The sequence below is a fragment of the Hirundo rustica genome, chromosome 1 (genome assembly GCF_015227805.2).
Source record: "Hirundo rustica isolate bHirRus1 chromosome 1, bHirRus1.pri.v3, whole genome shotgun sequence".
NCBI classification, from domain to species: domain Eukaryota; kingdom Metazoa; phylum Chordata; class Aves; order Passeriformes; family Hirundinidae; genus Hirundo; species Hirundo rustica.
The window spans coordinates 73,214,904-73,285,511 of NC_053450.1; the positions used below are offsets into that span (position 1 = coordinate 73,214,904).

The window sequence follows — 70,608 nt, forward strand, 5'->3', positions numbered from 1 at the left end:
GAGCAGACAACGGTTGAAATCAACTTTTTGCAAGTATACGTATACATAACCTCATATCATTGCTGTTAAGGCAAAGGTTTCCTCCACATTTCATTTTGGAAAAAGCTATTTACCAGAAAACTAAAACATGAGGGGATATTCTGCATTAATACTTCTATTTTAGAAATACATTTACACTTACTGGCTTTCCATTTAAAGAAAAACAATCCAAAATGTGTAAATTCTTGAAAACCTTGCAACTGCAGACTTTTATCAATAATTACAGCAAAAAATATGACTCTGTAAACAAATCCTCATCGCTTTTTCATGATGTGCAAATGCTCAACGAGAAAGTCTTTGTCAGGATGAGCAAATTAAGTGAAAATAGTTGTGCTACAAAAGTGTTTACATAGGAACCCTTCATAAGAAAAAGCAAGCATTACAACACACAGGAAGTGAGATGCAAGATTTATTTTCAAATTATAACCTTCTCGGTATTATTCTGGTTTTGTTTTCTTATAATTTACATTGACGTGACTAGCACGTTTGCTGCACTCTGAAATTCTGTTTGCTTCACAGAGTCACTTCATTGCTACAATAACTGCAATTTGAAATCTTAACATACTTCTCACACTATCAATTTTTACCTCAAACTTTCTTCTCTTTAGCATCAGGGTTTATTAATTTTCAAATAACATTTGTCTTCATAAAGCAACATCAGATTTTGAGTGTAGTTCAATCACAGAATTTGAATTCAATTTGTGGAAAGGAATTGATGACTAACTGTTAAAAATTTTCAAGAAAATTACATGAAATATGAAATACTTCATTCATCTTCTTGGTATGAATGTAAGATGCAAACTTGTGTAAATAACAGGCACCCTAATTCCATCTACTGATCAAGCATACTCAAAGAAAATTGATCACTCTCTTGCCTTAAAAAAGACTAGTTAGATACTTGATAATATCACAAATAATTTTGAAGATTAACTAACATAGACTTTTCAGTTAATTACCACAAATTAAATGTTTTCAGTTGCAACACTGTAGTAATTTTGCCAGATTTTAGTCTCTGTCATCCCAAAGCACATTAAAAAAATAAAATATAAAATATTTCAAAAGGGAAAGAAAAAAAAAGTTTTCACTGTGCTACAATTACTGAGTTATGCATTGCAAGAGCATGTAAAATAAAACACATCATAAAGGACTGCATATTAAGAAGCTTTTAGTAATGTCCCATATTTAAGTTTTTATATCAACTATTTTATTCATACCATACAATCAGGAGATGGAGATAACTTTTCCAGTTCAAACATACCAAATAATTGGTAGTCAGAGCTATATGGATTTAGGGCATGATCCAAAGTGATACTTTACTGGAAAGCAACACATTTATCTGTCTCTTGTTCGTCACCTAAATCAAAAAAGAAAGATTTACTGAGACAGATAACAAAGCCTTAGTGCTGCCTAAAGTGATAACAGGTAGAAAATGAACAGGCTTGGTTAGAGCATGGTACTAATGATGCCATGGTTGTGGGTTTGATCCTTGCGTGAATCATTCAGTTGGGAGCTGGGTTTGATGATCCTTGTCCCTTCCAGGATGTTCTGCAATTCTGTGAATCTCTTCACACAGCCTGAACAAGCAGGTTGTGCAGCTCTGTAAACAGTCTCAGGAAGAGCTTTGTCCTCATCACCAACGGCATCATTAAATCTGAGACCTGGACAAAGCAAGGAACAATCATTGCTCAATGTTGGCAGCGACATTTCCTGCATTCCTCACCCACCATGGGAGTGAAGTTTTGAGGAATAAGTGTAGTGCAGGTAGCTGTGTTCTAGGTCCCTCCTAGGATTAAGCTATTTGGAGGAGCTAGACATCTGAGACCCTGCTAAGGGAAACCTGGGGTTGAGCGGGTAAGGAAACCTGGTCTGACTGTGTGGGGATGGGATGCATAGTGGAAAAGGGACCTCCATCCCAGTCAGATGGTGTGAGAGTGACTGACAGTGTGATTCCTGGATGATCAGGGAATCAGAGAAGTGTCCTTAACGTGATGGAGGACAGGGAGCAGACAGAAGTTCCTCAGCCGGGAAATGCTGGAGCAAAGCCTCTGTAGGATGGAGAAGTTTCCATATCCCTTCTATACCCCAATAATGCATGGACAGCCCTGACCTGCTGAAAATATGGGGAACATAGGGGACATGAGGGGTGAAAGAAGATTCTTCCTCTACTGGCAGAGAAATTTCTTCATCGTTCTTAGGATCTTTTCACGAAAGCTGTCCTTCAGTACCAGTTACTGAGAACTGGGACTCCCAATTTATTACAGTTTCATTGAATCCTGACAGAGTAATTTGAGGACTTCACTATAGTCCAGTAGGGTTCAGCATAGCTGTGTGTGATCAGCACACCCAGCAGTTGTCTTCAACCATAGTATTGAGATCAGCTTCAATTTCAATAGGCCAAAGGACAAGGAACTGTTCAATCAGCTAAAAGCCAGCAAATATGAAAGAGTAGTAGGTCCAGATCAATGACACTTCAGGGGAATTTATCACTAGGAAAGGCTAATTAATCCTTTGACTCCCTCCACCTAGATTTGTTTCAGGAGACAGAAAGCTAAATCTTCTTCGTAAGTCACAAGAACACTGCCAACTAAAAGTGTCTTGCCAATAGCAAGAAAAAGGCTCTGAACCCACTGGGACACTGCTAGCCAATTCTGCTCAGAGAAGGCTGAGCCTTCTCATCATACCTTGCAGTATTTGTAACCACATCTCATGTTTGGGTTTGGCCTGCTGACACACACCCAGCTTGTTTCAGAAAACAGCAGGAGACAGCAGTTAAAAGAACTTGACCCATCCAGAAGAGGCAGATGCCCAAGTGAAAACCCATGTGAGCCAATGGGTTCTCCTCAGTTTTTGGATATGCACTGGACTGAAGCTTTCAGCTGCTCTAGCATATTTCAATGCAAACTGTAGGACTTTTTTTCTTTTTTTTTTTTTTTTTTTCCCAGATAGATTTTAGCAGCATAATCACTTACTATTAAAGCAGTCTTCATAAAACATACTCCCTAAAGCATATAGATATAATAGATGGTGTAACAGCTCTGTAACAAGGAAAATATTTTAAATAAAGAGAGACACATTTCTTCTCTATCATTTTTCAACAAACATTTTGAAAGCAGCTACCCTAGAAGGTTCTTGCTCTTCAGGGAAGATTTAGTGTTTCTCAATTCAGCTGGCCTTTTTGCATTGCCCATTCCACTCTTGGCCCTGGCTGAAAAAGCATATTGATTTTTTTTCGATCTTAGGGCTATAGCTGTACCAATGTGGCATGAGAGAAGCACAGGCTGAACACTCAAGTGTTACTATGGCTGGATAACAGCACCTAATTGCCAGTAACTACTGTTCTCCCCAGCAATTTTTCTTATTTAATGTAATTCTAGTGGTATTAATTACATGTATTGATACATTGAACAAAAGTAGTATTCTGCATAAGGTTATGCAGAGGAAAGTCTTTCAGCCTCAAGGCTGAGGAAGAGTTGTCACTAATCTTTCAATTAAATAATAACCAAATAATTCATGTTACTGTGTAGAAAACAGTCTCAAGCAGCCTTTTTATATACCCATTCTGAATTGCCTTTTTATTTGGCATGACGAATCTGATTTTGTGATTGCTTTTGTGATTCAGTGATCAGATGCAGAAACTAGCAGTGCTGTTTACTGCATTGTTTCTGCACTAACAAACTTTGACTATGTTTGCTTAACTAATAGATTAGGTATTTGATTGCCATGGTAGAGGTAGTGTATTTGTTCATGCATTGCCCACTACACATTTTCCCGGGAATGGTAAAGAAGGTATTTTGTCTTGAATTTGTTCATATTTAGAAATTGTGGCAAATTGTTGTCTCTTATTTTAGAAAAATCAGACAAAGCAAATAATCTAGCCAGATTCCACACATGATGTCAGCAGCGCATTTTTCAAGCGCTGGTTTTACGATGGTTAAGCTGATTGCTTCTGAACCAGAAGATCAAGATAGTAACTGTACTTAAAAACTGATGCTTATGTCAGGTAAAAATGAGTTTGGGATTGTCATGACAGAACGTTACAGCAGCAAGAGCTGTTGATGAGTCACACCAGCACAAAACTTTTTCATTCTATTTCACAAGCCATCTTGAAAAAGTATAAAGTTATTAAAGACCTAAGGAAAATAGTTCTTCTCTCAGATTGTCTCATTTGTACCCATGAACAAATATAGAAATAAAAATGAGTAGTAAGAACATGTAGGCTTACTAACACAGGCCATGACAGATCTAATGTCTTTATAAAAATCAAGTTTCATTTATGTATAGTGAAGTGTCCTCAGGGAATTAAGACCTAGCTCATGCACAAAGGTTAAAAAAATTATAAGGCAAGCAAAACAGTAATACACAAAAGTCACAACACTGGATTGGAGACAATTTATGTTTAATACTCCCATTAACAACATATTTAAATCTGGAACTTTTCTGTTCACAAAAGATAGAAATCATCGAAACAGAGAACCGGATCAAGTTTTGCACAAAAATAGACCAGGATGTAGTACGAAACAAAAAGTCATACACTTCAGTGCAAATAATAAGTTTAGCTGTGAAGTAGCGTGTCTAAACAGTGACAGAAGGGTCCAAATGTGGCTAAAAGCAGTAACTATGAGACATCAAATCTAGTGAGAGCTAATAAAAACCAAAGAAACAAAGCCACGATCCTGAATCTGACAGAGACAACCACTGAAGGTGCTATGTCTTATAGCTGTAAGCAGTGAGAAAGCACAAAGTGGCATAAGTGAGCATCTGCCCTTTCCATCTCTGGCTCCATCCCTTGTGAAAGCGCACAGGTACTGCCACCCTCAGGAGCAGCAATTTACAAAGTGCTTTCTTCCAGCTGCACACTCAGCCATGCAGTTGCCAGCTTCATTTTAATCACAGCTTTGCCACCAATTACTTCTGTGGTTTTGAACAAATTAGTTCTTTGCTACAATTTTTGTAGTTGTAAAGGGTGAAGATAGTATGAGCCAATCCTAAAAGAACCGTTTTCAGATTTATTATTCAGTAGCAGTTTGAAAATGAATAGTGCTGTATAAACATTACGTTTTACTTCAGGGCTGAACACAAATAACTAGCATTCCAACTGCTATCTCCTACATCTACTTTTATTTCTTTTAAATATATGCAAATAAATTCCCTAAAGTTAATAGGCTTAACACATAATTACTGAAGGGAAACCTAGAAATTTCTTTCTCCAACCTAGAAATCTCCATTCAGTAGCATTTAGCTTAGTCTATTCCCAGAGTATTAGCATCAGAAGGTTATTCTTATATTTTCATTGTATCAATACATTATGATATGTTTACTGACATATAAAAGAAATACGCTACTGTGAGGACCAAAACTTGGTTTTCAACATTCCCCCAAAAGGCAAAGAGACAAAGTTCTGCTACTCCTTACCAGACCCAGTATCAACCCCTTGGACTAACCTTACAGGTAATTATACAAAGTCTTGGTGGAAAATCAAGATGTTCCTAACTGTGGTCCTGACCACAAAACGCATCTATATCAGAAGTAGGAATTAAAAGAGGAAGCCTTCCCATTTCTACTGGTACAGGGTCTTTGTGCTGCTGAGAGAGTTTATCAAAGAGAAAGGGAAATCCCTCAGTTCAAGAGCCTTGCTCTTAAGTTTGTGCTGAAGAGGAAGGATTCTAGGGTCTTTCCCTCCAGTGAAGGAAAGTTTATAAATAGACTATGCCAGAAACTAACAGCAGTGTAAAATTAAAGAACAATATTCTACCACTATTAGTCAGAGATTAAAGTAAGTGAATTTCTCCTTTGCTTTCTCCTCTCCTAAAATGGTGGAGGGAGAAAATTCAGCAGCCCTAAAGCAGTATTTATAAAAGCCTTTGAAAAACATTGGTGTTTTTTTCCATCATGCTAAGGCAGCAAGCTGCAGGAAATTTTTAGCACCCTGAGCTCACTCATTTCAATGTCTTCAAAGACTTTGAGGATTTCTTAGGCGGACCCTTGACTGAGACAGCTGAAGCTAAAAGTGAGCCAACTTACATCAGAACATAAACTGAGCAAGTCTCAGTAGACCCATGGCTTAGATAAAACTGGACAGAAATGTGGTCATTTGTACCAGCAGGTGAACAGCAAATAAACACATTCTGATGGATGAGGTTGGGGTCAGAGGCTGTTTGCTCAGGGAGCGGGGGGAGGAGGGATGGGGTGTAGTGATCAGGGAGGAACCTAACAACAATAACTAAAAAGTAAATTTCAATGCTTTCATTTGATTATCTGCTGTGGAGCTTGAGCTCCAGTATCCTGGGTTCAGTGCTGCTTAGAGCACCCCAAAAAGAAAGCAGCAGCACTCAGAACACTGGTACTTAACAAGCTTAGGCAGTGAATGACCTGCATATCCAACACCAGCACAGAAACAGTCTCACCACAGCAACAAAGGTGCTCAAGGACAATAAAACATCTCCTGGGTATTTTGCTCAGAAATACACATTTCAACTGTTGTTGTATTGCCAACATAGATTCTTCAAGCATATGACAGAAAAGAAAGATGAATGATAAGCAACATCTGGTTTTAGGCCTGTGGAAATGAAAATTTTACTATTCAGACTAAATACTAGAAAATGGATCATTACTGATCACACATGCTGAAAGAGATTAAAGGCAGGCTTCAACATCTAATTGGTCCTTACATATGCAAGTATGACCCAAGTGGAAAAATGTTCCCACCCCAATCATCTGAGGTTCACAATCTCCCAAAGTACAGACAAGCATGAGGAAAACAGATATAGATATTCATGGCAGATGCAGCATGCAGGTTTCCCGTGCATGGCAAGTGCTTAGGCTACATGATTTTCCTGCAGTAGACAAATAATCCTGAGAAGAGTGTTATTTGATCAGTGTTTTTATTAGAATAAGCAAAGAACCTAATTCAGAGTGCATGTCCAGGAGACTCACAAGAAGCAGTAACTTTTCCTAAGTAACAGAAACCATTTGTTAAGTCATTCTGAATCTGACCTACGTCATATTTAATGCTCTCTGGAAAATAAGAGCCAGCTACTGAAGCTGAAAATATTTTTTCATATGAAAAGCTGTTTCTTTACATTTAATTTCTAAGGTTGATAAAGTTAGTTTCCATTTTAATTCGGCAAAGTTTTCACTATAAAGGGCTGTTGGTTTTTGGTTTTTTTCATTTGCGGGGTAGAGGAAACAGTAAAAAATTATATGAATTGTTTATTTATTTACAGAATAAACACTTCAAGATGCTCACTAGCTATATTAGCTCAGCCAATAATACTCTCCTACCAGCATACTCAGAACAACTGTACTTAACAACTTAGATGAAGGCAGCAGGCAGCCTCTAAACACAGCTTTAAAAATAAATTTCTTTCAAAGCACTCCACACAGTGCTGTTTTGCTACCAGCCTTTCATTCCCTGACTTGGCCTGACAGATCAGACTGCCCACTGAAATTAAAAGTACCTCAATGGCAGAAGACTCTAACATCACTGTCTCTAAGTAACACTAGTATTTTCCCATGATGACCACTATTTGTCCTGTTCCTGCTGAAACTCTTTTTAGAATTGCTTCAGTGCGAGACCTGTGCTTGCCAATGAACTTAATTGGTATTGATCACACCCACAAAGCTTATTTATGTATTGACATAAAGGTATTCAGAGCATAAGTCTGGTTTCTGTGTACTGAAAAGAAGGAAGCAGCAATAAAATATACATGAACACAGATGATTAGGGTTCCTGTGCACAGTTTAGAGAATGGCACAATTGGATATATAAATTACTTTGATTTGTGTACACTCTGAAAAACTTTAAAAAAAAAAAAAAAAAAGGAATAGGAAAGAAAGAAAAAGAAGTATACTTTCAAGAAGAGCTACACAAAATTCAGGGAAAAAAAAAAAAAAAAAAAAAAGACAGCAAGCATCAAACCATCATTAACCACTCCCATTTTTATCTCACAGAGCTCACACTAATCCTCCTCCTGATAACTCCTTTTGTGTCTTCTCGTCACACCTACACTTTAAAAAAATGTCAAGAATCAAGAGAGCATACGCAAGAAAGACACACATTTCTGCCTCTTGGAACCAAAGGTTTGGCATGGATATTTGCTGACATTACAGCATTAAGGAGTTTCACAGGCTCTCTTGGCTTTTTAGACAGGCTTCAGTGGCAGTTGACCAGGTGTTTTGAAGATGTAATTTTAATGTTTAAGCAGATCCTAAGGCAAACAATATAATTATCTGAAAAGCCAGAACTGTTAGAATGCAATGGGAACGTGCAAAACTATGAGGCTGCTCTCATATAGCAGAATAGGAAATAACATGCTCATCAGAAGGGACAGAGAGGCTCGTACACTGCAGAGGTTCAAAGCTCAACAATCCATGCAAGCAACAGAAAGAAGAAGAAAAAAACCTTCCTCACTTTGATAAGCTCATTTCCACTTAGCTAGTATCTTACGTAAATGCATATTTTTAGTTCAGGGATTCTCAAATGATCATTTCAGATGCATTAAATTTTTCCAGTGGAAGAACACAACCACGAGCAGCAAATAGAGACCTGCTGATAGTAGATCTACTTTTTAAATTAATTTTTGTGGATTCCTCAGAAGGTAGCCACAAACCTCAGGTTGAAAGCCCATAATTTACTACTTCTGACCTTGCAAAGACCTCTTTGTGCCACAAGTTTTATATGATCTTCAAGAAGCTCCTTTACTTTTAAAAACCACAACATACAGAGTAAGCTGAAAAATATCCCTGTGATTTTACTGGTAAGCACGTTTCACATAATTTTTACCAATGCCAGCAGTTCATAGGAGTATACCACAGTGATTGTTCCAGCTCTACACACCAACTTACAGAAAAAAGATCCATCCGACATTTTAACCAAAGCCTCTAATAGAAATACCAGCATAGACTGCTAAGAAAAAGAAACCAGCAAAGTCACACCTGAATAAATAACCCAAATCCAAAGAACTACCGAAGGGATAAAAGGCCTGTATTCATTTGCCATGTGATGAAATGTAATAAAAATGTGAAATTAGGTACTTAAAACTACTAAATAGCCAGAATTATTGTAGACCAAGGCTATTTTTCAGTCTAAATACCATTGGTGTGGATGTGTTTTTCTTTAATATACTGGAAACAAAAGTCATGCTATGTCAGCATAGACTGCTAAATAAATCAAGGTTAGTTCAATTCATGTAAAAATGTTAGAGAGAAAAAGAACATTCCTTAACATATTTAGTCTTCCTGCAAAGTGGCTAGGGGGGAAACAAAAAATAAGAAAAGAAAAGAAAAGAAAAGAAAAGGAAAAAAAAAAAAAAAAAAAAAAAAAAAAAAAAAAAAAAAAAGGGGAAACCAATTTGAAAAATGTAAAGGAAATTTGAAGACGGATTCATTTATGAAGGCAGTCAAATTGTGAAAAGACAATATGAAAAATCAAAGCAGACACTTAAATATGAGGGAGAATTATGGAAAAGAAAGGGGGGAAAATGGTAGTTATCCATGTATGTCTCCCTCAGTAAAACATACAAAGATTAACAGAAATATTATCATGCAAAGAAAAAAGCTGCAGAATGAATATTTTCAGTAATCTTGCTCAAGAGTGACTTTTAAGGTAAAAAGAGATGTCACACTGTCTTATCAAGAAATCTCCTAGAAGAAATGTATATTGTTTCTGAAAAGTAAGTCAGGGCTGCATTTTAAAACTACTGAACTGCAATCTTGGCAAATGTGAAAGAAAAATAATTCACACACAGCAGAATTTACTGGCATTAAATCTGATGTTAGGCCGCCCTCTTTAACCACAGAATCATTGAATATCCTAAGCTGGAAGAGACCCACAAGAATCATTGAAGTCCAGCTCCTAGCCCTGCACAGGATAATCCAAAATTCAACTATGAATTTGAAGGACGCATGTCCTTTCTTGAATAAAGGCTTCAGTAACTGTAAACGGAAAGTGAAACTGTAGAAATACGAGGCAAAATATGAGTTCACCTGAGAGCAATGGCATCAGACATGAACCCATTTCTGAGTGAATGCTCATCACAGCCCAGTCGTGGCATGGATTCTTTGAGGCAGTAAGATGTACACACAGAAGATGCAAGTGTGTGAAACTGCTTTTGAAATAGATCAAAATCTATTTCCCTCCTTGGGCTGTAAGATCCCCTTTCTCTTTTCCTCACTCACCTCCACTTATAATGCTGCTTTCGCTTACTTCTCCTACAGATCTTAAAATGGTATTACAGTGGTCAAACTTCTTGAAGAACGCACACATGAGAAAAGCAAAGCTCAAGTCATTGTTAAATTATTAAGAATTCATGAGATCTCTGCAGCTTTCTGAGCTGTGTCCTTCATGAAAGGTGAAAGACTTCCCCAAACCTGGGATTTGGAACTCTTTTTTCAGAGACTACATTCACCCAACTGGCTTGTGTGGCACTTAATTTGAAACTGCGTTCTGTATCTTCTTACCTGGCTACAACTAATGAGATGGAAAGGAACAACAGCTCAGAGACACAGAATTAACTTCCTTGGAGCAATACTAGATTAAGTAGCAGCATATAATCAGACCAGAGGATAAACCAAGAACTTCAATATGCCCAGTAATACAGAAATGCCTAAACCCCACAAAAAAAGTGTACATTTCCCAAACACATCTGGTCAAGTTTGGTTGACACCGCTGTGTGGCTGTAGTGACTGTGCAGTTTACTGAACAGGCTGCCTAGCACATGGCTGCCTTGCAGCCATACCCTCCTCCTTCTCTCTACAAAGCCAGTTTCTGCAAAATGGAGATGGAAAACTGCAAAATTAGAATTACAACATTAAGATGCTGCATATGTTCAATTCATATTGCATCACAAACCCTGTATGGACATTATGCGTCTCACTGAAAAAAAAAAAAAAAGAAGGAGGGGGGAAAGAACAAAGAAAGCATTTGTAAGTATGACCCTGACCTTTACTATTTGCAAACAAATTAAATCCTACAGTATTTCAGGAAAGCATTAACCATTCAGTAATGTAACACTTTTTTTTCTGCTAAAATCTGGCAGGGCAAGGAGAAAAAACACAACTCCCAAAAGGCAAGTGATTCTGCTATAAGATACAAACAAACTATAGGTTTTTCTGTGTATCTAAATTACTTGGGTATTTAACAGCATGTGTAGCTTGAATGGTTTCCTCCTTTTGGCTTCAGACCTACACTATAATTCATTTATGGTAATTCTCTTTCCTGGTTTTCAGAAGAAAACCATTCTGAAGTATCATATCAGCAAAATCATAATACATTACCTTAGCAATTGGAAGTGTGTCAACATAATAATCCATACAGTGATAGCTAAAGTCACAGTTAAGTATTTAATCTTGAAAACTATCAAATGAACATAGCAAGTGATAGAAAAGGATAATATGTCAACAAAATGATTTCCCAGTTCTCCTGTGTAAATTAGAACACTTCGCTTTCCATTTCACACTTAAGCCATAGAAACAGGAAATACAGCACATTTTCTTATATGATAAGGCATCCCAAATCTTCAGACTACTGCCTAATTCAGTGTAGGCTCCCAAAAGGAAATAGCAAGAGCAAGAAACAGCCCTCTGCTTTACTTTAAAATAATAATAAATCTCTCCTTGCCTGGAGGACAGCACTTAGTACTCCTAAAGCTCAGGTCATCATATCAGTAATTCTATTGTGCCCTCCCAAAAAGGTAATCCTGGAGCAATAGGTAGTAACTAGGAAGTACACATCCCAAAACCTTTACTACAGTTAAAAATGAGAAATTCAGTTTTACCTTTTAACAGACAAAGGTTAATGCAATAGAAAAATATATAGTCAAATACAAGAGAAAAGTAAATAACTGCTCCATTCCCTACAAACTAAATTTAGTGAAAGCAGATTGTAGAAACCTGGGTCAAAGCACTGCACTGCAGATGAGTCACATGCAATCCAATGGATCAAAGTATTTTTCCTTCTCTTTTTCTTTATGAACATTCACTTTGCTTAATTAGCTAATTTCCCCTTCATTAGAAATAATTTCAGATTTACTTTGTCTGCGGTTCCAGTTTTATGGCCTTGGGATATTAAATTCAGACATTTTACAAAAGCCACTCTATCCCTGTCCTGTCACTTTATGTCTGCATAATGATTGTAACATTTAAATCATTATAGAAAGAATTTAGTGCAGTTTTACAAGATGCTTTATGCATTCGTGCAGTGGAAGGCTGTCAGGCTGCTTACCAGAGACTGCTGCTCTTCAGTACACACAGTCCCCATGTTCACAGTTGTACCTTCCCATGCAAGGCTGAAATCACCTCTCCTTTGCACACTACAGACACATTTGCCCCTTTCATCTCCTGCTTTGTGTACACTTTCAGAACAAAACCAGGCTCCATTTCAAATCCTCAGTGTAGGTTTATATTTTAGCTTCTTCCTGTCCCCTCACATCAAAACCAAAAGGCATCACTGTGGACTATACACCCCAAACAGCACCCAACTTCTCACGTCAGATTCTACAGACTAGCCAAATTTGCTTTCCTAACGCTTGATCCAATGTCAGACTTAGTTTTTACCTCAAATTCTGGGGTCTCAGCCCTTCTCTCGGGCCGAACTAATTTTAGTTGTGGTAATGACTGCCTTGAAGTCAGGTGACAATTGCCCAGCTTGTTTTAGCTTCATTCTATGACTAACATATATTCAAAGGTCTGACAACTTACAGTTACTGCTTAACAAAGAGGCTGTACGTTAACTGGGGCCAGGGAAGGCTGACTGTGAACTCTGACTAATTGCTAAAGGGTGAAAACAGGAAAACTTTTACCTGAGAACCAGAAAAAAAGAATGAGTAAGCAGACCATTATACAACAGAAAGTGGTGTAACTATGGCAGGAAAGGAAAACATCAATGCAGTGACAGTACCCCACGGGAAACCATTGGGAGAACCAAAGGCAGAACTTGCTTCACTTACAACAAAAAGCCACACAGAGATAGCATGAGTTTCTGAGAGCTCATCAGATGGCACGAAAAAATGAAAGGGAAAACAAGTCTGATTGAAAACCTTCCTTCTCATCTCACTATAAATTAAATAAAGTCCAGTAATTCAGCCAAACTAGCCAGAACAACTAGCTCTGGAATCAGAGACAGCCTCCAAGTATTCAAGTGAGAAACTCTCATCTGTATCTTTATCCAAAGTTTGAGCATACAGAAATGGCAGCACTCCACTGAGAAGTAAATGACTTTTGAAACCCTTCCTAAATCAGAAAGATTAGAAAAAATTATGGTCATCTTCAACAGCCTACACAAATAACATCTCAGTAAGAGCATCTTTCTGCAGTTTTGTGTCCGCTTAACAAGTTGTCCTGGTTGCAGAAAGAGGCCAGAGCTCAGCGCAGTGACCAGGCTGTCATTCTACTCCGTGCATGCCATCAGTGGAGGGCATGGTTTCCGAAGGAAAACCCTGGTGCTCCACCAGGAGTTGGCCATTTTGCCTGACCAGCCACCATGCTGCCTTTGTCTGAGGAAGCCACATAGACACAATCTATGGGAAGCATCCACCATTATTCTTGTCCCCATTTGGGGTGAACACACATTTTTGTCAGTAAAATACCATTTTTTGTGTCCTTTTGCTATTAACGTTGCTGTTGTTACTGTGCCATGTCTTATTCTTGTTTTGTGCTACCTCAACCCATAAGTTCTGCTTTTGCCCCTCCCTTACTGAAAGAGGCAAAGGAGAAGGGGAGCCACTTATTTGGAGTTTATTTTCCAGCTGATGATAAAACAGAACACAAGTTAAATAAAAATACATTAATATAATCAGGGGCAGCACTTGTGTTAATGAACAACTTGTTGTATTTTCCCATGTCTCGGGTTGCAATGCAAGATGTAACCAAAAGTTTACCATCTGTTGAAACTGGATGGGGAAGTGTTTTTCTCTTCTCTGAGCCATTCCTCCTGACTCCAGGGTGGGGGGTGGGTGCCTTCTGTTAATGGGCCAGCTGCTAAAACAAGGTGGGGCAGTTCTTTATCTCTTCCATGACCCAGCCTCCCTCCAGGGGGATATCTTCTGTTAATGGGCCATTAAGGCTCACCACAGCACTGATAAAATTACATCATCCCATTGTGAGATGCTCCACTGAGTGGGAGGAGCCAACCATTCCTACCTGGATAAAAACTGAGATTCAGAACACTGGACAGCCTGTTTCCCCTAGAGTCCCAGAGGAACACTGGTCTCATCTCACCACCACTGCCCCTTCAGAGGAAAACTACACTCTTCTACAGGATCACCTCTGCTCCAACATAACCTGTTACTCCAGGAGGACTTAATTGGACTGCTCCCAACACCCTGACCAAGAGGGTGTCAGGCTGTATTCTGACTCTGTCAGTGTTCTCTTTTTTGTCTGTTTGCCTTTTTTGTACTACCACATTTTTATTTTTAATATTCCTAGTAAAGAATTGCTATTCCTATTCCCATCCCTTTGCCTGAAAGCCCCTAATTGCAAAATTATAATTCGTAGGGAAGGTGGTTACATTCTCCCTTCCAAGGGAAGCTCCAGCTTTCCCTGGCAGACATCTGTCTTTTCCAAACCAAGACAGCCCATTTTGTCATACTCAACTTTTATAAATACACATTCAAGGCTGCAGTGTGAAAGATCGATATCATCATCATACTCCATCTGGATCAGTTTTGTGTACACAGCATTTGTGTATGTACTTGGCATGCATAATTCAGACATTTTGGAAGCACAGCTCATTTAAGGAGCCACTTGCACACCATTCTAACACCAAGACCAAATGCTCTGTTGTTCAGCAAGAATGTATATATTAAGTTCACAAATTTGAGCATTTGAACTTATATATATATTCCCCTTAACTGTAGTGAATGGTGTTCTAATTGCTTTTCTGTGGCTTGCCTCTCTCACAGAGCCCCCAACTCCGTTCTCGCCCCAGCTAGCTCGAGGGAGAAACCACAGTTGGAAGGAGTTTCCTCAGGGTTCCAAAAGCCAGGAGCGGCAAAGAACCTTCCCCTTAGCACAAGAGAGCAAGACCTCATCGATAGCAAAGGAAGGTCTACACTTGATCTGGGGAGAAACCAGAGCTTTGTCCAGCCTTTCTTCTGTGGTCCTGCCCCAGACCAGGTCACAAGCCCCAAACCCCAAATCAAGAGGCCTGGCCTCACGTGGCTTCGGCTTATATCCAGGGAAGGGGCTAAAGGGCGGGACAAGCCAATACCCAGTCCAGGATAAGGTGGGAGTGGAACAGGGTTGGATTACATGGGCTGGGAAAAGGGCAGGGACAAACTTCAGGATGTTACGTTTTCCAAGAGAAGAGGGGGGTACAGAACTGTTACCTTGGTTTTTCTGAGTTTTTTAAAGCCTTTTGAATTTTCATAAAAATGGAGTCAGATCTTTTAGCTATGGTACAATATTAGAAGCAGTTCTACCTTTTTCTCACATATGTAACATAAACAAATCCTTTGTTTTTCATTCTCTGTCCTTTGTTTGCATATTTCTAACCTGAAAACAATTGTAACTGACAGCTGGTCTGGCCAGTTGGCTTGAGCGGTGAAAACTCTAAAAGCCAATCTTCTGCTAGACCCACAAATGTATAAAAAGTAAGAAATAAAACAAAGAGGCTCTCTCTCCGCCTGGATTCAGCCTTGAGCCGGATCGGAGAAGGACCTCTGCCCTGCGAAACCTCTCTCTCCGTGTGACTGCTTTGTGTGTCGTGGTGACACAGAACAAACCATTATAAAGCCCAATATAAAAATGAAATACAATATGAAACCAAATAACACACAGCAACACTTTTCCATATTGCAGTTTTCCACTTCTATAAAAAACTTTTCCATAATTTTAATTACATATTCTGCTTTCAACTGGGAGTTAATTTTCTTCCTATTAGCTGGTACAGCACAGTGGTTTGGATTTAGAGAAGACTAATGCTGATAACACACTGATGGTTTAGTCAATGCTGAGCAGAGCTTACTCCAAGCCAAGGACTTTTTAGTTTCTCATGCTCTGCCAACAAGGAGGTTTGCAAGAAGGCAGGAGGAAGCATGGCCAGGACAGCTGAGATGAACTGGCCAAAGGGATATTCCACACTACAGGACATCGTGTCTAGTATATAAACTGGGGAGAACTGGCAAGGAGGGACCAGGACACAGTATTAAGCCATTTAACTACACCTTTCAGTAATTTTTGTGTGCTTTTAGACAACCACTGTACTTCAGTTCTTGCAGTGAAAACGCATCTTCATATGCCAGGGCTTTCTCCACATTAATCTTATCTTCAATACGTCTAGTCAAAGATAAAGATTTCTATAAGAAGCCAAATTAGATGTTTAAGATTCTGTCTCTGGTGTAATTTCCAAGCTTTTTGTTTCACATCCTCTAGAATGTTTCAAATCGTAGGCCCACACAGTGTCTATTCCCTCTCCAGTAGTATGATCTGGAATCCAGCAAGGAAAAGGAAAGCGACAGGCAATGATTCTGGCATTACATCCAAGTTCTTCCTCCAGCTTCTTCTCCAGCTGTGGCATCTGTTAAGTTACAAGAAAGACTTCTCAGAAGCAGTAAAAAACAGAAGCATTCTCTCTAGAATCTAATTCAGGTGTTCAAGAGAAATCCAAGATTTGAGTAATTTTTTTTTGAAAAATCTTAGGAAAGTACTCATGATACATATTATGCTTTGATGCCTTGACAAGGAACATTTAAAACCAGAACATAGTTATTGTGCCCCAGCCGGTGAGGGGAAGGAAATCATAACTTTAAGATCTAAAAATTAAGTCAAACCCCATAAATTACCACTCAAATTAAAAAACAAACAAACAAAAACAAACAAACAAAAACACCACTAAAATTTCAGGGAAAAGACTATGCATGTTCCAATTCACAATTCTCTTCAGTGGTATTCTTTGAGGGAATGAAAGATCAGCCCCCTGAATTTATGCTATTTATGCCATCCCAAGGTTCATGAGCTATTGTGTGATACTCAAAGGTCATCACCGCTCAAAATTTACATTCTAACCCCAAGACTGATCCTGGGACACTCAAAACATCACACAGACAACAACCCAAAGCAAACATTCTGCTGTCACTCTATGGTAAAATACTGTCACATTAAATAATATTGAAATTGAGCTTAGTGGAATCCACACCCCTTAACATATGCATGTGATTCCCTTCAGCAGCATTCCATGAAACAAAATGTAGAATTTTGGAATGGTTTGGATTGTAAGGGACTTTTAAAGGTAATCTAGCTGAACACACCTGCCATGGGCTGGGACATTCAACTAGATCAGGTTGCTCAGAGCCCTATCCAGTCCCCATCTACTGCCTCTCTGGGCAACTCATTCCAGTGTTCCACCATCCTATTCATAATTCTTTTCTTACTTATATCTAATGTGAATCTTCCCTCTTTTAGCTTTAAATTATTACTCTCCCTACAGGCCCTACTAAAAAGCCTGTCCCCATCTTGTTTACAAGCCCCCTTTGAGTACTAAAAAGGCCACAATAAGGTCTCCCAGAGTCAAGTCTTCTCCAAGCTGAATAACCCCAATTCTCTCAGCCTGTCTTCATAGGAAAGGAGCTCCTCTGAACCCACGCTAACAGGTCCACATCTGTCTTGTGCTGGGGCCCCCAGAGCTGGATGCAGCACTCCAAGTGGGGTCCCACCAGAGCAGAGCAAAGCAGAGGGGCAGAATCCCCTCCCTCCCCTACTGCCCCTACTGCTTTGGATGCAGTCCAGGACACGTTTGGCTCTGTGGGCTGTGAGTGTCCATTGTTGCGTCATGTCCAGCATCTTATCCACCAGCACCCCAAGTCCTTCTGGGCAGGGCTGCTCTGGATCTGTTCATCCCTCAGCCAGTGTTGCTACTTGAGATTACCCTGACCCAGGCGCAGCACCTTGCACTTGGTGTTGTTGAACCTCATAATATTCCCATGGGCCCACTTCTAGTCCAGGTCTCTCTGGATGGCATCCTGTCCTTCAGGCATGTCAACTGCACCACTCAGCTTGGTGTCATCTACAAACTTTTCTGAGAGTGTACTCAGTCCCACTGTTTTATGCCATTGATGAAGCTATTAAGCAGGACTGGTCCTAATACACAACCCTGAAGACTGTAACCAATCTTCATCTGGACACTGAGACATTGACCATTACCATCTGATATGAAATACTAGACAAATATCACTACTTCTCTAGAACAGAGCAATACCCTGACCAGTCAGATGCTCTTTTTCTAATAAGTGCTTTGCAAATTCTGCCATGGATTAAGTGAGAAATACATTAACACATGTAGACTTAAATTTATTTTCCATCACAGATAGTGATTATGTTCTAGGGAAAAAAAAAAAAAAAAAAAGAAACTTAACAGATTTAGCCACTTTTGTCCTTTGGAAAAGTTTGGTGGCATGTTTAAGCAGTTCAGCAGACCACATCCATTTGGAGTTCCTTTTATTCTTACATATTGTGTCTATTTGAAAGAGTAATTTTAACAGCAAGCTCTACAGGCTACTTCTGTTATAGGTAAAACACTATTTACTTTGGTTATCATGAGGTAATATTTAAATATTAAAAATAAACAAATAAAAGGGCAGTAGTTATTTAAAAATATAGCTGAATTTAAGTCACAAAGACAAAAATACAAAAAATTTCACAAAAATGATAAAAAAACAAAACCCAAAAGAACATTATTAGAATAACAGGACTGACTAAAGAATAGGTATTTCCAAAGGCTGCAAAGAGCTTCCACTATCACATACATGCAGGGTGTGCCTTTGATGTAATATCCTATTATAGCTACATTTAAGCTAACAATAGAATATTTTAGGAAAATTACAGTCATAGATCTAATATACCAAAGAGTTACCTCCGAATATTTTTAGGGATCTGATTTCATCCACACTGCAAATGCTTTCAAACACTTTTGCTGCCTTAAACACTGAGAAAAATAAGCCTACTAGCACTTTAAACAAACTAGAAAAATAAGCCCACTTTGTTACCTAAAACTGAGTTGAGACACCATAAAAAATTTTGTTACAGAAAATATAAATACAGACATGGACTAATTTTCTAGGAGTAACTATGCAAATTAGTGACATTGCATGTCCATATTAGCACAAACTAGAAAATATCTAGTTCAACAAACTATTAGTTCAGCCAAGTTTAGCAAAAAAGAATTATATCCTTGAACCAGTCAAACTAGTTTTTAAGCTAAATAAATTTACATTAGTTGTTACAATCATGTATTTTATGTGAAGCCAGGGTTTGGGGGAATTTTTTGGTGTGTCAACATAGATACATAGCTTAGTAAACTTTTTGTACAGTATATAATCAGTTAAAAAACACAGAAGCTGCAAACATGAACACCTGGCAAGAATTCCATCCTCCTACCCTGAACAAGTAAGTCTCTCTCTGCAATAACTTGGAAACAAACACACCTTCCCCCCAGATGGTTGCAAGAACAAGAGAGGTCTTAGTCTTCCCTGTAAATCAATAAATTCAGGTTTTTAAAGCTAATCTCGGTTATAAAATACAAGCACTGTGTGAAAGCATCAAATCAGGCCAGTATTATTTAAAAAGCTAGAGAGATCTATTGTTCTTCAATAAAAAAGAAGAAACGCATTAAGGTTTCTAGAAAATTAATTTAGTCATTCAGGAGGCGGAGCATAAGCAACTTCCAAAGTAAATTTAAAGGGGATCATAAGCAAATGAATGCTCAGGAAACGCAGAGGTTCATATGTTTGCATCTGTTGCATTTATGACAGTACTTTTGTGGAAAGAATTTAACCTAGTATTTACTGGATCTACAGAAGTTATTATGAGCCCTACAGCTACCCTTTCTATTACAGCTGTTACTAATAGATCCTACTTTATTACATTTAAAAGTTAATTTCTGCTGGGTTTGCTCACATTTTCCCAGGGCATTCGTTTATGCCTAGTTTACTGAGCCAGCTTTCCTCGCCAGCACTTTTCCCCTCGGTGCAACTCCTGACCGAAAATCCAAACGTTTCCAGTGCCCCCTGCCGGAACTCAGGCAAGGGAGCAGGTAACACCCAGGGCTGGCAGCATGAGGAACATCACGGCGCTCACTAACACCCCACTCATACCCACTTCAGTTTCCAATACGAGTTACAATTGGAATCTGAAGTAGAGATTTACTTCTGGCGCCGTTCAAAAAACAGACAAGCAAACAAAGCACAGAATAGGAAGGTTTGTAATGCTTCCTGTTACTGCTGCAGAAATGTTTTCAATGTATGCTGTATGGTATGGCATCACATAAAACTCCTCACTCACTTCATTTCACATCTTCCTCAGCAAAGGAACAAGCAAGACAGAAGCACAGGCTCACAAAATTTGGTTTGTTCAGCCTGGAAAAGAGGAGGCTTCAGGGGGACCTAACTGCAGCCTCCCAGTACCTGAAAGGAGCCTACAAGATGGAGAGGGACCTTCTACAAGCACAGGTAGTGACAGGACAAGGGGGTAGGGCTTCAAAGTAAAAGAAAGTTCAGATTGGGTATTTGGAAGAAATTCTTCACATGAGGATGGTGAGGCAATGGAACAGGATGCCCAGAGAAGTTGTGGATGCCCCAGCCATGGAATTGCTCAAACCAGACTGGATGGAGCTCTGAAGAACCTGGTCTAGCCAAAAGTGTCCCTGCTCACGGCAGGGGTGTTGGAACTAGAGAAGAGAAGGTTTCATAGAGACCTCATAGGAACTTTTCGATATCAGAAGGGAGCCTACAGGGAAACTGGAGAGAGACTCTTCATCAGGAACTGTAGAGATAAGACAAGGGAGAATGGATAAAAATTAAAAAGGGAAATTTAGGCTAGACATTAGGAAGAAATTCTTTACTGTGAGGGTGGTGAGACACTGGAACAGGCTGCCCAGGGAGGTTCTGGATGCCCCAACCCTGCCAGTGCTCAAAGCCAGGCTGGATAAGGCCTTGAGCAACCCTGTCGAGTGAGAGGTATCACATGCACAGCAGGGTTGGGACTTGATGATATATAAGGTCCCTTCCAACCCTTAATATTCTATGATTTTTACTGACTACCTTTGACCATCTGCAAGTTGATTCATTTTGCAGATAACACATTAACACTGAATGCCTTGGCATTAAAATAATTAAACATTGTTACAAATAAACAGTATAATAAATACAATACAATAATATAATAAAAAAATGAACAATAAGCTTACCATTTGAGGTACTCCAAAAACAACAACATTTCTATAATGGGAAAAAGAAACCTAAAACAAAATTTGAGAACAAATCTTACTGAAAATGGCATTTATAGTTAGAGAAATTCTCACCACTCTTTTCTCCTAATCCCTCTAACTGCACTCCTTTCAACAAGGATTTAGACCAAAAATATGTAAAGAAATCCCTTACCAACTTTTCATCACAAAAATTTCCACATTAAAAAAAGCTTTATACTGCTGGACAGCAAAAACCTTCTACTGTCTGGCCAAGAATATGGAATAGCAATTGTAGAAGCACGGAAAGTATTAATTTAGAAAATACCTACATGACTCTACTAATAACTAAAGGGTTATTTTCACAGCTCCTGTATATGATAAAATCATGTATGCTTTAAGTCTGCCCTTTCTTTTGTTAAATGTTAGCTGGCTATAAAAGCTTTCTAGGGATTCTAATGACTGAGTTCTTCCACTCAGCGTCATGAAGTTCTCCCATGCTCCTCTCTGAAGACAAACACCCCCACAGCCAAAAAAAACCCTCCCACATAATTCATCAATTCAAGCCAGACCAGGCTTGCTGAAGGAGACTCTGCTGATAAAGGAAGTACTTGAAAAAGGCACAAAAGCAGCAGAACACCATACTGAGCCCATAGAAGCCAGATTCCCAGCACCTATTTTGCTCAAAGCCCAATATAGCACCTTGTGGTCAGACAGCATTTCAGCTCTTTCAGGAAAGTATTTCCAAACTTATAAAATCTCTCAGTCATCCAGATTTATTCTCACATAATTCACTACCTACCTTCCATAAGTCCGAAATATAAAATTTGGTGCTCTGATGTACCCCATCTCTCCAGGCACAATATCTGGAGTACCACACTAGCCAGGGATTCAATTCGTAACCAACAGCCTGGAATCCCTTTTTTGCAGCTGCTATCACCTACAAGGAAGAAAATAAATCTTCACTTAGAAACATAAAAGTCTATTCACCTAAACAGGAGCACACAGTTTTATTTAAAATATAAATCAAAGGAAAGCACTTTTCTAAGTCACCCTGGTTTTAATGCCCAACAGATTAGCTGTGCAGTGAACAAAAGCCCAAAATTACATTTTACTATTATTACTAGTCCAACTGAAATATAGTCACACAAACAGAATGAAGACAAACATTCACAGGGCAAAGCTGTGAGCTTGCAGTACATCTATGATTTACATAAAAGTTTAACACATTTATGATACTGTCCTGGAATTAAACAGTACCAACATTGATCACAGAGAGAACACTGAAACTCACAAGCAAAAAAGCTGAAAATTAAACCACCTCACTTATTTGAAAAGCAGTGAGGGATAGGTGCTTGAGGAGCCTCTGAATCAGAGCCAAAATGACAAACCAATAGAAAGAGCCTGAAAACAATCTGTTGACCTAATTGATCTACATTTTTAAAAATAAAAAAATGCACTGATCTCTAGAATAAAGTTTAAGACATAATTTAAAAAGTTACTGCCAACTTCTAATCAGGAATCACCTGAAGAATTATCAATTACAAAACAAGGCAGGTGAAATCAGGAAGTACACATTTCTTAACAGAACTTCTCAAACAGCCTTACCTAGACTGTATATTTCACACTGTTAAAATAATGCATCTTCCATCACACACAGAGCACTTGCAAACTCACCAAAAGAATCTGACATTTTTAGCACACTTGGAAATATAGTAAATATCTTCATATTTATCTGCTGATTACACCGGAGTAAGTGCTAAATAATTAATAGCATTTGAACAAACTTTTTTTCAGGACAGAAGCATCAAGGAAGCATCAAGCATTCAATTTTAGGCACCTGGCTTTCCAGTCTTCAGTCTCCACTTAGGCACCTATATATCAGAATTAATGACACAGTACCTATTGAAATTAGATACCTCTGATGAGAGTCAGCAGCCAGAATGATGAACAGAGAGGGCATCAGAAACTGCAGTTATCTCATGCCTAAGTTTTTTGGTCTTTTTCCTACCCAGGCACAATTTAAGCAATCGTCACAGATTTGGAGTTCCAAATATTTTTTTTTTACATCGACAAATAGTTGACTCATTCCCATAAAACATGGACAAAGGTAGCACTCCAGAAGTTGTGTGTTTCCATCAAAAACCACTACCCTCTTGCTAAATCTGACTTGAAGCAGTCAGTTATGAAAAAGCATACAAAACATCACAGCAGCAAGAGAAAAATCAAACCACATCGTTCTCCACTATATCCTCCCCACATTTCACAAATTTGGATTCAAGCAACACCCTGGAAACACAGTATCACTTTCATGATTCTCACAACTTCTCTTGGTGTTTATTCTCGTTTCACTTCATGGATTTGGAAGTGGGGAAGCCAACACTGCACAAAGGTGTGAAGACTACAGTCCACACCAGGACCTTTATTTTTATAATCCATCACTCAATGCTCGTTTCTTTTTGCACTTCTATCACCTTTACAGATGAAGCATCTCACAGCCTCCCTTGCTGCAGCGACACACCGCTGTGGAATCGCAGCTCTTTGTCAATCAGTACCAAGACTCTGTTGCATCTTTTCAAGTGAATGCACTGTGATTCCCTCCAGTCACCACCAATAACATTTTGTCCACTACACTGGTCAAGCTACCGGTAAGACTGCAGCAAAAACTATTTATCACTCATCAAAACTGAATATAAACCTTTCTCAGCTTTGATCCTTTTCGTAAGACTCAGACCCAACCACCGGATACCAAAGACATGGCATTTTCAGGTGTGAGAAGACGCAGCCCCGGCACTTCGGCACTTTTTTCAAGAGGTGATCTAAAAACGAAGGCAACATCCGTAACTTACAATGCGGCCATCCCCGCTACCAATGTCAACTAGGGAGCCGCTTCTGTTTTCCAACATTTTCAGCACGTTCTGGATCTGCGCGGCGGTCGCAGGAACGAAGGGCAGGCACACCTTCCTCAGGGCCGGGGTCACGAAGGGGGTGGCCACGGCGTAGAGGGCCACCAAGGTGCCTCCCACACCGGCCGTGACCAGCAGCCCCCAGCTGCTCCTCCCCGAGCCGCCCTCGCCCTCCTCCTGCGGCATCTCCCCGCGGACGGACAGCTCACTCCAGACAAATCAGTATCTTGTAGCAAAGAGACAGGACGTTAGAGAGGGGGGCAAAAAACCCCACCGTATACCACTTCAGCCCAAGGAAATGCTACAGCTGCTGAAAAGCCGAGGCACGAGGGGCAGGAATGCGGTTTCCATTGAAACCCCCGGCCCTCCACACGCGGGCCCCGGAACAGCTCAAGGGCGGCACTGACAGGGACCTCCCCGCCACGGGGGACACGTCCAAGAGTTACTGCTCCTCCTTTGCGACTCGGCCACAATCGCCAGCACACACCCCAACTCGCCAGTGCCCAACCCAGGGTTACGCTCGGCCTGCAACCTTTATAGGGAAGGGTAGTACCACTTCACTATGAAGGGGTGGGGGACCGAAACCTCTCCGGAGAAAAGCGCCGCGTACGCTTTTTCCACCGTGTGTCTGTCCTCCCTCCTCCGCCCTCACGTCACCCGGCGCGGCCCGCTGCCGCCTCTCCCGGCGCCCGTATCCCGCCCCGTTCAGTACGTCCTCCCTCCTTCCCTCCCCGGCGCCGAGCGCCTTCCAGAAGGCTCCGCTGGGGGCGCCATAAAGGTCCTGCCCGTGAAATAAGGCGCGGGGGTGGCGGCTGCGCAGGCGCGAGGCGGCGCGGCGGGCGCGGCGGCTTCCGGGCGGTGCGCGCGGGCGGCGGCGGTCGGAGCAGGCGGTGCAGCCATGTCGGCCATGGGGACTCTGGCGTTTGACGAGTATGGGCGGCCCTTCCTCATCCTCAAGGACCAGGAGCGCAAGACGCGCCTCATGGGGCTGGAGGCGCTCAAGGTGAGCGAGCGGGGCGGCTGCCGGGGCCGCCCGCGCTGGCTGGGCCGCGCCGCGCCATGCTGCGCCGTGCCGTGTTATGCCATGCCATGCCGCCGCGAGGGCCGGGAGGATGGAGCCCCTGGGGCGAGGCGCTGCCGCGCTCAGCGCCAACCCTGCCCGAGGCGCAGGGTGGATGGAGCCTGGACTAGGCCCGTAAGCGGGGGAGAGATGGAGGAAGAGAGAAAGTATCACCATAGGGCTGGGAATCCGCTGCATCCGTGGGGTTTCCGTGCCGTGGATCCGCCCCGGAGCTGTGGGGATTTGGGGCCGTCAGCCCGTGGCTCCTGCCCAGCTCCCCGCTGCCCCCTCCCTTAGACCGCGCCTGAAGCTCGGCCGCCGAAGGAAGGCCGCGGCTGAGTGCGGGTGGTCCAGATCCCGACGGAAGAAGGGAGCGGACACCGGAACAGAGAGGTTGTGGGTGCCCTGTTCCTGGCAGTGCTCAGGGAGAGGTTGAATGGGGCACCTGGTCTAGTGGAAGGTGTTCCTGCCTCTGACAGGGGGTGGGACCTGCATGATCTTGAAGGTCCCTTCTAACCCAAACCATCCTGTGATGATTCTGTGATGGGTAAAATTGCACTGCCTTCTCTTTTAGCCTTGCCGGCTTCTGTTGCTCCCTGCTTTGAGCTTTAGGGCTGTCATTTGGCTGCTCTGCTTTTGCATGCTTTAGCAGAACTAGCATGAGCAATACAAGAAAAGACATAGGAAATGTTCCTGTCGTAAAACCAAAACACACATACTGATGCTTCAATCGTAGTTGTTGTCAGTTAAATTTCAACACTCGCTGGGTTTTCATTAGCTTGATATTGTGATTTTGGAATGCACGATAATGATTTAACTTCTGTCTTTATTATCCTTTGTTTTACAGTCTCACATAATGGCAGCAAAGGCTGTGGCAAGTACTCTGAGAACGTCCCTTGGGCCAAATGGTAACAGTGAAGAACTTTAGTGGTTCTCTCTTAGTAATTTTGGGGGGAATTTTCAAAATTTTCCTTCATCCTTTCAACATATGTTTTTTAGGCTTGGATAAAATGATGGTGGACAAGGATGGTGAGGTGACTGTGACAAATGATGGTGCTACCATCCTGAATATGATGGATGTGGATCACCAGATAGCCAAACTTATGGTGGAGCTGGCTAAATCTCAAGATGATGAGATTGGGGATGGAACTACTGGAGTCGTTGGTAAGAAAGTATTTTAAATTTAGCTTCCTTTCTTATGTTTAAAATCAAGCTGCTTCAGCTATTTAAAAAAAAAAGTGAGAAATAACACTAGCTTTTCTGTAGCACTTTTTTTGAGTATTTATTGTTGCAGTATTCCTGTCAGTTCTTGTGTTAGAAGTGTTCTAATCAGGAAGAAGTATTTTGTGTCTTTCAAAGTTTGGTTACGTTTTAAGGTAGTGCTGAGAGCCCCCTTGATTCTTACAAAATTTTTCTGCATAATTTTCTTCTGTAATCTCCTTGTCCTGCCTTGATGCCTGTAATTAATTTTCTTCTTAACATAATGTGGTTTTCTTGCTAAGCAAAGCAAGTAGGGTTTTTTCATGGTTTTTTATTATTTAGGAAACCTTGAACTCTTAAAATATTGCAGAAAAACCAGAAAGCGTGCTTTTTAATCTGTTGATAAAGTACTTAAAATTAGGATCCAATCAAGCGTAAAACTTCCTTTATTTTTTTTTTTTAATAGTTCTGGCTGGGGCATTACTGGAACAGGCTGAGCAGTTGCTAGACCGAGGCATTCACCCCATCAGAATAGCAGATGGATACGAGCAGGCAGCACGCATTGCTATTGAGCATCTAGACAAAATCAGTGACAGCTTCCCAGTTGATCCACAGAACATTGAGCCTCTGATCCAGACAGCAAAGACAACTCTGGGCTCTAAAGTGTAAGTCATAAAAACTGAATATTGAACAAATATTTACCCTTCCATTGAAAAACCTTCTGCGTGGAAAAGAGAAATCCTGGTGTTTTGGTGGATTATTAAGTCGTTGTGTTATTGGAGGCTGCTGAAGGCTCTTCTATATCTTGTTTTGGCTAATTCCTCAATGGACTTCTGTCTCAGCATAAGAAATTGTGAATCCTTTGTCTCCAAAGGGTCAATTCAGTAAAGTTAAACAGCTGCAGTATCAATTTCATTCTAACCTGTTAGTTCCAGGTTTCTGCATCACAGGTTCCAAAAGTAATGTAAATCTGTTCAAAAATAATAACATGTTGGGGTTTTTTCTGCTAAAAATTTTTTGACTTGAGATAGTTCCATAAGTTCATTTTCCTTTATGGGTTCTATGCGTAGTTCATAAATTCAGATATTGAAAGGGCTTCCTTTGCAGAGTTGTCTTACGAGTGGTTTCTGTTTCTTGAGTGTTCTTTAGCAGTTTAGTTCGCCTGACTTGTTGCAAATCTGTGTTGAGACTCCATTGACAGAGGTTCCCCTCACCAGGCATGTTGTGTGTTCTGTTTCCTGCCACAGCCAGCACCTTTATTTCTGTGAACAGACAAGTAGGACCCCCTCTTTTAATATGGTGTGCAAAAGTTGATTGCTGTAGTGGTTCTTCTTGCTGTTTAGGATTGATTGATAGAATTACCTTTTCTTCTGAATTGTGGAAATGGAGTACAACTTAATTTTATTTTTTTCAAACCTAGAGTGAACCGCTGTCACAGGCAAATGGCAGAGATTGCCGTGAATGCTGTACTGACAGTAGCAGACATGGAACGTAAAGATGTTGATTTTGAGCTGATCAAAGTGCAAGGCAAAGTGGGTGGTAGACTGGAAGATACACAGTTGGTTAAAGGAGTGATTGTGGATAAGGATTTCAGTCATCCACAGATGCCTAAAGTAAGTGATGTTCTTGTATGTAATGGCTTACATAATAATTTCTAGCCTACGTCAAATGTTGCCCTAGTATTTATTAAGTATTTTCACTGTCTTGTGGTCTGGCTTGGCTTATCACCCTTATATCAACAGAGGAAGGGGCAAAGAGCATGACATTTTTTATATTGGAAGAGATCAAGTTAGAATTTACAACAATATTGAGAAGTTGTGGTGGAAGGGAGGAATTACTGTACTGCTAAGTGAGGACAGGTGCAGGGTTCTGTGTTATGTAGAAATAATTATCCCTGGTGTGTGATATGTATGATGTGCTTAGTTCAATGCAGTGTCAAGATTATTAACCTTTGGGCAGTGTACTTCAAGAAAACTTCTGTTCTAAAATATTTCTCTAGCAGGTAATGATGTTTATCCTGTAAAAAGGAAGACTAATAGAAAATATCAGTCATTTAGTAGTTGAAAAGTTGTTAGAAAGGCAAGTAGTATTCTCAGTGGTCACAGTGGATAGGGATGGTTTAATTGAATTTTTCTTTTCTTTTTTAAACACTAAACGATAAAAAAGCATGACTGGTAAAGATTGTTAAGGGCTTAAACAGTGTCTTGAAGCTGTGGAATTTGTTTTGCAAATACAAGGAAGAGATGTTAATGAGGTCAAATTTTTTTTTTTTCCCTAATTGTCCAGGAGCTAAAAGATGCTAAAATTGCAATCCTTACTTGTCCATTTGAACCACCTAAGCCTAAAACCAAACATAAGCTTGATGTCACATCTGTGGATGATTACAAGGCACTGCAGAAATATGAAAAAGAGAAGTTTGAAGAGATGGTGAAGCAGGTAACCTTTAGGATTATTTCTCTTTTCTTTGTCTTTCATAGCCTTTAGAAAAAAAAGCATAGTGCATTGATTTATTCCTCTAAATGAGCTGCTAATTCTGGTGGGAAGCAACGTACAAGCAGTTGTAATGCTATGAATCAAAGTAAATTTAATGTAAGAAAGAGATACCAGCTTGGTTTAAAATATATTTTGATCTCTGTGTGTGCCAGAGGGTTCTTCTTGAGAATTGTCTTTTGAGAAAATTGGGAGAATTAAAACCATAAAGAGTGTTTTTCATTCCTTTGTTCTGATCAGAGGGTTGAGGATTTGTGTTGCTTTCAGATAAAAGACACCGGTGCAAACCTTGCCATTTGCCAGTGGGGTTTTGATGATGAGGCAAATCACTTGCTGCTCCAGAATGAGCTGCCTGCTGTTCGTTGGGTTGGTGGACCTGAAATAGAAGTAAGTAAAAATGGGCTTTGTACCAGTTGTTAAAACATTTATGAGGTAATAGGCTGTACCAGCTAAAAGTTAAGGCTTTCTGGATATCACTTTATAATTGTGTATGCGGGTGGGTATCGGAGAAACATCATTAGGGATTTGTGAGAAGGACCTACCATGAAGGGGATTATGGTTTATGATTGGAACATATATATGTGTGTGTGTATATATATATTACTTAGTAAAAGTTTTAGGTGTCCAGGAAAGTTTCTGCTTTAGTCCTGCTGTGTGCAGAAACAAAACGTTGGCTGGAGTACTTCAAAAGTGATGGGAAGATAACCTTCTGGAGTAGGCATTTGACAGATGCTTTTCCACTAGCTTTATGTTCTGACAAACACCACGGAAGACTCCTGCTAAAATAACTCACGGCTGTTTCACTTCAGTTAATCGCCATTGCGACGGGAGGGCGCATCGTGCCCCGCTTCTGCGAGCTCACGGCAGAGAAACTGGGCTTTGCGGGGGTCGTCCGAGAGATCTCCTTCGGGACAACCAAGGACAGAATGCTCCTCATCGAGCAGTGTCAGAACTCCAGAGCTGTGACCATTTTCATTAGAGGAGGAAATAAAATGGTGAGATGCTTGCTTTGATACGTAGTTGCAGAGCTCATAGTTTCTTTGTAAAGCATATTAGTACACTCTTCTCTGCTTTGTCTGCATCTTCCTTGCGGTGTGGGCAAATAGGAAGGGGCTTGTAGGCAGTCAGAACTGTGTGTCAGAAATAACTTGTTAGATTTACATCCTATGTTTTTAAATATAAACTTCTGTTTCCTTTCTATTAGACCATGTAGTTCATAATAAAAATAATTTTACCTGTGGATGCTCCTAATTTTTTTTTTTTTTTTTTTTTCTCATGAGAGGGTAGTTTTTATGAGTAAAGACATAATAGCATCTTGGAAAGATTTTGTTTTATTGTAGACCTAGTTGTATCACTTGTGATTTAGTCCAGTTAAAGTAACTTCTAATAAAAACCCCAAACTACTGTGAACTACATCTCTACACCCTTTATAGCCCCCACAACCCCTGAATTGGGACCACTTTAAATGCTTATGTACTTAAACTGTGTTTTGGTTGTACTGGTAGTACTAAATTATATTTACTTTAGGTCAAGTCCTACTTTAAATTAAAAACCTGTGGGAAAAAAGCGCATACTCTAGTCTGAATTCTGTTTTTAAAAAAGCAGACATACTGCTTTAAAGGTTAGCATTTTTGTTAAATGTCTTCCTTCTAGTCAAGTGAGAAGTGGACAGAAACTGCGGTCTGACAATAGTGCTGGCATTGAAAGTTCAGTGTCTTGTAGATATGCAGGATTGAAAACCTTTTCATGTAAGTTTTTGTTATTTCAAATTACAGGTTTAACAAATAACATTATATTTTTGTGCATATTTTTATTCTTTGCCACCGGATGCCTAACATTCTCTATTTTTAAGTAGTATAATGTAGCAATAGTAGAGCTGCATTGGAGCCATGAAAAAATCTTACAGTTTATTTGCAGTTTCTGCATCTGTGTTAGGAACTACATCTTCACAGCCTTCAGTTGTGTGTATGGTCAAACATGCTGTTCTGTAATTCCAGATCATTGAAGAAGCAAAGCGCTCTCTTCACGATGCTTTGTGTGTAATCCGGAATCTCGTTCGGGACAATCGTATTGTGTATGGTGGTGGCGCAGCTGAAATATCTTGTGCCTTGGCCGTCAGTGAGGCAGCAGATAAGGTGAGAAAGGAACAGTTAAAATTTTCTTTAATGTGTGAAAGATTAAGCCTGCCTTAAGGGATTCCAGAGAACTTCAGGGGTTTTCCAGAAAGTTCTGTAACATGCACTTTCTGACGTTCCCTGATAAACAGTGTTAGAAGTTGTCCTTCCTGTCTCTGTAAAAAGTCATTACGAGTACTTTTCTCCCTTCTGTGCTGGGAGCAGGTTTTTTTTTAATTATCAAGTAGTTACCATTCAGAGGTATTTGTTTAGTTACTGTATTCCAAAGAAAATCTGCTTATTGCGTGTATGTGTTTTATATCGAGTATGAAAATCTGCTTTTATTAACATCAGAGTTTAATGGCTTATGAATTTGAATCTCTTTTCCTCTAGTGCCCATCTTTAGAACAGTATGCTGTGAGAGCTTTTGCAGATGCCCTGGAGGTAATTCCCATGGCCCTCTCAGAGAACAGCGGTATGAATCCAATACAGACAATGACCGAAGTGCGAGCAAGGCAGGTGAAAGAAAATAATCCTGCCCTGGGCATTGACTGTTTGCAGAAAGGAACAAATGGTAAGAGCTGCAACGTGGAGAAGGAGGAGCATAATAGCTTTTCTTTCTCAAAAGCTCAAAATGCTCACTGTGGTTTTTTTTTTAAACCTGTGCATCACTTGAGTTATTCTAAGTCTTGTGCCTTGCCATAATAAGTGGGAATGTGCTTGGAGAGTGTATGTATGTCTACCAGAAGGAAAATGTATAATTGTCTGAAAACCTCTGTTTGGTGGCAAGATTAGTTGAAGATGTTGACTGATGCTGTAGTACAGGGAAGAAGGCTGTTCTTAGAATGAGGCAAGTGGGCTGTGCTTTAAATACTGCAGTTTTAGTGATCCAGGTTACACTGTGGGCCTAAAAACAGTTGTTTTGAGAAACAGCTGGTGAAGAAGTAAACAAAAGGCTGGAAATACTTGTCAACAATGATGTTCACATCAATATGTCTGCATATATAAACCTGGAGCAAATATGCAAAGGCTAAGAAGCCAGTGTATAAAACCTTCGTTTCAACTGGAGGTACACCTTTCACCTTCTTACTTACTCTTGTTTTTTTCAGAAAAGAATGTGGTAAACTGTAATATGTACATTCATAACCCTTGTTTAGGTGTTCCTATTTGATGATGTTTGACCTTTCACTTCTTTAGCATTTGCTCAGCCTTTAGGGTGTTTTTAATATATGTGTATGGAAATTTTGCTTTTCACCATTCTGCATTACTTTTTGAAAAGCAGAACATAATTGGGAAAAGAGTTGTAACGTAATGTCCTAGGATCTTTGGTAGGAACCCAGATGTAAAACTCTAGTTTGTACAAATTATGTTTGTAAACCACCGTGGCCAAGAGTAGTAATTTCAAAATGTTCTTTGAAATTATGTGGAATTCACTAATTGCTATTGCTTATAGGTTAGGCGTTACATCTAGATTTCATGAGGATGTCTAATTCTTCTCCTTCCTTTTGGCAGATATGAAGCAGCAGCATGTTATAGAAACCTTGATTGGTAAGAAACAGCAGATTTCTCTGGCGACTCAGGTTGTTAGAATGATCCTGAAGATTGATGATATCCGTAGGCCTGGAGAATCTGAAGAGTGAAGGTCGAAAAGCAGGAAACATTAAGGGGCCACAGCAGTAGCGAAGACGGTAGTATTCTGATGCTTCATCTTCAGCTATTTATTCTGGACACTTTTTGTTTCACATACTGTAATGACTAGTTGTTGGAAATAAAACAGTTTAGCACTGGTGATTTCAAGACTTGTTTCAGAAGTATTGTTACATCTTTACTTAGACAGGTATGAATATTCATAGAAAATAATCCCTGAATGAAACAAATAATGCAGCAATAAAATTTAATAGATCATTCTCCATTGTTCCTTATGTGGAAAACCCATATTCTTATTTAAGAGGTCTGTCACTCTTTGATTAAGCTAGCAGAAATTGTTTTAATTAATTATTTTCTCTAAATTTAATTAATTAAATAGTAACTAATATTTTAGCCTTCAGTAATTGTCATATGATAAATATATTAAGTATGAAGTTTCAGTCTGAAGATCTAAAGGAACTGTATTCCATACTTCCAGTTGCTTCAATTTTTTTCTCTTGTTGCCCTCTTCCTGATTTAGGAGGGTTTTTTCCCAGGGTGTACACATTCGGCCAAGTGAGGTTCATCCCAGAACTTTGTCTATGCTGCCACAGTTGAGTCCACTTAACTCAGAAGGTCCCCAGTGTGATCTTGGAGTGGTGGAGTAAAATTGATTTGTGAGGTGCCATGCCTGTGAAGCTATCAGCAAGAAACAAGTGGTAGACCAGGCACTAATGTACAATTTCTTTGAAAGATTTCAAAAGTGAGGGAAGTGTTACAAATACCAAGTCAGCATTACTTGTGTTACATAGGGCAGAGGAAACTCCTGACTGGCCACTGTTTGCTAGCAGGTCAGGTTCTGATTGGTTTTTGCTGTGACTACCTTGCTTGAGTCAAACAAAACCTTTTAGTGTGTTGGTAGAGGAAGAAAGGAAGAAGCAACAAGTTTACTAATTACAGGACTGGTTTTATTTCTAGAACTATTTGAAGATAAATCGTGCAAAGCTTTTTCATCATTGATAAAAAATTAGTAAGTGGGTGTTTCATCATTACTCTTTTGCCTTTTCCCAAATAAGCTTCATTTAGACGCAGTTCAGTGGAAAAAACAACCGTACTATCAGTCTAACTGCTGCCAAGCTCTGGCATTCTGAATCTGTTCAGGGGTGTAAGTGTGACTCTAAAAACCCATAAATACCTGGATTCATGTAGAGCCATCTCTTACTTAGTTTTCTAATACAAAAGGAAAACAGCTGTAGCTAGAATTTAAAAGGGAGCAGTGTACTTGTACTAATGGACCCTTTTCACCTTATAGTGAAGTTGTGTGTATGATAGAAAGGAAGTGAGAAAACAGCTATTCCAGTTTTACTGGTTTTTCATCTTCTGTCCCCTGGCATCGTTGAACCCCCTTTGCCATCTAAGCCCCACATAGTTACAGGTTTTGACTGTAAACTGCTGCTTAATACAGAAGCCCCTAGGAGCACAGGTCAAGTTACTTTGAAAATTGAAATTATGGCTTTACTGATCTGGCTTGAGGAAATAAACATTTTATTATATAAATATTGATAATGTTCAACTAGATCTTAATATGGAAGTCTGAAGCTTGGTGATGGAACTTTGATAAAATTGTAAGAAATGGAAGTTGTTAATTTTTTCAGGGATTTTTACTTCAGCATAACAGATGTGTGGCATTAGCACTGTCAATGCTGCATCGAGGCAGCTGGAGGACAAATGGCTTTCATCACAGCATGCAACATGGAACTGGAACTATTAAACCAAATTAGGGAAACAACTGCAGCTCAATCTGGTACATTTTCACAGCAGGCGTAATTAAATTTGTGCTTTGACAGAACAGTGGGAATATCCATATTGATAATTTGTGTACTGTCTGGCTCTGGTCAAACAAAACAGGAAACATCTGAATAACGACAAGATTGAGGGAGGCAAACACTGCTGTTCAAATTAATCATGGTGCATTTGTAACCAGTGGAAACTAAAACCCGGGCCTGGTGGTGTGTTTGGCAGTGAGGTCCATGAGCCCTACTCTTAGAGTACTGCTCCATGGCTCCTGGGAAAATGCAGGATTCACCACGGGAGGGCAACATCCGCCCATCACTGCTCTAGCAGACTGCATCTGGATTTTTTAAACGCGAGCTGAGGCAGCCAGCAGGTCTCTCCCTGCATCACTGCCATGGCACATGGATGTCATCAGCAAGACACAAATCTTTACAACTTTCCCTCAAAGGCTCAGTTACTTGAGCTAATGTGTCCACTGAGACTGTTTTCACATCCTCTGGGGCTCGTTAACCTGGCCCTGCCTGTAGGTCCTGCTATTTCTGTTACCAGCTGCCTTTTCCTAGCCTTGTGTGTTGGTTTCTGCTGCTGCATTCCTAAGCCTGGGCTCCTTTCCTCGTCTGATCTCACGCCTCTGTGCTGACACCCTTGTCTTTGCAGGGACACAAGGCAAAGCTCCCAGGAGCACAGTGCATAGCACATAGGCTCATCCCTTGTGGTCACACTCAGACCACAGCAGCTGAGGGGGCCATGCATTCAGGGCTGAGCTTTTGTCTTCAGGTGCACCACCGTCTGAGTGGATTTTTCTCAGGAATAGGGTTAAGCAGAGCTGTGAAGCAACTTTCTTGTTTCTCCACACTTTTTAATACAAATGCATTCTTCCTCTGTTGAGGGAAAAACTTGCTTTTTGATTATTTCTGCATACTGCATGGGGAAGGATGCCTTGTAATGTGAACAGTTCCTATCCCAATGATCCAATGTGACCAGTTCATGGATAGAATCTTAAGTGGAGCAATTCAAGCAGGTCTTGCTGATCTGCTGGTCTGTTAGCTCTCCCTCTCATAACAAGACATTTGGATATTAGGATACCTACTTCCCTAATCTGATGTGAGAACCTAGCTGGGCCGTGTGTCGTTACACTAAGTCTGCACAGAAAAGGGGACACCCTGGTAGCTGCTCTCCTCTGTGGCAGTGTGGCAGGACTGTCCCTCGCAGTATTAAAAACTGCTGTTACCTAGGCCATGGGATGGTGATTACACACTCCGGACTCATCATCTGAGGAGCAATGATTCAGTTGGGGGGTTTGGGTCTGGGAGCCAAGCCTTGTTTGTCCTCCCTGCACAGAAGTACTTCTCCATGTCATGTCTTGGAGGGTTTCCCAGGAACTCTGCCAGGGAGCATTTTTCACCATGTTAAAGCTAATTAAATGGACTGCAGCGTTTGCTTTATAAGCAACTCATCTCTGACACAAGAGAGGCACTAGGCTAAACTCAAATGACAATGGAGTAAAGCTGTAGTCCATTCTCTGTAAGACAATGGGCTCTCTGATACCTGCTTGGTGTACATGCACTAGAACTGTATTCCTTGTGGAATTCCTCCCTGAGCTATTTGGGACCCGTGGTGGTGTTGTGGTGAGGCTCCTGGCTCACAGCAGCACAGGCACTGAGAGAAACAGGTCTCTGCCAGTTCTCTGTGCCTGGGTGCTCACTGAACATGGGAAAATGATGGGGGTGAGAGGGAGCTGGGGAGAAGCTCTCTGTCTTCTGCTCCAGAGCTGCATTTAAGCTCAGCCCAGGCCTTTGCTCCTTGCCTGAACTGTGTCTCAGCTATGCCTGTGCCATGCTGATGCTGATGCTGGTTTGACTTTGACTTGTCCTCAGACTTGCCTTATCAAGCTGGACTTGCCTGATGATCTTGACTTTTCACTGACCCTGGTCACTGTGACTGAACATGCTCTGCTTTTTCTTTGTTTGGATATATTGAAGCCAAGGAGCTCTGGAGGAGAACAGCGGCCAGAAGTCTGGAAAGAGAATTCCAGACAGCCACTGAAGGAGTTGTTACTCTCTGTCATGGGCAGTTCTCCTGCAGTGTACAGACAAGAAGGTCTGTTCAAGCGAAAGAGTGAGCAGAGGAAGGTTGGGAATCCTCAAGGAAATCAGCACAATCAGATAATTTGATCACAGGGAATGGTGGGCACTTGGAACTTTAGTAAGGATGTAAAGAAATTTATTAGAATTAGGAAAATTGATGCCAGTAAGAGTAATGATACCATGGACTGCTAAAGACATTAGCTCTGAAAGATGGGGTATTAGCAGAAGCTCTCTCTCCCTCCCAGAACCCAAGCAACACAGGATATTAAACACTTGGTATGTATTCTAATCCTTTTTTGTGTTTGAAGGGCCATGTAATGGGATACAGTGGTTTTTGCCAAGAAAAGATAATGACTTCTTCAGTATCATCTTCGAAGTATTCCAATGCAGTGGCTAAGGAGGGAGCAGCAATGAGGAGCTTCCTCCTCTGCATGAACCAGCTGTTCTGCCAAGGGTGATATATTCCCTTCCCTGGACTGCAGTATGTAGTGTCATTCTCAAATCCATGGGAGATAAAAAAATCTATTAAGATTTTTGCTATACTTTAAGTCTCTACTTATCTGCAGACCCCTCCTAAGTCAAAATCTGCTGAAAGCTGGGGAGTGTCTGAGGAATTGTGACTATATGCTTGCCCTGTTCTTATAAATATTTTTTAAGAGACAGGATATTGGATTAGGTCAAACCATTGGTCTAATGTGGAAGTATAACTATGTTGAGAGAAGCTCTTCATATTTTGTGCTATACATAAAAGTAGCTGATGTAAAGAGCAAGGAGTAACTGGCTAACACCGGTGAACTGGCAGGTTGCTTCTGATTCTCACAAGGCAATTGTCAAAACTATGAAGCTGTCTAAGACTTTTAAAGAGGTACATCTAAGACTTTTAGATGTACGTCTTTTTCCTGGAGCACCATCCAAAGTTACAGGAAGAGTACATCCTGCCCATAGCCAAATTTCTGTGAGGGAAAAAAAAAAAAAAAAAAAAAAAAAATTGGATCAATCTTGTACAAGTTCAATAACAAAAAAAAAGTTTAACCTATTAAACTTTACAGAAATTCCACTGAAGCAGCATTGCTTTCCCTCTTTAAATATTTTGATTAGTTGGATAATTGATGAACAGTCTTGAAAAGATTTCCTTGAATTCACATTTAATTTGAAATTATTTGATTTTAAAAGAAAAATAAGTATAACTCAAATATTTTAAAATCTGGTTTGAATTTAGAGATTTTGTGATTACTGATGCAGTATGGTGACTTTTTATACCATGTGAAGAAAATCGTCTGTTTCTCTAAAACTCCTAAGTAACCAGGCTGATTCCTTAAAAAAATATCATTTATCTTTTCACTCCAGATCATGAGGGCATGGTTTCCCTGCTGGCACAAACAGAGCCCATGTACACAGGGAACTATCTAGTGTCACCTCAGCTGCTCTGATCTCAGGGCATCAGGCTCTCACACTGTCTCAGTTTCAAGATTTGGTTTATGGCACCTAGTTCTCAGAGTATCATTAAAAAATCTGCCCAACATTAAAATTGCTGAGTTCTCACTCTCTAAACTGAACTGTCTCGTGGTGAAATTCTCTACCAGCTGCTGGTACTCATCACTCACTGACCGTTCTCATCACCCAGCTCGCAAGTGAGAAGTGCTCTGCAATCTCCTGACCATTCCCCCACGGGTGCACCACTCGCTCCCCAGCTGCCTGCTGCCAGGTGTGTGTACCCCAAACCCACTGGCAGGAGCTGATGGTCCCCGCCCTCAGCTGGGTTTTCCGATGAAAATAACGCTTCTCCAAGGTCCCTTGAACTGTGTCTTGATGTGCTCACCCACAGTGGTTCAGGGATTCTCCCTGCTCTCTGCTGCTCTTTGAATTTGAGTCTTGCTCTGAGCTGACGTTAGCTGGTTTCTGTTTTCCACATCCAGCTACTGTGCTGGCTGGCATTTTGCAAGTGCCTTGACTAGACAGTTAAGATATGAGGCCTTCTCATTAACGCATCCGCTGTAATTGGAGGAAGGCCAAAGGCTGGGAAAGGCAAGTTTCCAGCACTGCCTTTGATTTAAGGGCAGCACTAATAGTTAAGTGAGTGCAAGTGCTAGTTACTGGGAGTGAGCACAGGTGGACAGAAGGTGAGGTAGAGTGAGGAGTGTCTGAAATGAGTGAAAATCCACTTAGGAAACATCCTTAGCTGAGTAACTTCAACACAAGGTTGCAATGGTGCATCTCCTTAACATTTGCTATGCTGCCTTGTTTTTCAGCTACATTGACTCACTCCTAAGAAAAGCTACAAATCCCACTGTAGCTCCATTTCTGACTCCCCAGGATCTGGGTCAAGCTCTCTCTCTCTCCTGCTTTTTCATGCAGGAATCATGCAAGTGTCCAGGAGACGGACAGATCATCACAGCCTTGCCTTCTTTTCATTGACAAAGAAAATTTGAGGCAATTTCTTCTCTTTTGCTAATATATAAAGTTTGTAACCTCCAGCTCCTGGTTGTTTAGGAAAAGCAGAGAATAGAGGATGTACCAATTCCAAAACTGAGCAGTGAACATTAATGCTTTTGAGTAGAAGTGCAGAAGTTAACAGGGACAAGAAAGTTCAGAGGCTGTTGCAGTGATTTCATTCCTTGGCTGAAACTAAGTATGAGAGAAGTTGAAACTCAGTTCTGGAGGGAGCACTTTAGAGCTGGTGGAAAACAGGTCATGTTACTAAGTCCCAGGCAAATCTGGATTCCTGAGGCAGGAGTTATAGTGGGCATGGGTGTTTGAAAACTTGGCATGCTCCCAGCACTGGAAGCTTCAGCTACTGCAATGCAGCAGTGTGAGCATCCAAGGGACTGAGATGTGGCAGTGAGAATTCCTGTAGTGAAACAGTCCCTTTAAGGAAATGCAAAAAGCAGATCATACCTTGCTCCAAGAAATTACTCTGCAGATAAGGCAGAATGGGGACAGGACCACACATCAGAGGTAGTTAGTGTGGGGGTGTAATCCTTTCTTCCAGATTTGAGCTGCAGTCTCTGCTCCAGGTCATTAAAGGAAAGTTGGGCCAGCTCCTAGAAGGGTTTAAGTAGTGCCACAGATGAGATAGCAGAAGTCTTGTCGAGCACACAGAGGGTAATTCAGTGGATCTGGTGTCCTGATTGTCCCCATCAGGACCTGGTCCTGCTCTGCTTCTGTGGAAGTCAGGACTGGAGTGACCAGTAACAGCACACACCCAGGCTGTGCCCATCAGGGAAGAGGGATACAGAAAGGGTGTGAAGGAAATCATTTACACATACCCCAGTTTACATGCTACCACAGTTTAACAGCTCCTAATCTAATGCTGAATTTATCTAGTGTTCAATTTACTCACCTACAGTAAACATGTACATTTATCCTCTACATAAAATAACTCAATCTTGGAGCAAAAGTGTAGGCCTGAAAATTGAGAAGGTTTGACTATAAACCCCTTTCTCAGCAACTATTCTCAGTTATTCCCATATCACTAGCTTAGTGACAGCACTATAAGGAAAGAAAACCTGTGAAGAAAATCCAATAAATTGTTCTTGTCTGAGGCCGTGAAGTCTGTCTCAAGACATGTCTCAAGCCGGATTTTCTGTTTTTAAATGCTTCTTTTCAGCCCTATGACACAGGCAAGAAATTGTCTGCTTCAGTGACTACCCAGGTATGCTGGTGCTTGCCTGACAAGTTATACAGAAGGGTGAGATTTACTCCTCTAATCTAAGTAATATGTGACTACATAAGCTCTTCCCTTGTCTGCAGCCTGCCAGGTAGAAGCCCTTGCCTCCTAACTGAAAGAAAATTATGTCAATGAACTGGTGACCAGATTTCTCTCTGAAGTAAGAGCATGTTCAAATCACAAAAGCAATGAAGGCTAATGAGGGGGATTTCCAAAGCAACAGCTTTGTGGGCAGCATGGAAATTTCTTCCAGTATCTCATGAAACCCCGAAATAAAGGGAAGAGCCGGAAAAAAGAGCAGAACAGTATCCAAATTAAAGCAAGTCAGCTTTGCAAATGCCCTAGCAAGGAAAGGTTCCTTTCTTCTACTGAAGAGTTTCTAATTTATCTTTCTTTACCATCTAATAAGGATTACCTGTGGGAAAAATAGCAGTTTCCTCATGCCACTTTCATCAAAGAAGAAGCTGAAAATTCAGAAGCAGCAGTGATGCAAAATCCAGCCTAATTCAATCTGAGCATTGGTCCTTACCTGTTACTCTCCCCTGCGTAATTCTAATATAAGGACATTACCCAGCCATCCTCTACGTGTTAGCAAGATGAAAACAGTCCCAAGAGCCACTAAAGAGCAACAACAAAATCTGTATCAGAGCTTGGCAAAATGAGTCGCCATGCCAAAAACTGGAAACACAGGAAAGAGGACCTGGGTGTATATAGACATTATGACCCTTAGTTTCCCTAACATGAGGTAAGAAGGGAATGAGTGGAAAGGAGAACAAGCAGTCAGTGTCAGGTCTTGCAATTATCTGCCTAACTCTGGAAGAACAGTGATATGTCTAATGACTAATGACACCTGAAGTCAGGATTACTAAAATATTGTTTCCAGCCTGGTGGGTGACCCACGTTGCAGCTCAAGACTTTCCTTCGTATCCAAACTGCTTTTCAGCAAGGTTTCCACTCATTGAACCAAACAGATTTGTGGTGGTGGTGGCAAGCTACCTTCTTGAGGTGCCACCATTCCTTCCACCAGTGCCACTTGGCAGCCCCCACGCACCACATGCCATAAACTCATCTCTCTCCTGTCACAGAAAGGAAGGAAAGGACGAGGGCATTCTGTTACAGCCAGGTCTCTGCCAGCCCTATCCAATTCCTGACGTGCCCTTGTGTGGCCAGGATGCGTGGGAGGGTGGCAGGCTGCTCAGGGGTAGGGCAGAACGACTGCCTATCATGGCTCCTACTTCACCCCCAGATTTCCATTATGGAGCGGTACGGAAGAGACCACGATGAGTTCAGCAGTTCCCGGGGCAGCCCAGCAACAGTAAACTCAGAGATTGGCAATGGATACGTTCAAAGACATTCAGAGAATCACCAGGAGGTCCAGCTTCTCTCTGCACTCACCTCCTCCGGTGCTGGGAATAGAAGCCACCCAACTTGCCTGCTGAAGTCCCCTCCCACCCCACTACCCCCAGAACCCAAACAGCAGCTGATCTTTGCGCAAGTGTCCTCTTATATTTCCAGCTGAGGGATAAGCAGTCCTGATGGAAGAAAGGCACTGCAGCCTTCTTTGAAGCATTCTGAGCAGCATGGATGCGAGAGGAGAGAACCTGAGGACACGAGTGCATGCTGCTTCTTGCTACAGCCCCCAGATCAGTGGTGCAAGGAGGTGAACCGATCCAAACGAGTGGCACCTCTCCCAAATCAGTGAAAGGAGCCACTGAGTCGTACAGGGAATGCCCTGCTGCTTCTTGAGAATATAAAGTCTTCCAGGGTTTGGTATAAAGGGATATTTCTTTTGCACCAGGACGACCCCAGCAAGGGGAAAAATGGATGGGCAAGTGATACAGAAACAGGGCTGAAAGAGGGAGAAAACTGAAAAAAATGCAAGGAAGAGGGAGAAAATAAACTGTACTACAGAAGGAAAATCCCCGTAATTTCCTCAGAGCTGAAGGAAGAAAAGGGTCCCTGGTAACTTCCTTTCTTTCAGTGTCAGAGATGTTAGTCCACAGCAGCATGAGCACTGTAGTTCTACCAAAGCTTCACATCCATGGAGCAGCTCTCACCACTCAACTAGGATAAACTGCACCTCTGAGGACAGCACAGCTATTCCTATCATGCCTCCGTGATACATGTGTGGCTGCATGCAACAATGCTGAGTCCTGGACTAGGACAGACGTGTGTCTGTCTGTAGTTTGATCCATCATGTAAACCTGGTGTGTCGTAAAATTCCTGCACCTGATCTGTATTGTCCAGTTCAAAGGCATGGATATCTATCATTTGCTCATCTTGCTCACTTCCAGGGCTTTGGACAGGTAAATAAATCCACACCTCAGGGAACTGACCTGTAGGTGACAAAGGGCTCATCAATCATAAAGGTGCGAACAATTAAATGCATTTTGATTTCTTCCAAGAGGTCTCAGCAGCCAAAAGTCTTGAAGCAACTGCAGAAAAGGGTGCAGGGTAAAGCAGAGAGAGGCTCTGCTGAAGAAATTGTCAGGAGTGAAGCCTGTCCAGGATGCCCCTGGGGAAGACAATTGTGAGTTAGCTCTGCATTTGGCAAACTCGGTGAGATTTACTGTCCTGAAGAGGAAGATAAAATAATATCTCAAAGCAAATGTCAGCTGCAACAACTGTTAGTGACATAACAAGGGGATGTGAAAGCTGCCACTTTATCTCTACCTGAATTTGGAAAGAGGAGATTCAGCAGATGTCAACCAATGCCTGGACATTTCTGCCCTTGCTCTGCTCCCATTGCCTACTCTGCCAGTGGAAGGGAAGACAAGCAGCTGTGCCAGGCACTGGGCAACACTGGGATCAAGAACACAGCACTGTTCAAGCAGCAGTTTGAAGGCATCTGCACCAGCTCTAATCATAACATCACTGCTGTGCTTGAAGCCAGCTCTGTGTATCTAGATGTCAGATACATGCTTTAAAAAAAAAAAACCAAAAAAAAAACCTAGTGTTTTACCACTTACGATAAATTTTCTCCTGAGCACCTCACTTAACTCTGATCAGTCATGAATAATTTTTCCAGCTATCCACTAAGAAATATGTCAGCAAAGTACAGGTGGAAGTTGCACTCTGAGTTAGCACACTGAAGGTGGCTACCAGGGAAGCTGGAGCCTGGTGTGAGTTACCCTGAGCCATAGGTGCCAGCCAGAGACACGAGTCCTTGGTGGGGGACAGCTTGTAAACAGCAAAGAGGGTTACAAGTGCAATTACTCTGTGTGACAGCCGTGACTGCCTTCTGTCACCACCCTGGGCCAGGCCAAATCCCCTTTCCTCCCTCTCTTGCACAAAGCTGAGCCAAGGCACAGGGCTTATGTACATGCCCAGCTGCCTGTCAGCCCAGGGGAAAGAAAACAAATGCACCACAGCAACAGGCAGACCTGTATATGGGCAAGCCCAGACTATTGGCTGGTGTGCCTGGCTGTCAGACCTCGGTGCATCCTAACTAGGGAAGTCGAGGATGCTGGCTGATTCTAGCCATTAGGGGATTTAGTAGTGGTCACTTCTCTTCTTGTGGTCAGCAGCAACACAGCACAGCACAAGGGGAACTAAAATTACAGTATGGGTAGCAAGGTACTGTGCAAGCTATGGGATGTGAAAAACACTGAGATAGTTCCTTTGATCTTCCCGTCTAAGGTATTTTCCCTCTGATTTCTGCATCTCCATCCATGGATGCAGGATAGCAGTAAAAAAAGGCTAAAAGCTGAAACTCCATGTCAGGGACCAGGTGTCTTGCACTCCAGTCACTTTCAATCCGGCAACTCTTTGGCATGACAATGGCATTTTATGGTTTCTCATGGCTTCTCAGCTACAGGCAGATCTAGAAGACATCAGCAGGGTTGCAGTTGTCACCAAAATGCCCCTACATGAGTAAGAATTAAAGGTAACAGGTTTCGCCATTTTTATTCCCTAGCTACTTTCTCTTCCTATCCCTGTGTTCAGGAGAGATGCTCAGAACAGGTCCATATTTTGCAGTTTTGAACAAAAGTCTGGCCTGCTTTTTCTTTTTAGTGAAAGTCAGAACTCGAGAAGAAACAGCGTAGGAGGAGTTAGGCTCACACAACATGCAGTCCTGCATCTGCCCTATCATATTCCCTGGCCCGAGATGCTTTCCCCCACTCAGATTTTGTAACTGGTGCTCAGTCCTTTTGCAGTCTCAAGACCTGACACCTGTGTGCAGAGTGGGAAGAGTCACACAGAATGGTCAGCATGTGGTTTTGTTCAGGGAATGCTGGAGAATACCATCCTTCTTAAGAAACTGATTCAGCCACAGTAATGATACTTCAGGGAGAATAAGTGGGAAGTGATGGAAGTAACATAGTGTTGGAGTTGACAAAGCAGAAGGAAAGTTATATGCAAGCTTCTAGAAATTACTCCAGAAGCCTAGCTGCTAAATCCCTGAAGGCTGGGTCTCTACCCTGCCTTTAGTCACTGCTCCATCTCCCCATAGAGTGACTTTCATTATTCTTCCTGTAGAAGGAGAGGATGACATTGGCTCTACTATGCAATTTGGTCCTACCTTACCCTCTGTCCTGAGTCCAGCCAGCATCACAACACAGTCTCTGTGTTGGGGACGCTGCTGACCCATGTTAGCCCAAATAATTTGCCTATAGTCTTTCTTTAACATTCAGTATTTTAATTCTGAGATGACTCATCTGGGCCACTGCTTAACCATTATCATGACTTGGGTCATCACTTTCAAATCAGCCTGAATTTTCACATCTCTGTCCAGCAAACAGCTTTCATGTTCACTTCTTCCTAACAACACTTCCTAACTGAGAGAAGAGTTACAATCAAACTGTCTGTTCACTTAACAGATCCAGGCTCAACCCATCACCCTTCCTTCCTGCCATGCTGGCCCATACTTTCCCTGCACCCTGCAGTCTCTGATCGGCACCACATTCCCTGGGCTGCTGCTGAGTGAAACTACTGAGGAACCATGTGGACTGTACAGCGCAGAAGTGGAAACAGAATCCACAGTGAGGTGCACAAGGGGATCCAGAAATGTAGAGCATACATCCCACCAAAAGCCATGGGATCCCTGTTCCCAGCCCGTGCATGCAGAGTGCTGCAGGCATCAGGGCCTGGATTCACACTTCTTGGACCTGCAGCCAGAACTCACATAGTGTGGTGAGCTCAGTAATTACCCGATTTATCTCTTCATTCCATCCCAGAGAGGAGCAAAGTACCACGTTTTTGCCTCCTCTTCGGAGCCACCTGATGCCCCTTTGGGGATGACACCAGATCCACAGCGTCCCTCGTGCCTACATGAGCTGAAATGTTGCCCTTTACAGCGCTGGGCACCTAGCCAGCCCTCCTGCAGCCAGAGGCTGCGCGTGCAAAGGGCCGGCGTGTTTGCACCCAGCTCCGTGCCATTCAGCCTCTCCCAACAGCTGCTCTGGGGGTGATGGGGGCAACCAGATCCTTTTCCAGACCCCCTGGAAATAGCCTTTGCCAGGCCTGTTTATTCATTGATTTAAGAAATCCAGCTGCAATTATGAACAAGCTACTGAGGAAAGAAGCCTGAGCTGGGGACTTGGCTCAGGGCAGGGCTTCTTGCCACTGTGCTTAAATTTGTGCTTGCTTCATTGCAGCCCTGTCCCTACCACCATCACAGGCACGATGCAGTCACAGTGCTGGTTTCATCACTTCACTATGCATCATGCAACTTTCTGGCAGCAGAAATCCCTTCTACCAAGGTCTCAAGGCTCTGTGACCAAGGAGACAGAGAAACAATCTTGGTCGTTGCCATTTTTCACTGCCATTAGCCTGTCACATTGCCTTCGTCAGGAAGCACTGAATCCCTGATCCTATTGGCATAATTGACTCCTGCAAAAAACAAGCCTGGGTCCTGATGGCATGGGACAGCTTGATCTGTGTCCCCAAAGATGTCAGTGTTTCTTCAGTTCAGGTTTACTTTAATTTGGAATAAGTCCTAAAATCTTGCTAACCCTTTCTTGTCAAGCCGGTTTTGCATTTGGCACACAGCTTTGCTGAGACCCTGCTGAGCAATTCCACAGGAGAGATATTTGGGAGCCTCAAACATTCTTAGCTACAACATGGATTGTCTTCAAAATAAAAAAATGTTTTGAAATCACAGCATGGTTGATACCAGACAGGACATCTGAAGATTGCCTACACCAATCTCCGGAAAAGAGAGACAGCTAATGGAAGTTTACCAGAGCCTTGTCCAATCATCTTTTGAACTTCGCCAAAGCCATAGACACACAACCAATGTTACACAGTTTGGCCACCATCACCATAAAGCCATTTTTCTTTTGTTTAAATGCTTCCCCTCTCACAATTTACACTTGTGCCTGGCAGTATAAAGAGGCATAAGATCCACCCTGACTCTTCTCCTCTCTAGGCTGAACATTCCCCATTCTTTCAGTCTCTGCTCAATATGATGGTTTCTTTCAGTAGGCAAGGACTTCACTGCTGGGGTGTTTGGCTTCAACTTCTCATGGTTGCTCTCAGATCATTCCCAAATTAAAACAGGTCATCAGTAGGTGGTGTTTTCTTCTATACCATAATCAATTCACCATACAGTCTTCCTATTTTAGATAGTTTAGCTTGTTGGTTTCTTTAAGGCTTTCTTACAGCCTTAAAACATGGTCCCACCATGGGGTTTTTTCTGAGCTGTCTCCAGTTTTCCAGCTTGCTGGTCATTGTGTAATACCATACCCAGGAGGTATCAAATACTGGTCACTCACTCCTACTTCCCACACTCATCTTTGGGACAGCAGAAATCTTGTTAGCTGTTTTTGTTAAAGATTTGACCATCCCTACTCTCTGCCCCTTTTAGCCATGCAAAGAGCCCATTTGCCTTTTTAAACAAAACAACACAATAAGAACACATGTAATCTTGTATATCCTCTGTGACTTGGCAAGTTTTTAGGGGTCCTTTTGTAAGGATACCTTTTATACCTATGTGTTCCTATCTAAGAAGGAAAATGTATTTTGCTTGTACTTATCAAGTTATCCAGATCTCTTTGACTAGCTTGTTCCTCTTGCTACCACCCTATTCATGCTTGTGTCACCTGTTTTACCTGCTTTGCATTTTCCTTAAAATCATGGTTGGAAATGCTAACCAGTTTTCATTTAACAACTGATCCCTGCAGAAACCAAACAAAATAGAGCATTCCAAGCAGACAATTATTTCTTCTGCCTATTGAAAGTTCTCAATCCACTTAATCTATATTTTTTTGACTTTGCATAGTGCATTTTCTGAACCAATACAACATACCATAATTCTCTTTATCCAAAGGTCATACCTTACAAGAACTCTGTACCATAACATTGTGAATTTACTGTATCAAACAAGGCTTTATTATAAAATTTATATATATGGTTCATATATATCATTCCAAAAAGCCACATTCCTGTTCTGTAATTCTCCATTAGCAAGCATCTGTAACAAATTTTCCATTATTTTTCACTGGATAGTTGCCAGCTACCTGGCCTTTAGATCCATTGGTATTAAGGGTTCTCCACTTTAAATATAGAACTGCGTTGGCACCTTAACACTCCTCTGCTATTCCTACAGTAATTAAAGAGTAATTAAAGCCAAATCTCAGCAGGCTGAGATTTGAGTTGAGCAGCATTTATTATGATTTCAAGTAATGAAAAATTCTAAGGGATGGAAGTAAGCAGAAGAAAACCGTATCTTGGACAGTGCGAGCATAATGCTGTTTGGTAAGGTAGGTTGGGGAGCTGGAAGGAAGACTCATGGCATAAGTGATGTAGGAAGCAGAAGAGCACAAAATAGTAGTACAGAGGTGATGTTGCTGAGAGAGGAGTGAGCAAAAGGTGTCTACCAGTTGATGGGCAGTGTTAGTAGAGAAGTAATGCTAAAATGCCAGTAAGTGAGAATAAGCTGGAAGAAAAGAGCTAGAGGTTGGGAGAGCATAGAAGAAAGAGAGATTAAAAAAAAAGCTGGGACACTATAAAGCATAGTGCTGGGATACTGCATTATTAGAAGTTATGAAGCCCTTGAGAGTGGAAAACGAGCTGTGAATGTTTCCAGCAAAAGACCGGGTTAAATCCAGGTTAAGTGCAGGAAGGGATTATTAGCAACAGCAAAATACTGGGGATTGAAAAAAAGGTAGAAAAGTAAAAAAGGATTACTAACCCCTAATTTCCCTCCTTTTCAGGATCAAAATGTGCACCTAGGAGGATATTATTAGGAGAGGTATGTGTCTGGGAAAGGCCTAAAAAGTGATAGGAAAGGGGGAAAGGAAAGTCTTCTAGAGGGGTAACCAGGCATCTAAAAGCGCATTGAAGGACATCGTCTCAGGACCTGAAGGCAGTACAAGGGAAGAGAAGTGTTTGGGCTGGCACGAGATAACCTCAACACCATAACCATTCCCCAGCCATCATCCACGGCCACGTGCTGGGGTCTCCCCAGCCCCTCCATCCCACCAGCCTGAAGCCACCCTCCAGGGTCCTGGTGGGGGCACAGGCAGCATTCAGAGACGGCCCCTGCCTTGGGCAGCTTGTCCTGAGATAGCTGCAAGTTCTGACGCGCTCCCTGCTTCCCAACAGCAAGCGCGTCCCAACAGGCATTTATTAAGAGGGAAAACGAGCCATATACAGAAACACAAAAGTACATATTTTACTCTATTTTGAGACACGGCAGGTGCTGCAGCCTAAATATCTCCCCGGAGTTCTGTGGCTAGGACACAAGCGGATGCTTCACGCAGTCATTTCCAAGAGAGGGATGTTCTCAAGCCACAAGGAGGCGGCACGGGGCAGCACTGAGTCCCGGGGTGCGGACCATCGGCTGGGGAAGGAGCTTGGCTCCGTGGCAGCGGGGACAGTGCTGCAGAGAAGCTGCTCTCCGGGTCACCGTGGCCTCTCCCGCCCAGGCCACCACGGCGCCCAGCCCCTGAAGCTCCTTGCAGGCTGAGACCCTCCTTCCCTCCTGCCGTGGGGAGCGGGCTCTAGGACTTCACGGCCGCCTCCTCGCTGCGGCCATCCTCCAGCCGCCACGGGCAGTGGACGTAGCGCAGCACCCCGCTGACGGGGCCACGCTTGGCGGGATCCAGAGCCAGCAGGCTCCGCAGCATCCCGGCAGCCTCGGCCGTCAGGCGCTTCCAGTGCCGGGGCACGTCCTTCTCTAGGCCCGTCTCCTGCCACTGCATGAAGTTCTCGAAGAAAGGGTCCTCCGGCAGGCTCTGCTCCCAGGGGAAGTAGCCCGTCAGCAGGCAGAAAAGCAGCACCCCGAAGGCCCAGGCGTCCATGCTGGTGTCGATGGGCACCCCCTGGGCATCAGCGGTGTTGCTCAGCTCGGGGGCAGTGTAGGGGATTACCCCGGCCACCAGCTTGAGCTTGGTGCCCCTGGGCCGCGTCAGCCCGAAGTCAGTGAGTTTGACGAGCCGGCAGTCGGGATCGAAAAGCAGCACGTTCTCAGGCTTGATGTCGCGGTACACCAGCCCCCGGCTGTGGATGAACTCCAGCGCGCTCACGAGCTGCTTGGCACACTGCTTGGCGGCCGGCTCCGGGATCCCGTCCTGCGCGGGGAGAGAGATGGCACACGCGGGGCGCCTCGGCAGCCCTGCCAGCCGGGCCCTCGCCGCAACGCTCCGCACCTTCGCGCTCCACACCTTCGCGCTCCTCACCTTGCCAGCCCGAGGCTGCTTCAGTGCTGCAGACCCCAGATGAACCCACGGCCCACTGCCTTCATCTCCCTCCCTCTGACCCACCCAGCCTCTAGCCAGATGCTAGAGCCCAGTCCCCACGGCCTTGTGGCAACACTCACGCGGGGTTTGATGATAGAAATGAGGTCTTTGTGCAGCGCTGGTTCATAGAGGAAACCATAGTACTGGCTGGACTCAATGGCAATTCCAAACATGCCAATGATGGCAGGGTGGGCGGCGAGGGACAGCGCTACGCAATACTCATACAGGAAGGTGTGCAGCTTGGTACTGGCTTTGGGTAGCAGCTTGAGAGCCATAGGAGTCCCTGGGAATGGGAAGAAAGCCACACCAAGGCATGACAGAGCAGCCATAGATCTAGGCAGTCATGACCGCAGGGAGGTCTCTAGTCCAAAATTTGTGTGGATATACCCTATGGACACCAGTCTGGGAACAGGCACTGCCACTGGTGTGAGTTTTGAGCCCTGGGCACGCCCGGAGCCCTGGGCAGAGTAGGAACGTTCAGGATACATGGGCCCATCAGTCGGAGCTGGGAAGAGCAATGTCAGGGCACTCATATGGCCAGCCCAGATCCTTCATTCACACCCTCTGTCCATGGGCCTTAGGGCACCCCTTCAGCTCAGGCTTGGGGCTCCTTGACTGAACCCTGTGGTGGGACTGCTGTTTCCATCTATATCACATGCCATCTGGTGTGTATCTGTGAACTCTCTTGACCTTCACTTGTGGATTAACTTCCTGGCTTGACCCTGGACCTGTCTTATAAATATAATCTTGCCGGGTGTTCTGGGATGCCCCTTGGCATCACCTGGTCCCTGGCTGGATGTAATGGGATGGTTCCTGGCTGGGGAAGTCCCTGTCCTGCTGGTTACCCTGGGAATCCTCCCTGCCCTGCCTGGTGCCTGGCCCTGGCGTGCCACCAGCCCACCCCATGGCCCGTGCCCCGGTGAGTGGAGGAGACAAGGCGCAGTAGTTCACAGGGCACAGTCAGTTCCTTACCTCTCTGCCTGTGGATCACTAGCATCACGTGGCCATACTTGCCCCTGCCCAGCTCCCGAACAACCTCATAGTGCTCCGCCACCTCGGCGCGCACCAGGCTCTGAGCGGTGATCTCCAGGAGCTCCTCTAGCTTGGTTGGTGCTGCTCTCTCTGACACTGCTGCAGTCATAGCTGAGCTCTCGGCCATTGCTGAGCGCTGCAGAAACACCACAGCCAGAGTCAGGAACAACACAGCACACACAGCGAAAGCCAGATCAGACATGCAACACAAACCATGCCCACGGCAGGGCATATTCCTGCCACTTGGAGCCTGAGTGTTCTTGCTGCTGTGCTAAAGTTGAATTTGCACTTTTATACAGCACATCTCTGGGAAAAGCTCCTCATCATAGTAAAGGTCTATGTATTGAAAGGAACCTCCTCCAGCCCTCTAATCCTTTTGCCTAATATTGGACAACAGGCAAAACATTAGCAGAGCCCCAGATTTCCAAGTGTGACCCAGTCACCTCCCCTTGCTCTCCTTAGCCTACTGCAGCAAGACCTCACCTCTCTACTGAGAATTCCACCTCTACTGCTTACTGGAGAAAGTCCTTGAGGTAGCAGACGAGACAGACCTGTCCCTTAGGCAGAGGCACAGTTAGCACGTGACAAAAGGCAGAGTGCCCTGAGGAAGCCAAAGGGAGCTCAGTACCTCACATGTCTGACGACATTTCTGACCAAAAGTCACGCATCTGTGCAGCCAAGTGACTTAGACAGGAAGTAACCTGGGACATCAATGGCACTTTGAGCTATAGCCAGCTGCTTCAGACCCATTTCAGAGAAGTGTTTTTTACATTTTTCCCAGCCAGCTACAAGGCAGCATTTTAAGGCCCGTGTGGCAGCACTGTCTCCCTGTCTACCTCCTTGTGCTCTATACCAGGCACTTTGGGCCCGGGAGTTCCTCCCGGCCTTGGAGCAAGGTCACAGAACCAGAGTCACAGGATGGTCAATGCCAAAAGGTACTTATGGAGACCACTTACTGCAATGTCCTGCTCAGAGGAGGGCTAACTAGAGCGGGTTTTGCCCAGCCATTTTAAATATCTACAAGGATGGAGACTCCATAGCTGCTGTAGGTAACCTGTTCCACTGTTCAATCACCTTCATGGTAAAAAAGATTCTAACTTATGCTTAAATAGAAATTCTGTTTCAGGCCCACCTACTGCCTCTTGTTCTGTCACTCAGTATCATCTGATATTGTGGTACACCTGGTTGTGTGTTTTTGCAGGTATTCCTATGCATTGATCAGATGATCCCCTCAAACCTTCTCTTCTTGAGGCTGATCAAGTCCCAGCTCTGTTAGCTTCTCCTCCTATGAGATATACTCCCATATCTTAACTGTTCTCACATCTGGATTTGTTCCAGTATGTCCACATCTCTCTTCTGCAAAAGAAACCCACCGCTGTTAAATCTAGTCATTCTTAAAAATAAAGGAATTTGGAAAAAAAAGCAGTATTTAAACCTGAGAAATCTACAACAAGGCTGAATTTCTACAGGAGCCTGGGACTATTTGTGGGAAAATTCCCCTTCTCTTCCTTTCCTTCTCTCCTAGACTGCATTTTGAAATCTTATCCAATTCTGAAGTGCCAAGTTATTGGCCCTACTTTTCTGCAAAGGCTTTGACTTGGTGCAATAGCCAATAGCAGTCAAATTTAGTACAGTCCATGGAGAGTACAACAATGAACAAGTGTTTGCATGGGAGGGGATAAATGGAAGGCTGGGGAGAACAAGCATTTTCAAAATTTTGCTTTGAAGTCCTCCTGTTTGCTGCCCAGACAACGAGGCTTGCAAAATTCCAGGCAGCAAGGGCATCTCAGAACCCACAGCTGGATCCACCCTGCCAACAAATTTCCAAACTGGCAACTTCCTCATTTAGTTGGAATATAGAGAAAAAACCTAAAATGTAACAGACCTGGGAAAGGCATAGACCTCCCTTTGATATTAGATAAGCTAAAGCCACATGAAAGAGTGGAGTGGAACAACAGGAGAGATGTCTGCTTGTCATTTGAAGAACACATTATACCAATATTTGTGGGGAAAAAAAAAAAACCTTTTTCTGCAAGACAGTGTTTCTCCTGTATCAAATTCATGGCCACATACAAGTTCTTGACAGAAAATTGTTTACAATCTTCTTAGAGAACTGAAAGTCTCAAACCTGAGTTAGGTAAAATTTCTACCCTTGTATGCTGGCAACTTGTTACTGCTGTTTAGCCCAAAGGTTAGAAACCTGTTGCTGCATCAACTTTAAGTATTATTCAATAGTTTTATACTTTTCAAATATCTATTAATTATTATCTTTTATTATTGAATTATTTACAATATGATTAATCTATTTTATATGATTCTTTACTTCTCTCCTATTTACCATGTTAAAACTTGCTTTTGTGAATGGGAGGATGTGCTTTTGTGTATACTCTAGGTTCTTAGTTCACTTTAGGGATTCAAAATGTTTCAGTCCATAAGCTTTTGCAATTAACACACACACAAAAAACAAAACAAAAAAAAAAAAAAAAAAAAAAAAAAAACACCACAAAAACAACAACCCAGATCCCAAAAATTCTTGTATCCTTCTACTTCACAATTCAAGTCAACAGCAACATAGCTGGAACAGATCCATACTTCCATCCATGGCCCCCATGGCATGGGAGGGCAAATGGTCCGGGTTCAGAGTAGAGCATTAAAGTGAAAGAGCCAGCTTGGAAGAACGGAGTATCCGGAGGATAAGGGTAGAATTTCCTGAGGGCCTGTGACCTGAGGGTCTGATCAGGGCTCCTTATGAAGGAAGCCCCAGCTGCAGCCACTCCAGAACAGTTTGCAGACTTTGGCCCTTGCTATCCTTGGAGTCATTAATTACAAGACAAAGTGCATACTTGAGAAAATAGCTGACGTTGTCAGATCTTTCTTTGAGATGCCACTGCGATTAGCTAGGAAGGTAAGTGAGGATCAAATTTGGGTCATGCTGAGTAGAATGTGCCTGGGTGCTCTGCACCTACTTCTGATACCTTCTAAAGTGTCATTTTCCCTTTGCAGACTGACAAGCACTGAGGAGTGGGTCACCAGGGCCCTGGCCAGGATGCATGCACCATTTAGCTGTGCTGTATTTTTGAAGGCAGCAGGCAGAGCAGTATTCAAAACTGTTCTTTCCTCTGCTATCCTTTCTGTGCTTCATCCCTGCTAGAGGTCTTGCTTCTAGGCTGATGACCGTGGGAAACTGTAATTTCTAAAAGAATCTCTAACTATAGCAGCAAAAAGCTCACACCCTTTACACCATCACGAGATACTTCTGAACTACCTGAGAAGTTGAGGGGGATCTAGCTATGGAGATACAATGTCTTGGTCCAGGTAATGTAATACTGATTCTTCAGCCAAAATGATTAATATATTTTGTGCAGAAAAGCACTTCATATACGTCAAAAGCCAAGGACAGTGTGATCTCTGTATAACAGAGACATAATGTGCTATAATGACAGAATCACAGAGGTGTTTAGGTTGGAAGGGACCTCTTGAGATCATTTATTCCAATTCCCTTGCTCAAGCTGCAGCAACTGAAGCACGTTGTCTAGGAAGGTGTTCAGCCAGGTCTTCAGTATCTCCATAGATGGAAACTCCCATCAACGAACACTGCTTGGAAGAGTCTGGCTCCCTTTTCTTCATTCCCTCTCATCAGATATTTATATACACCAGTAAGATCCCCTCTGAGCCTTCTCTTTTTCAAGCTGAAGAGTTTCAGCTGTTTCAGCCCCTTCTCATATCAAAGATACTCTATGAAAAATGGCCTCGAGCATATGGCATGTGGGGTCCACTTTCTTGTCTGACCTTCTACGGGGCCTTAACACAAACCAAATAACAAATAGCATCTGGACCATCTTTTTCAAAAAGTCATTCAGGCTTGATCCAAAGACAATTGGTCAATTATAAATGCCAGTGTGAACATTCTTGCTTTTTAGGTATTCATATGGTAATTTGAATTTACCTAACCTGCTGCTGAAGTTTCTCAGATAGAGAAAAGAGGTTTCTAATACCTGTTAAATTTCTCCAGATTCTTGAAGGGTTTATATGCCCTGTGGTCAGTGGTATGACCCCAGACTATGAGAACATATTTTCAAGTAATTACATTGTGCAAAACTATCAGACTGAAGCTCAGGCTATGCATTTAACTGATGCTTTGCTTAGGCTTCACAAAGCATCTGTCACACTGTGCTTCTGTAATGCCTGCATCAGTTAGTTGAAAAACAGATGTGATGCCGCCACAAAATGTTGTCACATTTTTAATTGAGAATAAGCATCTCTATGCTCTCTGATCAAGACAACTCTCAGTCTTATTGGTTCAATAACTTTCTGTCTAATAGTCAAACCAAGCTCTCAGTTTGTCCAGTCTGCTTGTCCAGCTCTCAGATCTGTTTCATGGCTCTTTTCTAAAGTCTCATGATTTTTCTCCTCCCATTCCCCACATTAAAACCCTGTCTGTCTTAGAGGAAACGCCTCCTGTCACACATTCACCTAGAATTCCCTCCTGCCTCATGCTGTGGCCTCAAAAGCTCTTTTTGCACAAATGACACACAGGCTGCCCTACCTTATACATCCATTATGAGTCCAGAGGTTTTCCAAATTACTGGGGGATGCTGGGGAAAAAAATAACTTCCTCTCCATGTCCCTTTATGGGTGCTGCCTACCTGGTTTCTACCTGAATATTTTTGCACCATGTTTAGGAAAGCACGTTTTGCTCAAATGGATTTAGTGTGCCAAGTAATTCAGATCACCCCACTCAGCTGTTATCACACTTCTGCTGAGGGGCTGTGTAAGGATCCCACCTGCAGGCACTTCCCACCAACCTCTGAATTGATGGTTTGAAGCAGTTCTCATCCTGGTACTGATTCATATAGCACCTGCCAGAAATGTCCCATTCACTGGTCATTTCCTGAAAGTTATCTGTACAAATTCATCCTGGCATTGGTCTAAACCAAAAAGCCACACATTTTTAATAATTTTTTTTAAGCCCAGTATATAGTAGAAAATACCATATTTTACTGCAGTTCTCACCCTACACTTTTTTTTTTTCCAATCCTAACTCTGTTATAATATTTTTACCTTTGTCAATGATCTAGAAGAAAACACTGAAATCATCCAGAAAATGTTTGCAAATGGCACAAAAAGCGTTTGGGTAGACAATGTGTTGCTTGGTAGAACTAATGCATGCACATACACACATACAAAAGTGTTTCAAATGACCAAGAAGTCAAGATTTTAGTCTGGCATTGGATGGGTGATGGGAAAAAGAAAAAAAAAAAAAAAATACAAATCTGACACATCTAGGTTCTTCATGCTGCTTAATGGGCACTATGTAAATCCAGAAATGTAGACTTGGTATAGCCTCACTACTTCAGCAGGCCTTAAGACATTGGATGATACAGAATTGCCATAGAAATAATCTACAGCGATATAGATACACATCCTAATGTAATAGATACGAGTCTAAGAACATAACAGAACAAGGGTTACTGATGTTACAGATGCCACTTTTGCATTCACTCTGCTAAAGAAAATGCCCAAAACGAATCAGATGCAAGAAACATCAGCAGTGAGAGGCAAACAAACATTTTCCAGATGCTAAATTAAGAAAGTGAGCTTCACTGTAAACAAACAAGCAAACAAAAGTAGAGACAGCTGTTCAGCTTCACGGTAGGCTGAGATGATTGTAACAAAAGAAGAGATCTGTTCTGAGGCGATGTGACTCTTAGAGCAAACTCCAGTTTCTGCAGAGGGTCCTACATACAGATGCTATGAGACAGTCTGAAATTTAATCTCCAAAAATCAGCTGAGTTCGGGAAGCTGTGTTTCTGAAGAGCTGGCCACCTGTTAACAGCTTCTGCACTACAACTGAGAATATCACACACCAGTGGAATTTGTACTTTTATAATAAAATTATTTTTCTGTTTGCTCTGCTTTGTATTCTTCTTTATCTAACTTTTTACAGTGTTTCTTGAAATGTTAAAAATATGTTGATATGAAGAAAGCCTGGGTAAATTTCCTGAACTCTTCTGGAGGCTGATAGATCAATAGAACCAGTTACTGGATGTTTTCTATCTTTTTAATGATATCAATGAGCCCACAGTTTAGCAAGCTACCACTGGTGTCCCCAGTTTGACAGAAAAAGGACAAGAGAAAGTCATGACAATGGCAAGAGGGCTGAAAATTACAGGGGAAACTTCCTGTGGAGTCGTCTTTATAGCTTATCACATAGTGAAGGAGTTACTCGATCATCTTTCTGAGTACTGAAATTTCATGGAAAAGGGCTCTCCCAGTTAGGTAAAAGCATTATAATAAAACTGATAAATGAAGCTGAAGTGAGGCCATTTCAAACCTGCGTTGTCGTCCCGATTCTGTGATGAAGGATATTTACCCCAAAAAATCTCATCAAACATTATGGAAGAATTTCCTTCCGTCTTCGTAACCTTTGGTTCAAGAATGGCATCTTTTTTATTTCCCTGAAAGATCCACTCTGGTGCAAACCACGTTTAATACAGCAAGGGATAAGAACAGATTATCGAAATGTTTGCTTGTGGCCTTATTGCCGGTAAATTTACGAGCTTCTTCCTAGAACCGGTCGGCAGGCTGGTGCTTAATCTCGCCGCAGAGAATGGCACGGCTCTGCCGGCAGCAGAAGTGAGTTCAGGGCAGAGGCACCCAGCAGCCTCCCCGGAGAGCCCCGTAAGGCTCTCCGAGCCTGCAGAACGGCACAGCCTCCGCACAGCAGCCTCCTCGGACAGAAACCGGCCGCAATCCCACTGGGACCAAGCCACATCACACCTTTCTCCCAACCAACCCACCGAACACAACTGGACACAAAGCGACCTTCCAGGGCAAAGCCCACCAAGGAGCTCGCCATCAGCCCGCCTGGGGAAGTGAGCGCACTCCGCATCGCGCCGGCACACCACGCCCGAGTCTCCAAAACCACTTCGAGAGGGGTGGGAGCCCTTTTACATGCCTGTCCGGCGTCTGTCATCCTGCCACCGCTGTAACTTCCCTTGCCTCTCTCCTCTCGGCCGGCACCAGGGCTCTCGCCTTCCCCAGCAGCGCAGGACAGCCAGCCGGCCGCGCCCGCCCGCTCCCCTCGCCGCGGCCGCCGGGCTCAGCCTGCGCCAGCCGCCGCAGGCGCTGCCAGGAGCGCCGCGGCCGAGCGTGACGCTCCGCCCCGTCCCCATGGCTCTGGGCCTGGGGGCACACTGCCTCCCTGCTGAAGGTGACCTCCGGGAGGGGAGAAAAGAGGGGCAAAGGGGGAAAGGACTATCCAGCTACCCTCTTAATGGAGGGGGACGTGTTTCAGAAGTCGGGGTGGGATCGTTTCTGCTCTAGCCGTAGGGTTCGAAACCCCCAGGGACCCTGGCAGACACACCTTGTTCAGCCCTTTGCTCCAGCTTGGGCTCTCGTTACAGCTGAAGGAGCAAAGCAGCTCCCGGGGCTGGAACGAGGTCCTTGCTCCAGGGCTGTGCCAAGCAGGAGTCCATTCTTTCCTGATGGCAGGGATCAGAACGACCATGCACTGCCGGTGCCTTTCCTTGGCTACCAAGGGTGCCCGTGCCAGTGAGCAGCAGAGACTGGGCACAAAGCTTGGCTGGCTCAAGGACCCCTCTTGGGGCCCAGTGGCTCAGGGTCCTCATATGCATTGGTACTGCAGAGCAGTGTGCTGAAGCTGAAATTATTAATGATAACTACGATGACTTGCAAGCATTTCATCTGTTCTCACTACCTGCCCCCAGAGCATACTCCTGTGCCGAGGTCTTCCTTCCTTCTTCCACTTGAGCGTGGAGATGAAAACAGCTCCTGGGTTATGGACACCATGCTGGCCCTGCATCTTGGCTCTTGAGCACTGCTTTTTTTCTCTCAAGGAAGTGGATCAGGTTTTGTGTCTGAAGCAGCAGTACATGCAGCTATGACATGGGTGTGTCACAGCACTGGCCTCCCTGTTCCCTAGAGCCAGAGACATGCTGGGCACTTGTAGTGTGAGCCTCGGCAACCCCTGGGGACAAAGAATTGGGAGGAAGGCTGGGAGAGGTGAAAGACAGTCTGAGAGACAAGAGCAGCCCCCATAAACATAAATACTCTGGGTCTCCAGCACAGGACCGAGCCTTGTCACCTCAGAAGGAAGACTAATTATGCCAAGGGTGATCAGCGCTCAGAGCTCTCTCAGTGAGTGCTCTGCCCTCACAGAGGAGCAACAAGGTGGAATGCACTGGAGTGCGGGCACAAGCCTGTGAAGAGCCAGTCTGCTGCCACTCAGAGATGGTGCAAATCAGAGGGCAAGAGGAGCAGCACAGTCAGGCTCCCAGCTGTCCCTGCGCAGCTGGATAAGAGGTGGGGAGTGAGATTGTTTTGCTGATGACCCAAGGGTCTTGTGCCCTTCAAGTCTGTGCCTTCACACCCATTCTGAAAGGTGTGATTGGTAACAGCCTTCAAAGTCCCGTGCAAAGTCCCTACAGGCAGGAACATTACAGCTAGGGGTGATGTGAGTGTACCAAAGAAACCTGTCCAGTATCCAAGAACTCAGCACTGGGATAAATGGTGTAGTGTAAGCACTGCTCTCCAGGAACAGGGACCCTGTATAATCTAGTCTTCTGGTGGAAAGTGTGAGACTGTTGCCTCTACTTGAGAGACAAGTCAGAACTGAAAAATGTCCCTGGGGACTTGCTATAATTTACAGTAACAACACAGTGCTGGGAAAGCAGCCCAGGTTCCCTGAGCCCCCTCCCAGTCTCTCCCTCCTTCTCTCCAATCACTATCTTAAACATGCTTCCAGATATAGGAACAAAATACAGTAGTCTTCCTTATTTTACAGTTAATTTCTCAAGAGGCAGAATCCCTACATGATCCATTCCTGTGGAGATGGGCACCTGCTGAGGGGTTTGGTTTAGAGACGAGACCTTTTCCGCAGCCTTACCTGGAGTGCACTGACAAGTAGCAGTTTCACTGAGGGCTCGCTCCTGATCTGCCATTCATCTGACACTACATCTGCATGGCCTGTCCTGCATTCCACGTTAACAGGGAATATGTCACGTACTGTGTATCACATGCATGTTTGAGAATCCCTGACCTCCACTCCCTGAGCACTGGGCACAGGACAGCTGTTGGAGGCCCTAGAGCTGCTGCACTACTAATGGAGGCCACAGGAGTGCATTTCAGGAGCCCCGTAATTTAACACCTACACCTCTCCCACCCATGCTGCACACATTCTGTCCGGCTGGCAACCAAGATGTTGGTCAAAGTCCACACTGACAGAATATGGAAACATGATGTAACCAAAACTGCATTAGTGTCTTGGAAAGTTTGGTCCCAGGCTGTGGAGGAGGTAGAGCTAGGAAGGAGGGAGAGGTGTGGGGAAGGTGTTTTTTGAGGTCTTATTTTACTTCTCATGATCCTGCTCTGATTTTGTTAGCAATAAATTCAATTATAATCTCTCATTCAAGCATGTTTTTCCTGGAACAGTAGTGGCGAGTGATTTCTCCTGGTCTTTATTTCAACCCATAAACTTTTGTTACATTTTCTCTCCCCTGTCCAGCAGTGGAGGGGCAGTGATAGAGGGGTTTTGGTGGGGGTCTGGCATCCAGCCAGGGTTAGCCCACTAAAGTGACAAGCACAAGCATTGGGGATGACCTATGATATGTAACAAATACTGTATGAAAATGCATCCTTTTCCTCCTCTGAATTATGGTTGGTTTAGCATGATGAATAACCTGACTCTTGCATGTCTGGCTCAGAATAGGAAATACACAGAAAAAGAATAGAACATGAAAATTTCCAAGAGCCAGACATAGCAGCCAGTGTCACAAAGTCATAGCTGTGGCAACTGCATGAGGAACAGCTGGACTAAAGTTACTGCTGTAGAGAGGGACATAGTCAAGAAGGGCTCTCCTTTTCATCCTTCTTTCTCTTCCCTTATTGCTCATCCTCAGTCTATGCTCACATCAGAACAGCAGCAGTTCTTCAAGTACAGGCACAGACAGCTCTGAAGGATCAGGTCTGATCTCCTGATAGACAGTGCTCTGTAGATGTACGGCTCCAAAGGAACACTGCCCCTCCAAAGAGAAATCCACCATCTTCCAGCAAGTACCCTAAGAACCATGGAGGGAACTAGCTCTCTCAACACACTTTCAGCAGGACACTCAGTTTCTCAAGTGTTGGCTTTAGTGTGAACCCTTTTTCACAATATCCCTGGCTAATGACTCTGATGATTTCCACAGGAGCTGGGTGAGGAGGTCTGTACTCCTGTTTCAGGGTTACTCAGCCCCACACAGCTCTTTAGTTCCCATTCTATATTATAAGAGGCACCAAAATAATCTAGAGGAATGGAAGATTTGATGCCATTTGAACCCAACAGAGCACTCTTTAAAGGTGTGGAGGCTTATCAGTAGGGGTATGTGTGAGAGAGAGTTGCTGAAATATGAAAGTCAGGTTCCTTTACCTAAAGGGCCTAAATTGGTGCCACTCTTTTAATACTGTAGTCTGTGGCAATGTTCAGTTTGTCTCTGTATTTTCAAACTGACCACAAGCATTTATTCTGGACATCTGTAATTGCAGCTTTTCAGAGCAGTCATGATCCCTTCATTTCCAGCATTAAATTTTGCTCAGCCTTTTTCAGATCCAGTTTTGTGCTTGACAATGAGGAGTCACTCTTTGACTTTCCCCATTGCTCTTGTGCTTCTTCCATTAATAATTCTGTGAGCTGCCGACACTTTCCTCCCCCCCAGCCTCAGCACAGAGGCCGGCAAGCCAATCTGCAAGGTACTACAAGGTGTGGGCTGCCTCCCAGGAGAGCTGGGGCCCCAAGCTCTCCTTGGCACAGGCAGGGTGCTCAGAGGAGTCCACCAGCTGCACAGACCATTTGTGCTCTGAGGTCATTCAGTGCTACCCCATCACTGAGGAATCTGCTGGCCGTCTTCCTGACAGTGCCGTACAATGTCCCACCTCACTTTCCAGCTAACACAACAGCCACGCCGAGCCTGGGCCCTGCTCCCCAGAAGTGCTTCCCAGCCATCTTCCTCGTCTTTGTCAAAACCCCTCACACCTGAAATCACTGGTCACCCACTGAATGCCGTACCTGCCTCAAAGCGTTCTGCTCAGTCCCACTTCAACCTGCTCCCTTCACGTCGCTGTTAGGTGCTTTGGGTGCAGAATGATTGCAAGAGGCAGTGCTAATCCAATGGAATCCATGAGCACTGATCCCAGTGCCTCAGAGCAATGCTGGGGCAGTGCCCTTCCAATCCAGCACAGGGACAGGGATCCACAATAGCTGTATTTTTAACCTTTTCCATCTCTGCCAGCCTGTCCTCCAGGGCTTAAAACAACATAAAACATCCCGTAACCATGGTGTACATCAGCCTTCTCCCTGAAACTTAATGGCTTATTTGTCACCACAGGCACAGGTAGGGACTGTTCAGGAGGCAACTCAGCTTGCAGCTCCTGCCCTAGCCTGGTAAGGTGGTGCCACTGCAGGAGGCTGAGATGGCTGAGGCTCCAGATGGCTTGGTGACAGATGCTGGGAAGGGTACAGTTGTAGTGAGGTCTTGCAGGAAAAAAGGATAGACTTAGAGAAGAAGAGTGGACCTTCTTCTTCCAGTGGTGGGGCAGGGACAAGATGTTTTACTGGGAAAGTTTTCTTCTGTCAGGGCAGAGAGATGGGAGAACTGCTCTTCAGCATCTGGGACCCTGGAGACATGGGAGAAAGGCTGGCAGGATAAGGTCTCTCCAGCCAAGTCTTGTCCCAGTTTCCTACAAGGTGAGAGCAGGCAGACACAGGGATGGACTTGGGTTCAACTGAGAGTCCAGATCATCAGGTGAGTTTGTGGTGGCAGAGCAGGTCCAAGGTCCAGGTGAGAAGTAGGTTTGTAGGTCAGTATTGCTCGTGGTGCTGGCAGTCAGTGCCAATCACAGTCCGGGGATTGCCAGACAGGTATGAGGTCAAGCCAGGAAGTCTGTTCAACTGTCAGGGTTCAAACAGTGAATATGGCCATACTTTGTTGGAGAGGATGATACATAGCTGGAAAAGATAGACCACATTACAGGTCAGGCAGGGACTAAAAGCCCAGGGCTGAGGTGAAATGGGTTTCCTGGTCCCTTGGGAAGATGTTGCAGTCAGAGACCCAGGAGAGGCTGGTCAGGGCCATCAGACCTTATCTGTGCCTTTCAAGCAAGGCAAAATGATGGTTCCTGCCTACCTCTCAATTCTTCAGCAGCTTCTTGGCTGCCTCTAGCAATGGTCTGGAAGGCAAAGGCCTGAGGAAGGCTGACCCCTTCTGTGCTACCCTACCTCATTTCTACAGCTTCATCTGCACAGAGAAGGCACCCTGCAAAACATCTTCCACCAACCAGCTCCTAGGGACTGCTGCTGTTGGGACGCTGTTCCCAGTGTTGCTGTCTGTCTAATGTCAAGGCATTGCAGTTGTCTCTTCCAAGGCTCTCCAAAAAATTGTGAGGAAGGGAGGCAGGGAGTTCAGTCACTCCCTTAGGTCATCCATGAATATGCTGAATAAAACTACTCCTAGGATCTATGCTTGGAGGAAAAACTCACTGCTCCCTCAAGGTTCCTATGGAGGGGAAGTGAAGGGGGAGGGGCTGATCTCTTCCTCCTTGGTTCCAGTGACAGGACAGCTCAAAACTGTACCAGGGTAGGTTCAAACTGGGCATGAAGAAGCATTTCCTTACCAATAGGGTGGTAAACCCCTCAACAGGTTCCTAGAGAGGTGGCCAATGCTGCCAAGTCTGTCAGTGTTTAAGAGGTATTTGGACAATGCCCTAAATAACATGCTTTAACTTTGCACTTGAAATGGTCAGGCAATTGGACTAGATAATCCTCTCTCTTCTCTTCTCTTCTCTTCTCTTCTCTTCTCTTCTCTTCTCTTCTCTTCTCTTCTCTTCTCTTCTCTTCTCTCTCTCTTCTCTCTTCTCTCTTCTCTCTTCTCTCTTCTCTCTTCTCTCTTCTGCCTTCTCTCTTCTCTCTTCTCTCTCTCTCTCCCTTCTCTCTCTCTCTCCCTTCTCTCTCTCTCTCCCTTCTCTCACTCTCTCCCTTCTCTCCTCTCGTCCTCTCTTCCTCTCGTCTCGGTCCTCGTCTGTCGTCCTCTCTTCCTCTTCTCTCTTCTCTCCTTTCACTCCTCTTTTCTCTCTTCCCTCTGTCCCATTCCTTTCGAACCATAAAAGAGACCTATTCCCTTCCCTTCACCTTCCCTTCCCTTACCCTTCCTTCCCTTGCCTTCCACTTCCCTTCCCTTCCCTTCCCATTCCCTTCCCTTCCCTTCCCTTCCCTTCCCTTGCCCTTCCCTTCCCTTCCCTTCCGTTCCCTTGCCCTTCCCTTCCCTTCCCGTTCCCACTTCCTTCCCTTCCTTCCCTTACCCTTCCTTCCCTTCCGCTTTCCCTTCCCTTCCTCCCTTACCTCTTCCCTTGCCCTTCCCTTCGCCTGCCCTTCCCGTCCCTTCCCTTCCCTTCCCTCATAGTTCCACTTCCCTTAACGCTTCGCAATTGCCCCTTCGCCTTCCCTTCCCTTCCCTTCCCTTCCCTTCCCTTCCCATCTATCTCATCTCATCTCATCTCATCTCATCTCATCTCATCTCATCTCATCTCATCTCATCTCATCTCATCTCATCTCATCTCATCCTTCTCCTCCATCCTGAGAAGTGTACCATGCTCCCTTTTTGCTTCTTGTCCTTTACTCAGCTTTCCTTCCACAAAAGGACCTTTCCTCAAACCCTCTGGTAACATCCTGTGCTTACTGAGACCCTCACAGAAACCAGCATGGCAATGATGTGGGATTTCCCTTTACAGGAGCCACTCTGAGTCTTTCTCATAAGACTATTACCAAGACTATTCTTCACTCTTACCCTTTGTAATAGACACCTGTCTCTTACTATGGAGGAAAGTCAGACTCACCAGTAATTTTTTACAGTGAATGGGTTACACCAGCAATCCAGCAGCGCTCAGGCACAGAGGTACTAATGACAGGTTATACAGTTCACAGTTTCTCATTTGAGTTCCTTCAGGACTTTCAGACAAATGTCATGCAGTCCAAGTGACTTATTAACATTCAAAGTACCTGTCTGGTCTTACTTCCAACTAAGTTGCTCCCTCTGACCAATCAGTTACAAACATGACATCAGGACTGAAATTGTTCCCACCAAACTCTGCACTCCACTGCTGGAAGGTAGAAGAAGCAACTGTATCACTGTCTCTATGACTTCCAGACAGACATAAAAGAAAGCTATACAAATTCCTTAACTCCTTGGGATAAACATTTAAAGTCTGACGTCTTGACAAATTCACATCTTGTGCTAAATACGTCTTTGTCACTTTCCCAGGACCACGGCTGCTGGTGTGTCTCTTGCTATATCTGCAAGGTCACTGGGGGGAACAGGTAAGAAATCAAAACTGGTTTGGGAAAATGTAAGAGTGGAAACTGGATCCAAATGGCACTAGGGAGTGATATTAAACTAAAGAAAAGCACATTAATTGCACAGATTCATTTAGCCTCTTTGAAATTCAGTTCCACAAAAGTGACCTGTTACATCCAAGACCTTTCAGACTTCATTTTTCTGAACTGGGGACCTTCTAGAGTCTGAGCTTCAGCTTCCCTTGCCACTGTGGTCCAGTGATTGATCTCTGGTCTGAGAGGACACTAAGTGAATACCTAGATATATGAATGGCTGAGGACCTGGGACAACAAAGAACAAGGGGCAGATGTACAGACATACAGGCAGAATCTAAAGAGGAAAAAAAAATCTCCTTAACCTGGATGGACACACATGGCAGGGGTAGGGATTTCAAGTTCAACATCCCTGCAACCACAGTTCTTCTCTGCACAGAGACAAGGAGGCAGGACAGCTGTGGCAGACTTGAGGAGGGCCATCATCTTCGCTAGCTTGGGCTTGCCTTCTTACCATCTGTAATAGTTTTTATTTCGAATAACCTGGCAGAAACATCAGTTAATGTAGTGGTTTTACCTTCACTAAATTCTGGTCTTAGTACTCACTCTTTTTCTGTGGGAGAGAGACTAGGAATAAAACAAAACAGGCTCAACCTTAAAATTTTATTAACACACACTAAAAGAATGGAAAAAGAAAGTTGGGGGGGAAAAAAAAAATACTAAAACAAAACAGAATGAAAACTCCAAAACCACTCTTCCCTTCCTTCACAAACTGTTAACTTTCCTACAAAACAACATAAAGAGACAAAACTTGTAATTTTCAGTCAGTTTCACCATTTGAAAATAATCTTTCATCAATTCTTTAGAAGAAGAGTCTCTCTTAGAGTCATGGATCCCACTGACAACCTAGAACAGTTCTCTTGTGGGTTTTAAACTGTCACAAAAACAACCACCCGTTTGTGACCGTCCAAGGAGCAGTTTCCCAAGCTGCTTATGGGTCATGGGTCTTAGACTTTTGCATATTGGGGTGTCACCATTTAAAGTGAATAACTCCAAAGCAAAGGATTCTTTATCTCAAGGTACAGAGATATCTTCTCACTTCTTCACTGGCACAGACAACTTCTCATCTCTATCTCTGTTCAAGCATCTTATAGGATTAATATTACTTAGTCCATTACAAATACCTTTGCTCAAATCCACACACAAATCTAAAAAAAACATTTCCCCAAATGCATATCTTTCCCATGATTTAAAGGAATAATCTAAATATAAAGATCATTTCCATGGCTCAAGTAAGAATGGAACAATCAACTCTTAAACTCTCTGTCCCAATAGTCTTTTCACTCTCACTCTACTGACTTCATGCTGTTTCTTCTTTTTGTTCACTCTTTCTTTTCTCTCTCAGAGAAGGGCCAAGCTCTGGAAGCTTCATGTTGCCAGGAAAGGGTTAAATCTGCCCAGAATCTCTTCTCTCCCGTGCTAGCTCATGGTATTAGATGTTCAAGGCTGTGCTGGTGAGGGAGGAAGAACTCAGAACTCACAGAAACATCAGAGATCAGAGCACCCGGGCAGTCCGGAATCACAAAAAAAAAACCCAGGCAGGATCATAAATGCCTTATCAGCCCACCCCTCAGTGTAAATCAGGGTGGCCTCAGCCTAAATGGTGCCCATGGCTCTTATCATGAGCCTGGCAGAGATCTCTCCCTGCTCCAGGGAAGTTCAGAGAAAGTAGTTGTTGTAAAGAAGCAACCTCTCCTTCCCCACCCCGACCCCGGGAGCCGATGGAATCCAGCCAGGCCTCAGGCCAGATCCCCCCAAAAATGGGGAGCAGCAGGCCCAGCTCGATGTTACCTGTCTCTCTCTGGCCAAAGGAAAGAAGGAAAATGCCCACCTACAGGAAATCAAGGGATTTTATATGGTACTTCCCAAAGTCGTAGCCAACAATTTTCAGTGGTCAGAACAGATGCCAATGTTCCAACTAACCCTCTGATAGGTCCCTGTTCTTTCTAAAGCAATTCCCAGGTCCTGACCTGGAGAATCATTCTACGTTCTTCTATAACTAAAAAACCAAACTGTACTAACCCATGACACCATCCTACCCTGCAGGAGCTGTAGGATCTGTCAGTTGCTGTGAGCTCTGGGGATTTTTCAGGTTGCAGAGCCCATACAGGGTACTGCCTGCCTTCTGAAGGATGGTCTGTGGGCATGACACAAGTGAGGTTACCCAGATGTGCTCCATTCCTAGGGGAGCTCAGATACAGTTTAAGTCTTCCAAAGAGAGAGTTTAAGTCTTCCAAAGAGATTTCATCAGCCTCGGTGATCACATGGATACAGGCTTCTCTCAAGGGAGGCTGAGAGCCTTTCATCATCAGGGAACTGGAGAGAGTCACTGTTGTGGAGATGTCATCAGGGATTGTTCCAGAGATGAAAGGAGACCAGAAAAAGAAGGGCTTTTGATCTTGAGTAATATCTCGTCCATCAGTCCACAGTAACTCCACCAACTGCAACACAATTACTTCGTCTTGCAGCATATTTTGGCTCAATTTGTACTTATATTCCAAAGGTGATAAATTCAGAGTTATTCCAAAATAGTAAGACCTGGAATTCACTGTTAATTTATTAAAAAGTTCTTATTTCCTGGACAATTCTAAAGGCATGTTTTCAAAAACTGGTGGGCCCGGGACTGGGGGGAGAGCAGGGAGGGGAGCAGGAGGGCAGTGTCCTCAGATTTTCTAATACCACAGATGTCAGTAATTCCTGGAGGAACACAGAGCACCTAGAATGATTGTGTATCAATGCCTGACCATCTGGTTTCCTGAGGTACTGCTGCTCTCCACCATTGTGCTCATTTAGTTCAGTACCAGCTCACTTCTACTGTAAAACCTCATTGCACAGCTGAGCTAGCAGAGATCACAGGCTTGTACTACAGGACACTTGTCTTCCCATGTAGGTACATCTGTATAAGATCATTTAAGGCATCGATGTCAGCATCAGTCTTCTGCTCAGATGAAATTCAAAGTGATTTTCTGCACAGCTCCTGACTCAGATTTGTGACTATGGTCAGCTGTCAGTGACAAATCAGGACAAGAAGTAATTTGCTCCATTAGGAAAGACACAGATCAAAGCCTCTTCCATAACAACGACATAAACTCCTTAAAAGCCAGCTTTTGGTGTTCATGCACTATACTCTGCTATTTCTTCAGAGGAAGAAATGTCTGGGGTGATTGTGGTGATCTGGCTGGACCATGAGAGTGGTGCCTGTGTAATGTTGTCCAGTGGCTCTCTGCCACAGCTTGGAAATTCTCTCCAGCTAATGAGTTATTTTATTTCAGTGATCTCATGTTTAAAGCATCATTTCCTTAGTCTTAGGCTCTCCCGCAGGGTCAGTAAATTCCACATTCAAAGAAGATTTTAATTCCTTGGTGAGTGACAAGCTGGAATGGTGAATTGAGCCCTAATCCCTCTTTTGAGTGGTGAATGAAGCATCTTGTCATTAGTACATCAGACAGATGCTATTGGAGATATCTTGGGAATAGCAAACACCATTAATCTGAGCCAGCTGGAAAGCAGTAAGTCTTGGAATGGTACCCTCTCCACCCCATCAGCCTGCAGGGATCTGCCAAGCCCTCCCCACCTCCCTCTTACTGGTATAGCATGAACCACTACAGACATCTTTCTTTTCCTTTCTCTTCCAACTCTTTTCTCGACTCCAGACTCACCATTCCCCAATTTACATGGGGGAAAGAAATAATTAACTCTTACTCTTTGTTCATTCCTGATTTGAATTGTTCACCTTGAATTTCTACCAAAGTATCCTGACATGTTTCTCTTTGCCCCCCTTTGCATGTACCACTTGGCATCAGCCCAGCAGAAAAAGTACATTTGGAGAGGCAACAAAACTAGGGCTCAGCAAGGGAAAGGGATGCATGAGAAAAATCCCAGGTGAATTTTTTCCCTGAGAACCTTTTGTCTTACTGAGGAGTAACTTCCATCTCACCAATTTTGCTGACTGCTTCCTGGCATTATCTTAGGTTGAGCAATCCCTGGGAATTTAACTTTGAACTTTGGCATATGATCTACAAATCACCCAGCAACAGCCACAAAGCAACAGAAAGCCACCTGTCTCCTACAGTGCCATTGCTCTCAGTGTGATGGAGAAAGGCTTAGTGACAGCAAGCAGTGTTTATCTCCTAAAATCTCTTGGGCACCCAGCAATAGAAATATCCCCTGCTTTGCCTGTCCAGTGCTGACTCACTGCCTCTCCTTTGAAGCAGATCCCCCTTTATCTCTCTCCACAGAGAGGCTCTACCTCTACTTAGTACTGCTGAATTTTTGCTCCTCTTTAATGGAGACATCTCTGCTCACAGTATATAGTGTTCAGTCAGGGCTGATTCCCAGTTCATTAAGTCAGGAAAGTGGAGCAGAGGCTTGGGATACCTGTAACTTTCAGGAGACACCATCACTGCCAGTGTTTTTCCCCACCTGAGCACCCTACATCTGCATTTCCTAGCTAACCTCTCCCTTTTGCTTTTCTATTTTCTTTTCTATACCACATTTTATTTGCCTATTTGATTTGCCCCCTGGCTGTCCTCACAGAGACTTATTCAACAGCTTCTTAGAAAGGAAAACCAGCGCTGGTAGGATGAACATGGACTAGTGAAAGTGATCTTCAAGGGTCAGTCTCAGGATTCCTTTTCTCCTGTTGACAGTGTCCCTTTTGCTTCGTGCTGAAGTTCTGGAACACTCTACTTTTGCCATAACTTTGATTTTCATCAACCAACACCACTCTCTGCTCTCTTCAGTGGCTACCTCCCACATTTTCCTTTTCACAGCCAACTATGCGCTCCTTCTTCATCCCACCAGGTAACACTTCACCTTTTGTCTGTTCCAGCTTTATCAGACTCCGTCTGCTCCCTTCTTCCCAGGCCTATTGGAAAGATCCCAAAACTCTTCCTGTTCTGTGGTCTCTGCTGCTCTGCATGGCGTCCCTTAGGTAGCTGGAGTCACTTAGGTAGCCATGGGTAGCTGCTCACAGATATTTAATCTGCAAAAAGTGACAAATGGGCAAGAGTGAGATGTTGTGCAGACAGCTAATCAGGTCTGGGCCTCAGCAGCGTTTTGCAGAGGCAAGAAAGACAGAAAATTATGCCCTCTACTCCTGCTGCCAGTCACTGCAGTACAAGCCCAGTCCCACTTTGCTATGAGTAATGATTTCAAGCTGATATAATCTGCTAAGATTGCTTAAGCAAAGCATCCATCTGACAAGACTAAGCAGCTTTAGCCCAGCTCTGGCTGTGAGCAGAACGAATTCATGGTTGCCTGCAACAGCCTTGAGACGATCAAGTACAGTCAAGCAGAGCA

At 43.3% G+C, this 70,608-nt stretch overlaps 3 protein-coding genes across 6 annotated transcripts; 1 reads left to right on the plus strand and 2 right to left on the minus strand.

The window, feature by feature from the left end:
• Positions 1 to 15,828: 15,828 nt before the first annotated feature.
• ATPSCKMT (ATP synthase c subunit lysine N-methyltransferase) lies at positions 15,829 to 24,868 on the minus strand. 3 transcript variants are annotated; one of them, XM_040056060.2, is made up of 5 exons: positions 24,728 to 24,868; positions 24,061 to 24,343; positions 22,014 to 22,151; positions 21,215 to 21,265; positions 15,829 to 16,552 (listed from the first exon to the last, which is right to left on the minus strand). In XM_040056060.2, exons 2-5 carry the CDS (start codon positions 24,301 to 24,303, stop codon positions 16,355 to 16,357), a joined length of 630 nt encoding a protein of 209 aa, XP_039911994.1. In that variant the 5' UTR covers positions 24,304 to 24,343; positions 24,728 to 24,868; the 3' UTR covers positions 15,829 to 16,354. The 3 variants fall into 3 exon arrangements, with proteins under 3 accessions (XP_039911994.1, XP_039912002.1, XP_039912011.1); XM_040056068.2 differs by having other exon boundaries at positions 24,703 to 24,815; XM_040056077.2 differs by lacking the exon at positions 24,728 to 24,868 and adding an exon at positions 24,671 to 24,693.
• An 86-nt stretch (positions 24,869 to 24,954) lies between these two features.
• On the plus strand, positions 24,955 to 32,778 carry CCT5 (chaperonin containing TCP1 subunit 5). The gene is made up of 11 exons (XM_040056047.2): positions 24,955 to 25,120; positions 26,025 to 26,085; positions 26,177 to 26,341; positions 26,844 to 27,042; positions 27,798 to 27,990; positions 28,664 to 28,813; positions 29,135 to 29,254; positions 29,677 to 29,862; positions 30,865 to 31,002; positions 31,375 to 31,555; positions 32,494 to 32,778. The coding sequence occupies exons 1-11, from the start codon at positions 25,016 to 25,018 to the stop codon at positions 32,619 to 32,621; spliced, it is 1,626 nt and encodes a 541-aa protein (XP_039911981.1). The 5' UTR covers positions 24,955 to 25,015; the 3' UTR covers positions 32,622 to 32,778.
• Positions 32,779 to 48,748: 15,970 nt separating this feature from the next.
• Positions 48,749 to 57,967, minus strand: LOC120763822 (serine/threonine-protein kinase SBK2-like). 2 transcript variants are annotated; one of them, XM_040087403.1, is made up of 5 exons: positions 57,829 to 57,967; positions 50,811 to 51,006; positions 49,919 to 50,121; positions 49,470 to 49,670; positions 48,749 to 49,334 (listed from the first exon to the last, which is right to left on the minus strand). In XM_040087403.1, exons 1-5 carry the CDS (start codon positions 57,844 to 57,846, stop codon positions 49,101 to 49,103), a joined length of 852 nt encoding a protein of 283 aa, XP_039943337.1. In that variant the 5' UTR covers positions 57,847 to 57,967; the 3' UTR covers positions 48,749 to 49,100. The 2 variants fall into 2 exon arrangements, with proteins under 2 accessions (XP_039943337.1, XP_039943327.1); XM_040087393.1 differs by having other exon boundaries at positions 48,749 to 49,670.
• Positions 57,968 to 70,608: the final 12,641 nt, after the last annotated feature.

What these genes read in the sequence shown, in the direction of transcription:
- CCT5 (XM_040056047.2), top strand. Translation starts at nt 25,016, where the DNA reads ATGTCGGCCATGGGGACTCTGGCGTTTGACGAGTATGGGCGGCCCTTC. An exon ending in TTGGTGGACCTGAAATAGAA is followed by an intron (nt 29,255 to 29,676) that starts GTAAGTAAAAAT and finishes GTTTCACTTCAG; the next exon opens with TTAATCGCCATTGCGACGGG. An exon ending in TCAGTGAGGCAGCAGATAAG is followed by an intron (nt 31,003 to 31,374) that starts GTGAGAAAGGAA and finishes CTTTTCCTCTAG; the next exon opens with TGCCCATCTTTAGAACAGTA.
- LOC120763822 (XM_040087393.1), bottom strand. An exon ending in AGTGATCCACAGGCAGAGAG is followed by an intron (nt 50,122 to 50,810) that starts GTAAGGAACTGA and finishes TCCCATTCCCAG; the next exon opens with GGACTCCTATGGCTCTCAAG. An exon ending in TTTCTATCATCAAACCCCGC is followed by an intron (nt 49,671 to 49,918) that starts GTGAGTGTTGCC and finishes CTCCCCGCGCAG; the next exon opens with GACGGGATCCCGGAGCCGGC.
- ATPSCKMT (XM_040056060.2), bottom strand. Translation starts at nt 24,303, where the DNA reads ATGCCGCAGGAGGAGGGCGAGGGCGGCTCGGGGAGGAGCAGCTGGGGG. An exon ending in GTAGCGGGGATGGCCGCATT is followed by an intron (nt 22,152 to 24,060) that starts GTAAGTTACGGA and finishes TCTTCCTTGTAG; the next exon opens with GTGATAGCAGCTGCAAAAAA. An exon ending in ATATTTCGGACTTATGGAAG is followed by an intron (nt 21,266 to 22,013) that starts GTAGGTAGTGAA and finishes ATTTTGTTTTAG; the next exon opens with GTTTCTTTTTCCCATTATAG.